The sequence below is a fragment of the Nelumbo nucifera genome, chromosome 2 (assembly GCF_055504915.1).
Source record: "Nelumbo nucifera cultivar China Antique chromosome 2, China Antique-T2T, whole genome shotgun sequence".
Taxonomy (NCBI): Eukaryota; Viridiplantae; Streptophyta; class Magnoliopsida; order Proteales; family Nelumbonaceae; genus Nelumbo; species Nelumbo nucifera.
Genome location: NC_142650.1, coordinates 88,560,001 through 88,626,141, shown reverse-complemented (window position 1 = coordinate 88,626,141; position 66,141 = coordinate 88,560,001). Strand labels below are relative to the sequence as shown.

Below are 66,141 nucleotides of genomic sequence, written 5' to 3'. Positions count from 1 at the left end.
CCTTGCAAAGTACTAAACAATATAATGTCTCTACAAAGGTGATATGAAAATACAATGAGGATGATACGTAGCCAATCAAATACAACAAGGATAATAATGAGATATGCAAATGAGACACAATATAATGCCCTTACAAGGGTGATATACAAATACAATTGAAACTACTCAAATAAAAGATAATGCATAATAATAAATGGGTTGTAACACTTGAAGAAATTTAAATTTCTTGTGAGATTCAATATAGCTCAAAGCCTCAAATAGCTATTTCACTATCACAAACATGAAACTCTTTTTATTAGCTTATACTCTCTTATCTTGCTTTTCTCTCTTGTTATTTTTGCTCTCTTTTCACTTTGAACACTTTAACTCAATTCACTTTCTTAAATTATTCAATTAAAACTCATTCATATATAGAATTAATCAATTTACTTTCTTAAATTATTTAAATCAAACTCATTCACATATAGCATTAATCAAGCCTAGAGAGCATATGACCATTATAGAGTTGTTGGGAAAGTATCAATCCATTATAGGAAACATTCAAAATGTGTTTCAAATAATGTTAATGGAATATCAAAAGAAGGAAGAGTTGTTAAGCCTTCAAATGATCAAAAATAGATTTTTCTTCATGAATTAATCGACTATCATGACCAAGTAATTAACTAATTCATCCTGTCAAAAGTAGGTATAGTTGACTATTGGTCTTGATAGTTGACTACTACTCACAAGAGAAAAATATTTCTTCTCTGGTAGTCAATTACTATCTCTTGGCGGTCAACTACTACTTACAACTCAGTTTTGATTGTCTTAATTAGTCGACTATTGTCTATTTCATAGTTGACTACTGATTAAAACCAGTGTGACACTAGACTCAATTTTCACAGGTAGTCAATTATTACCTTATAGGTAGTTAACTATTGAGTATGTCCCAACCCTTAGAACATTCAATAAGTGATTCCTATGATTTGGGAATCGACTCTCTACTTCTCAGGCTTGATCAAGTTATGAGTCTCATGCTTGAACTTGACTCAAGTCGATACTCATGAGCTATTCAAGCTCGATTCGACTTAAGCTAATTAAAATAAGTTGCTATTAAAAATATAAATAAATTAATATTTAAAATGTTATAAATAAAAGTATATTACGAAACTTTATTATAAATTTATTTGTTTATATTATAAATAAGTTAATATAAAAAATTAATATTTATTTATTATAATTAAAATATATTGAAAAATAACATTTTATTAGAAGCTTGATTAGGTTCTTGAGCTACTTGAGCCAAGTATTATGGATCGAGAACTCGGATCAACTCAATATTTTTTAAGCCAAGCTCGAGTAGCTTGTGAGTTGGCTTGACAAGTTGAAACCCCTATCAAATGATAACGAAAATAGTGGTGTATTAACTCAATGGTATAATCTTGCCTCAACACATTAGGTGCTCCTTGATAGCCTAATCTCTTTCACTTATTTTGCTTATGCTTATGGATTGTGTTGGGGTTATTTCTTGGATTTTGCGCCCTAAAAATAATTTCTTAGAATGTTAGGAGCAGTAACAACCCTAGCATGATGAGTTACATTAAATAAGTTAGCAAGATCCAAAACCCTGACATCTTGTTTTGACCGAAACAAGGTTGAACAGAGACAAGAGTCATAAACTAACAAAAAAAATTAAACTATCAGAAATTCAACATACAAGAAGCTAGGGGAAAATTAGGTGGGTAATTTATGTTGCTGAAAAAATGATTGTTAGCACATAGTTTTTTGTTTGATCTTTTTACCCTACCTCTCTATACCTTCTTTTGAGACCCCAAAACTTGAAAACATAAAGTTCAACCTAAGACTTGTTGAAACCCAAAATTCCCTCTTTTTAGCACATTCTATGCACTTAATAACCAACTATACTATACCAATAAACTTAACCTCTGATTAATAAGAACATTGAAATCAACGTTTGACAACCTATAGGATTTAATACCCCAAAACATAATCCTTAGACGTAGGAAACTAAAACTTAGTTGCACATTGAATTTCATAACCAAACCCCAAAGATCCATCATTCGTAATACCAACTTTGTTTTTGATAGTTCTGATTCATACAATGTTTGAACCTTGACTTCACAAAATTAAGTCCAACACATTCATTGCCTCAAGGATAATAAGATATGATCAACCCCCAAATTCAACCTCAAATCTACATGGTTAGCTATAAAAATGCTAAGATTTCATTTAGATAGTCATTATGAATAAAATTGGACAACCAAGATCAGTGAATTCTTTCTCAAATATGAATCTTCCACACAACTCTTCATCCTTATTCATGCCTACATGCCAAATTTTAACTAAAATTTTCTTCGTTTAACTATCCAACCAACAAAGATTATAATCTGATGTTTATGATTAAATCACACAAAAGATTATAACCCAAGCAAACAAACCCTTTTCATTAAGTCCAAAACTCTTAAAATAACTCACCTATTCAATTTCAACCTTAAATTCCTTCCTTTCCTTCCAAAACAAAAAAGATTCCATTTCAAGTCTTTTAATTAGTTGATAAGCCATAAGATGAAACCTTAATTTGAACCAAATATTTTAATCCACATATCTTATCAAAGATCCATCTCTTTCATAAGATTTATGACATTCAAAAATGCTTACCCACCAAACTTCATCCTATAATTTGTTTGATTTACTATCAAACCAAGATTTTGTTTTAGCAAATCTTATCAATTAGAGCTTACCCAAACGTATATTTCCATCATCTAAACCTCATTTGACTAATTAGAACTCTCCATTGTGTTCAAAGACCTAAAATACCCCTATGCATTAAATTTCACAACTTAATTCACTTGTTTGACCATTAAACTAAAAAGATTTCATTTCAATGTACTAGATTAAATAACCCCTTCATTTATCCCAACCAAGGACCTCAAGAGGGTGGGAACTGATTTCAGCCCTATACTTGATCTATTAAAACACATAGACCATAAAATTGAACTACTAGACTTAAAAATCCAAAAAAACCGAAGGATACCCCCACTTAAAGCTAGGTAAAATGATATTTATGATTGACTAAAATTTACATTTTATGCCATTAAGAGCCCTAAATACGAGCCTATTATGTTAGATATGCCTAAGACTTTCATTGGATATACAAAGCCCGTGGAAACCGGTCTTAAATTGAGGAAAAATGTTGCACTAATAAGGAAAGGTCGATTGCAAAGCCCTAAATACGAGCCTATTATGTTAGATATGCCTAAGACTTTCATTGGATATACAAAGCCCATGAAAACCAGTCTTAAATTGAGGAAAAATGTTGCACTAATAAGGAAAGGTCGATTGCAAACCTTTTCAATTTGAATATCCATGGCTATTTTTATGAAAACACCTTCTTGGAAACCTAGCTTTGTGATTCGATGAGTTTTAGACCTATATTTCCCTCTATCTCTATAAACCGGACCCAAATCAAGCCTAGAAGGAGGAGGAGATAAGATAAAAATTCTAAACCTTCATAGTGTCCTCATTTTTGTTTTTTTACAAGAAACCCTAAGTCTTGAGCTCTTAAGCTTCTGATCTGTCCAAAAAGTTTTCTCCTATATAGAAGAAATAGCCCAACTTCAATTGGCTATAAAATAACTTAGAGTCCACTCCCTTTTTCTGAGGAGTCAATTGGAAGCACCTTACCAACTCAAATATTCCATCAAATACCATGTTTAGTTTGTTTTAGTTATTGGATATCAACAGTCAAGGCCACATCCAAAAGGTAAGTTTCTTAACTTGTCTCTTTATTTTGTTTTAGCTCATGCCAAATTTCATTTAGGCTTGAAAAATGAGGTAGGGAGGTGAGTGATTTAGGGAAACTAGTACCCAACTATTGTTAAAATCACTGTAGACCAAGTTTAAAGGAAGTTTGGAATCTTCTCCTTAGGTTTTAGTATTTTACTCCTTTCTTGAAGATGTTTCTTAAAATTTAAGTATGAATAACTTTCATATTTGGCTACCACAATAGCTTAGAGAGAGGGGTGACTAACACCTTCCCTTTCCCAATCCATTCAAATCTAAGATCCTTTGGTCGAGTGCCTTTCCAGTAATAAAATGAAGTCAATATTAAGAAAATAAGGTCAAACCTGAAGATGAAATGAGGACCCATTTCATCTAAATAATGGGCGGTAACTCCTTCTTTAATTGGCCATGAGCTACCCAAAGTTCACAATAGTATTCCTCTAATAATTTTATAGAGTCTAGGAAGGTTCTTTCTTTTGTATATGGAGAATGAGAAAATGAAAAAACTTGGAATTTGTCTGCTATATATATGGTCATCCAAAGAGAGCAAATAGGAATTTTTTTTTTGAAGTAGATAACATAGATGCCAACTTTTGTAAACTCAATTTGGGTCTTAATTGGGGATTTAAATGATACAATCAATTTGCAGGATTATGAAGGCATTAGTCTCTCTTGATGTGATGATGAACCCTATCATTGCTTAATCTACAAATTTTATCAACAAAGCCTAGTACCCATTTTATCTTGAGTCCTTCATAGTTAGTACTAACCTTTTGGATCCATTTGACACTTAGATCCTTCTGATTTCTTCTATAATAAAAGTAACAAGCAAAATGACCCATTCTATAGTAGTAAGTATAGGTCCGCTTCATATTGATTAGTGGTAAGTGTGGCAAATAAAAATAATTTTTATAGACATTAAAAAAATTGTAGAAAGTTGTGAAAACATATTATATACTATCATCATCATCACAAAATTTATCACATGCAACACACGTATACACATACTAGTATATATAAATGCTTTTATATTTTAAAAAATTTCTGCTATGTTAAGTAAATCCATTTTTTTAAATATTTTTAATTTAAAAATTTTGGGGATTCAGGTTCCTTAACAAAGAACCCATCTCTGTTAGGGATCGGGGATGAAGGGTCGTTTTTATCCTCGACAGGGAGTATGGTCCCCTCTCCTAACCTACTCCATTGCCATTCATAGATATTAATACTCTCTTTCTCTCTCTCTGGAATACAATAGGCTAATAACGGAAAAGCCTATGGAAATATGCTAAAATTGGTTAATGATGGAAGGGGTGCGACTTATGTCTTAGAATTCTTTCTTTCACTCATTATTTTTAGGTGATTTAACTATTTATGGTATTTTTATTAACCAATTTCTAAATTGTTATTTATTTACGGGCTAGGTTGGGCCCATGTTAGCCTTGAAATTTGTGGGCCTGATGTGGACTTGGACCTAGGCTAGACTGATATAATCATTCCTAAGAACTCTTATGGTTTATTAGATTAATGAGGAGAGGATTGAGAATAAAATGAAAAAGAAAAAAAGAGAAATAAAAAGCCAAAAGAGTAAATAAATTTTAAGCAATTTATTGGAGTAATTAAGAGGAGAGATAATTAGTGGAGTGAATTATTAGGACATAGAGTTAAAGGAATGATTAAAGAGGAGAGATAATCAAAGGAGTTAATGATAAAGAGAAGAAAGAGTTAATGAAGAGAGATGAAAGTCTTAAAGACTTAAAATTGATTGGCTACTTAAATAAATTTATCCAATTTTAAAAATAAAAATAAAAATAACAGAAAATAGAATGGTAAGGGTAGGGAGGAAGGAGATCGAGGCATGCTGGTGTGGCATGTCTTGAATTAGAGATGTTATAATGTTCATGCTACCCTTGTACTAGAATTCATATTTGATGCTAAGATATTAATATTACTTTAAGCTTTTAATGATGTTGATATGGAAACTTGGCAGAAACTCACATTGCTAAGGGCCAAGCTAATGATGGAACTGTTTTTAGAAGGTTTCGCTTTATATCTTTGTGTGTGTGTGTGTCTGAAAGCATTACTTTAAGGCTTTTGCCACATTTAATATATTTTTTTTTTCAATTCAACCTTATGTCTTTCTAATATTTGAAAATGAAAATTAAGAGAGGAAAATTTGAGAGAATGCACCATAATAATTATCAATGTTAAACACACTTGCTAACACTGAGCTATGCTACTTCCTTCAGCAGATTCTAGAGGCACCCCTAAATGAATTTTATAAGATTGTTACTTCCGGGGTGAAGGCATTATTGATCTTTGAGTTGGTAATGCAGGGTACGGGTGTCAATTGGACTGTGTTTGGTCCAATCCGATTCAGTCCAATGTAAGTCCATTACAAATGGACCAGGTCCAATCCAATCCAATGAATATTTTGGGTCATTCTGGATCGGTTCAATTTAATGTCTGAACTGTCCAATATGTTCAAATTTAGACTGGTTTCACCCCAAACTTGGTCCATTGACACCAATATTCTCATCTTATATAAATAGGCTAGATATTGGCTCAATCCAACCTAATCCGATATAAATTTATTACAGACAGACCATGTCCAATCCAATCTAATAAATATTTTGAACTGGACTGGACCAATCCAATATGTCTTGTTGGTCTGTTCAATCTGTCCAAATTGATTTTGGACTGTACGGGGTCCAATCCAAAACCGGTCCATTGACACCCTTAATGCAGGGTATATGACATGCAATTGAGTATCATGGCTTAACTGTGTAGTTGGTCTAACCTAGGATGTTTCCAGGGTTTTCTCTTTTTTTGGATGATCTTAGGAGTCATAGTGATGCATGCAGGGTCGAATTTCTCGAATGCACATGGAAATTGTTTATTATAGGCTTTTGGTTAGTTGCCTCCACTAGAATTTATCAAAATTTCAAATGAGTTTTATTGCTAGTATACTTCTAGGATAATATGTTAGTAATGTGGTTTGTGTTATACTTTTATGATCCTTGTATGCAACATGTTCAGCCCACTACATATTTGTATTTGTAATCCTTCCAAACTGAGCCTATGGCTGCGTTTGGAAATGATGCAAATGGAGTGTAAATCCCGGTTCGGAGTAAATCTGCACTCTGGCTCACTTTTTCCAATGTTTGGCAACATTACATTTATGCATTGACAAATGACAGATAAAAGCATATTTACATTGATAATAATATGTAAAAGTACATCAATTAAAAAGAAGTAAATTCACATTCAAGTTGGCTTTTGATAAAAAAAAAAGCACATGCTTTATTGGAGTTCATGTTTGCATCCATTACAGCTAAAAGTCTATTTGGTAAGAAGGTAAATTTGTCAGTGCAAAACTAACCCAATTTTGCAATTTATAAGAACCGTTTTACACTTTACATATTTGCATTCACACTTATTTGCATCTTTTTCAAACCAGCCTATATTTCAAATGGGCAAAATCTCTTCTCTTGAAGGGTTGCCTCTTTCAATGATACAATGAATTCATTGGTTTATCTCTTCCTTTCATATATAAATAGACCAATCCAAGTATGTGAAGTCCTTAATTTAGTTTAGTAATGGACTCCACTAGGTATGATAGCTTATTATTGGGCAACTCCATTACAAATGATATGAAATTAATTTATGAATTTTTCTTACCTACATCTGTATTTATTTCTCTTAAGTTAGTTCACCCATTCTTGTGTACTTCAGGTGGTCTTTGGATCCACATAATGTATTAGATGTTGATGGGGGCTATCGTCCCAAATTTTCCAATAAGAATCACTAGTCGAAAGGTAAAATCACTCTTATGTTACTTTACCCCTTCTTTTGCTCTCTAATTGAAAATGAAAACAAGACAATGAATCCATACTATATTTCATTTTACTTTCATTTTTATAAAGGGACAATAGGATTAGCTCTTGTTGTTTTTTCATTTTGGTTTCATTAATTAATCTAGGGTGTCTTTACCCCTTTTTGTTTAATTTATGTTTTACTGAAGGAAAATGGATGTTGATTTGTTTTGCTCTAATAAATAAAGATTTAAAACACATATAAAGAATTGTGAGTTTGGTTTGGAACCTTGGAAGGATCATCTTTGATAGACTCCCGAGCCTCAAGTGTGGGTGGTGTGCTTATCAAGGACTTTAAACCGACATGGAGAATGAACTAATTAGGGTTCGGTTCCCAGGTCGACGGTTCAACAATTTTAACTAAACATTCAGCCTATTTTGACAAAAAAAAATTAAAAAATTAAAAAATGGTCAAAACCATTCAAATGGTTCGAACGGTTCAGTGGTTTGCTGACCAAAATCAACGTTTTTTGGAGAAAATCTGGTTTTTGGGGAAAATAAAACCAGTCACTTGACCGGTTCCTGGTTTTTTTGGTCCGGCCGTCCAATCTGGTCTGGTTTTGAAAACCATGGTACTTATACATGAAAAAGACAAAATTCTGCTAAGTTTTTAGTAGAACTTACAAGTTGAGATTATGGCTAAAATTCAAAGGACTAAAACTATCAAACCAGGAAAAATAAAGAAATACGATTGCAAAAGGTTCAAATTCATCATTTTTCCCCAAGTCTGTGTTTGGTTGCAGAGAAATCTTATTTGCACTAGTACAAATGTATGAGAGTGCAAATAAAAATGTAAATTCTGGTGTAATTTTGTTTTGGGTTTTACTTTATTCTATTTCAGGTCTTATTTTACTTTATTTGTAATGCAATCAAATAAGGTAAATTTTGAAACAAAAATAAATCAGAATTTATCCCCAAATCATTTGCACTACCTTAATTTTACATCAGTGCAAATAAATTTGCACTAAAACCAAACATAGCCGTATTGGGATTCCCTAGACTACAACAGTACCATATTATATATATTTTTTATATTTTTAAAAGTTGAAGGTCCTGGCTGGCTACTATTAACATTAACAATGTTGCTCGTTGTCGTAAAGGAAATGCCTAAAACGGTTTAACAAACTCTAGGGAAAATTGATGAAGCCTCTTGGGAAGCGCCAAAGTCTGTTCCCAGAGAGGTTTTCCTCTGTTTTGTGTTTTTCCCTTCTCCCTGTTGTTCCCTTTTTTTTTGTGCTTTTCCCCCCTTCTCTCTCGAGCTCTCTGTTTCCCCTCTCTCTCTCTCTCTCGATCTTTGTTTCTCTTGAGATCTTTCTAGATCTCTCAAGGATCACCCCTTTTTTTCTTTGTTTCTCTCATCTTTCTATGTTTTTCTTTGTTTGCTTTCTTTCTACGGGCATTCTGATGTCCTAGTTGACCGAGATAATGCTAGATGGCCGAGATAGTGCTTTGACGATAGTTCTCTCTTTGTTTATGTGTTTCTCTGGCATCTTAGATGGTTGTGATAGTGCTCCAACGTCCTAGATGGTAGTTTTAGTTCTCCGGCTTTTTGGATGGCAATTATAGTTATCTGGCATTTTCCTACATTGTGAATGGACGTTCCACTCTTCGGCGTTGTGAATGAATGTTCCGCTCTACGATTCTACTCTCTGGTTTTCTTTGGAAGACAGCTTGTAGTTAGCAGTTCTTTGGTGTGCTAGATGGCAGTTACAGATGATGCATCTTCTACAGTTTTTTGGCGTGGTTGGAAGTTACTATGGCTATGTAACCGCCTCTATCAATTTTTGATTTGGTTGGTAACTCTTCTTGTCAGTTTGCTCGCCAGTTATGGTGGTTTGGAGATGTTCTTATCCACTTCTATTGGTGATGTTAACTCACCTTGCTTTGGTTGCAGAAGTTCTTCTAATTCTCCTAATTCCATCTATTTGTTTTGTTCTTCTTGAGAATGTATCTCTGTTCTTTATTTGGCCTGGTGTCATCTCTTTGTACCAATCTCTTGAATGAATGAAAAATGATTGAAACCTGAAAAAAAAATAAACGTTTTAACCTAACTATGAATGAAAACCCATATCTCAAGTTTTGATCTACTGGCCACATGCATTTCTCAATGAATGATACAAGTGAGTCTTCTGGCCACGACATTTGACAAATTCACACCATAGGCCCGATTGTTATTTATTCAAAAATATATAAAAAGGGTTCACTATGATAACGTATGGAAAAACTTAGGGCCCATTTGGTTTGTTGGAATAGGGATCTAAAATTAGAATCTTAATGGGCCGACTGTTTGGTTGGGTGGAATTGGAAACCCCTTTTCCATTATTAGTGGAATGGCATTCTCCCATTTGAGGGAATGGTCATTCCTTCCTCTCTCGGAAATGAAATCTCAGTCCAACTGATTTTAATTCCTATTTTGATTCCTGTATGAACCCAAACAGACTATGGGAATAAATCAAATTCCGACAGATTTTGATTCTGATTCTGACTATAAATCAAACGGGCCCTTATATTCAATCAACCGGTATCATAAAAGAGGTGACCAATGAGGTTGTTTTCATCACAATTCACAAAGTGCTTCGATTGGCTAAATCTCTTCGGTGCATGTCTTTTTGGTATCATAACTTTGGACAGGAATTTAGGATTTGAATTTCAAATCCGAGATCTTCAAATCGAGTTCAGAACAAGTTTTCAATAGTCGAGTCAAATTCCGATTTTGATCAATCCATCCGATTACAGCCGTAGTTGTATGTAGTGTAGGCTTGAGATTTCGCATATGCCCCCCAAAAACGTCCCACAAAAGCGAAACGCGACGCGTGTCATGACACACGCGAATTAAGTAAGATGTGTGCGGAACCCATTTCACGCCATGAAATGCACCTATGTTAATTTCTCTCTTGCCCAAAAGCGTTTCTTCTCCCATACTCCTCCATTCTACTTCAAATTGAAACTCTTGGCGTCAGACACCTTTTGTGACCCACTCACCGAAGATTAATCCAGTCGAGTTCCGTCAGCTGACGCCGACGGCCATACCGGCAGGAGGTAAGTACTCTGTACGTTTTTCTCATTTCTTATATTTTAATTTTGTTTTTTTCACTTTCATTTTCTAACATTCAAAGATCTGAACCCACCAGAGTGAGAGCCCCCTTATGCCGTTTCAAACCCTTGACACCTCGGAATTCGGAAGCCCTCCAAAATTCGAAACTCTCCGGTCATAAGCAATTAAAATTCATAATGGTAAATAGTAGTTTGGAAAGAAACATAACTTCCATGCTAGGAACTGTTGGTTTGTTTCAACACTTTGACTATAAGAGGATATGGCTGACAATTTCTATTGATGCAGCATGGAGCAATCTATGTGAGATGAAGTTCGGGAGCAGGATTATAAAGAGAGAAGCTAGAGGTCTGAGTTCTTTCAGTAGTTGGTCCTATCAACCATTTTCTAAACCCCTCTGCAACTTGAGCGGATTATCAGAAAAAGTACCATAAAAATGTAGTGATATCTTCAAAACACCTTGTTTATTGCTCATGTATGCATTTAGGTAGCTGCTATGTCCGGAAAAAGGATTTTGGTAATAACCAAAGACCAACAACATTTCTACTGTTGTAGCAAGACAATGTATATTTATCTGTATATATATAGTAGCAGGAGTCATAGTGTTGTGTAGCAAGTACTCAGTAGATGTATACTCTCATCAGCACTGATGCTCCTTTAAATCTTTGCTTTCCATTGCTGTTGCATGATCTCTGCAGATATGGCTTCCAGGTCTAAGGCTGCATTTGGCATTCATTGTTTTAAGGATTCCTTTTTGTGGTTAAAACTTAAAATGCCCCCAATGCCAAAAAGAGGTGAGTCCTTGAAATAAGGAAAGGCAAATGAAGCCTAAGACTTAAAAATTTTTACCATTGCTGAAACCAACTACCTCTTCCGAGAGAGAGAGAGAGAGATCGTATTACAGTGTTTTTTTTTTCGCTTCATGGGGCTACACAACAAGGGGTAGACCATCCCCTTTCCCTTAATATCCCAAGTCTCGTATTATAGTGTAGATACTAATAAAGAGAGACAAAATATTGACAAAGAACCTTTAATATTTCATGAGAGAAGACATGACAATCATTACAAAGGGAATTATGATCAAATTAATTTGTCGCAACTGATCTCTCAGCTTTAGCAGCGTCCTCGTCTTCCGCTCCCTCTACTCCCTCTGCTCCACCACTGGATCAGAAGCCGATACTGGTGGTGCAGCAACATCAATATAATCTTGTCTTCTTTTCTTTCTCTTGTAAATGAACCCATTGTCATTGCACAACTCCCACTCCTCCTCCCAGGCTGTTCCAGCCATGGCCAAGCGCCTCAAGTCAAAACTCAAATTCCGGAGAGTTTTGAATTTTGGAGGGCTTTCGAATTCCGAGGGTGTCAAGGGTTTGAAATGATGTCAGGAGACTCCCACTACGGTGGGTTCATATCTGTGAATGTTAGAAAATGAAAGAGAAAAAACAAAAAATATATATATAAGAAATGAGAAAAACTTACAAAGTACTTACCTCTGCTGGTATGGCCGTCGGCGTTGACCGGTGGTACTCGACCGGATTAATCTCTGGTGAGTGGGTTACGAAGGGGGCCGACACCAAGAATTTCAGTTAAAAATAAAATAGAGGATTATGGGAGAAAAAATGCTTTTAGGCAAGAGAGGAATTAACGGAAGTGTATTTCACGGCGTAAAATAAGTTCCGCACATGTCTCGCTTAATGCACGTGTGTCATGACACGTGTTGCATTCTGATATTGTGAGACGTTTTTGGGGAGCAAGTATGTGGGATGCGATTCCATGAAATCCCGCCTTTATCATGGTGAGGGGATGAGTCCGGTGTCCGGATCTATTGAGCGAATACAACCAATGTTCCCGATGTGCGGCAAGATGCACGTGGCATATCCATATGATGAGAAAGTTGCTCCAAAAAAGTGGTTTTCCTTTAACAATAATTTGTGCTTTGGAAAAAAAAAGTACGTCCAACAAATACAACAATGCACGAAAAAAAGCAAGTCAACGAGAAAACAATAGGACGATCATTTATGACCCAGCCTGCAAATTTCCGGACAAGGCTAGCCTATTTTTCTCTGGCCTGGACCACATCAAGACCACTCATTATGTGGGCTAAGCCCACTCATCATTTACGATTGACTTTGGTGTGAGGAGCAAATCTGGACTTACAAAAGTATGCATGAGACTTTTGTACGGCAGAAGCCATTCACCCTCCACCTTCGGTTCCTGGTGTCTCTTCCTGATTTGAAAGATACCTTAAACGTTGGAGGAAAAATTAAGAGAGAGAGACCCAGCTTGTGGATCATGAACGGTCACGTTATTTTTTATAAATTATAGGGTAATTATTTCAAGGGAGAATTTCCAATTAGTGTCATATACTTAGTAGGGGTGGCAATGTTGACCGTGACCCTTTTGACCCACCCAATCTACTCGCTTCAAAATCCACCCATTTCAACAGTGGGTTATATGGTCAAGTGACCCATTAGGGTCAAGGTGGATTGGGAAGAGAGTACCCATTGGATAAAAAAGGGTTAGACTGTTAGGGTCACTTGGGTCAGGAGAGGGTAAGACCGTAAGAGGAGAGGGTTGGGAGAGAGTTGCTGCAAGAGTTGAACTGTCGGACAAAGATCTCTAGGTTTTTCTCAGTTCTTAGTTGAACGAACTTTCACCATTGAAGATTAATCCATTATTTAAGTTTTAGATCTTTGCTCTTTGTTCCACTAGTCATTAGATCAAGTGCAAGATCGAAAGGTGTTAGGGTTTCAGTCCATTCATAGTTCTTTGTTCCGCTATTGAAGCAAGTTCTCCACCATTGAAGCAAGATTGCCCTCTCTGCCATTGAAACAAGTTTGTCCTCTTAGCTTCAATGCCATTGTTTCTCAGAGTTCTCAAATCTCAAGTCGCGTGTACATTAGAGTTTTGGATAAGTAAATCTTTTGACATTGCTCAACCTTCATTGATCATCTGTCTCCCATAGTCATATTGTTCAATCAAAAAGTTGAACATGAAACATATCTGAAACTTGTCCCTGTTGCATATATTTTGCGCCAAAAGTGCCCAAAACATATATTTACTCTCCAATGGATACAGAAAAATCCCCATCGGTTAGGTGGGATGATTCATGGCAAGTTGAGTCATGGGCTTATGAGGATCTCTCTATGTTGGACGACTGTTGGAAGAAAAAGATAAAACAGAGAAAAGAACAAAACTGCTACAAGGCTGCCGCACTGGATCAATGAATGTCTCCCTTAACTTGGTGCTTGTAATGGAGCTTCATTTATTAAACAATGCAAATTTACAGTATCGTCTAATGCAAATCGACCCAGCAAGTATGTCTTTTGTTTGTTCTTTTATCAAATATCTCGTCTAGAAGTGATGGTTCTAATTAAGTTGAGTTGACATGAGTGTCTATTCCTGATAACTTCATTTCTTTTATTTTGTTTAAGCTTGACAATGACTTGTCTGAACTTAGATTCTAAGGCTGCCATGCGCCCATGCCCATTGAACATGGTCACTGTTTTATGACAATCTTATCTAATATCCAGCACTGAACCCCACATCAGTTTTGTAAATTTAAATTAAGGTCCACGGCATTGACTGATTGTTAATTAAATTTGAGCAATGGAGGTCACATCTTCTACTATGCTACACAAGTCCAAGCTCATAACAGTTGTATTATTATAATTTATAGCCTCAAATCCGTTGCTCTATTCAACCCACAGTGAGTTTTGTTTCTAAATATTAATTTCCCTGGTTGTTTATTCATTATAATATGGTTTGGTAAAGAATTTTTCAATCAACACCATGGGATGGTCTCCAATGAATAAAGAATATTGGATAGAACATCAAAGTTTTAGCAGAACGTTTGAGTTTAAACATGATTTAATTTATAAAGAATTATCTTTAGAACTTTAAAGAATATTGATAGAACTTCTCTGTGTCATCCAAATTAAATATTTGATACTAGAAACATTCATTTGGAATCATATTCTAGTTAGCTGATTTTTGAGCCTATCACTCTCCATTCTAGGAGGGTGGGACACCTGAGTAGCTTACCCTAGGTTGGAACACATGGCAAGTTATATGGCCCCAAACTATGTTAGAAGTCTTGTGTCTAAGTAGCTATGAAAAGTCCCTACTTGTCATCAATGACCCCTAATCATAATTCACAATGTGTCTAATCTTCCAATCTCACTCTTTTGATTAAAATAACATTAACATTATACACCAGAAAATGCCACACTTCAACAACTTCAGCATTTTAACTACTCTGATACTTATGGTTTATAACTTTAACCCAGCACAGACATGACAAGACTTGATCATGCCCAATCTAGCTTCTAAAATAAACATTCCAAATATTTCCACAAAATCTCTATGTTCTTTTTAATTATATAAGGTCTATTGCTTTCCTTCTTGTTTTTCTTCTGTTAGAAATAGCAAGGCATGAATTTTTGCTAGTATACGGTCACTAATTAAGAAAGTATTATTTAATAAAATGAACATTTTCACTAATCTGCTAAACCAACCCATAGTTTCCTGATTAAACTTCCTGCTTGTGTGGTACTAATTGGCCTTGATTCATAATGAAGGAAAATTACAAATTGGGGTAAACCATGCACAAGCCATAATCTTTTATTTATTTTGTTTATAATTAAGGAACATGTTAATTACTTGCTTTTGTAAAATAGAAAAATAAGTAAGTTGGTTGACAAAAAATGGATGATTTTTGTCTGAAACTTGTCTCTGTGTCCCTGTTCCACATTGCTTACTTGGTTTTAGTAGCAAATATATAAATGTTCAAGGTTACTGATCATAATAAGGCAAAGTTTTTCTGAACTTGGTGCTAAAGATATCGGGAATGTAGGATTTGATGACCATCTCAGTATTTACAGAACGAAAACTCAAATCAGTAATCTCTTGGTTGAAAGCAGAATTCACCCATCTGGAATTTTGTATGCCTAGAAATTCATGTGATATTTAGCTAAAATGATTAAGCATATGTTTCAGTTTCCTTGAAGCTACAAATTATTATTCCATCTAGAGGACCATCCTTGAATTAGCAACAAACTATTGTAGGCATGGCCAAAGTATTGTTCCGTGTCATACTCTAATGTATAGAATCTATAGGCATGGTCAAAGTATGTACTTAATTTTGCTCATGGCTAAATATAATGAATGTTATTTTTGTATTATTTCTCTTATTTCTCATACACTTAAAATATGAAATATGTATTTTTTTTCTCTTCGTCATACACCTAAATTGTATGTTTGCATGTTTTTTTTTCTAGATTTTGTTCAAAATGTCAGAAAGTTATACATTTTTTCTGATTTTTTTCTGCAAAAGTTATAGACTTTATTTTTATAATTTTCTACTTTTTTTTGCATTTTCTACAATTTTCTGCATTTTTCTGGAATTTTCGGCATTTTCTGCTATTTGTCTGCATAATGTTTTCAATATTCTGGTATTCTCTTCTATTTTCTGCTATTTGTCTGCAATTTTCTGGTGTTTTCTGCATTTTCTGTAATTTTCTGTTATTTTTTGCATTTTCTTTAAATTTTTGCTAGTTTTGGTAGTTTCTGCATTTTCTGGTATTTTCTGTAGTTTTCTGCAATTTCCTGGTATTTTCTGCAATTTGTTTGCAATTTTATGCTATTTTCTGGTATTTTCAGCATTTTTTTGCAATTTCCTGGTATTTTTTGCTAATTTTCTGCAATTTTCTGCATTTACTGCAATTTCCTGGAATTTTCTGTTATTTCTGAACTTTCGGGGATTTTTGTAATTTTCTGCTATTTTCTTCAACTTCCTAGTATTTTCTGGTATTTTTCTGCAAATTTCTTGTATTTTCTGCATTTCTGAAATTTAATGGTATTTATGCAATTTCTGCTCTTTTCTGCATTTTTCTACAATTTGTTGGTATTTTCTGCATTTTCTGCAATTTTCTGTTATTTCCTGATATTTTCTTCATTTTCTGTAAGTTTCTGTAATTTCTGCATTTTTTTGCTATTTTGTGGTATTTTTCTGCAATTTTTTGGTATTTTCTGCATTTTTTGTTATTTTCTGTAATTTCTGCTATTTTTCTATAACTTTCTGCTATTTTCTGCTATTTTCTTCAATTTTCTGCTATTTTCTGCAGTTTTCTGCTATTTTTCTGCAATTTTCTGCAATGTTTTGCTATTTTTCTGCAATTGTCTACTACTTTCTGCATTTTCTGCTATTTTCTTCAATTTTTACTATTTTTCTGCATTTTCTAGTATTTTTTGCAATTTTCTACATTTTTTGTGAATTTCTGCAATGTTTTCTGATTAATTTTTGCATTTTCTGGTATTTTCTGTTATTTTGGCTATACGGGTCAACCCGACCCGTTTATACAACGTGGCAATCTCAGGAGAGTTGTTTCTCTCAAAAAGTTGTTATTTTTCGGGTATTACATCCAAAGACGCCCCGTTTCTACCATGTAGCATCATTTAGAGGTGTTTCATAAAAAATGTTATTTTTGGGTACATGGGTCAATCTGACCCGTTTATACCACTTGACAATCTCGGGAGAGTTGATTCTTTAAAAAATGGTTGTTTAGGGTATACGGATCGATTCGACCTGTTTATGTATTTATATGCGATGGTAGGTGGGTTAGTATGGGTGAGGGTGGGCAAGGGTCATATGAATGGGTCAAGTGGGTTAATATGGGTGGGTCAGGGTTAGGGTGGGTTATGACCCTTTAACAAGCATTGATGATGAGTCATAGTGGGTTGGTGGGTCAAGATGGATATTCAACCCTTACCCAATCCAACCCAACCCACCCATTTTCCACCCCCGTACTTAGGGTCTAGTACCACTTTGGTCTCCAAACTTTAAAACGTGACAATCCAGTACCCAAATTTTCAAAACGCAACAATCTAGTACCTCTCATTAATGGACCATTCATCAACATGCAAAAAGACGCAATTACCTTCACGTTTTCAATAACCGAGTGATTTATTTTTTTGAAATAACGAAAATGAACTCCACTATAATATCTTTTCTCTGTGAGCGGTAAACCACTATTCACCACTCCGTGCCTTAACATTCTGAAGAGACTAGTTATTTAATTGTTGACGAAAATGGTCTCCACCTTATCTGGCAGACATGCGTTTGTCTGTATAGACAGAAAGTAAAGAGTTCAAATCAGCCCCCCACAAGACTGCCCCCAACAATGCCCCACAGCATATCCCTACCGTGTATTGGAAACATTTCCTGATGATGACATCACCATTCCTGGTATTATCATCGGGAAATGTTTCTAATACACCGCAGGAATGTGTTGTGGGATGTTTTGAGGGGCAGTCTTGTGGGGAGCTGATTCGGTCTCAAAAGTAAATGTACAATCCATGTAAAGTTATACCAATGAGACCCCACAAAATTATCCATTAATTTGTTAATTCATGGAGAGGACAAAAAGGATAGTGCCATCCATTCAATTTTTCTTATCATTTATTCCAACTTTTATTTATGTATGTGTGGTTCAAGTTTGTTTATGTATGTAATATTATTGGCACATCAAGCTGTTGTTAGGTAGCTTATAAGTTGAACCCGTATGCCACTGATCTATTAACATGCCACTGATATGGTACAAAAAACATTTATGTGTTGGATCATCAATGGGCTTGTGTTTATTTGTCTCCATTGATGTTGTTCACTTTGTATTTGTTTTTAGATGCCCACTTTGTTGACTTGTTTTTAGCTATATATTTTGTTCACTTGTTTTTAGTTACTCACTTTGTTGACTTGTTTTTACATGTTCACTTTGTCTCCATTAATGTTTCCTAGTGTTTCCTTCAAAAATCTAAATAAATAAATAAATAATAAAATAAGATAAATAAAGTTCTAATCAACTGAGCAAAATCGAACTTTAAAATGATTATAGGCTATTTAGATAGCCAAGACACAATATGCATCCAATGGTTGTGTCTAATATTAAAGTTTAGGCCTTTGAAAAGTGCAAACAAATGACCCCTTAGTTAAGTGGCATATTTTTTTCACAGGTAGGATAAAATCTTTAAAATGTCTAACTAAGATTTTGGGTTCTTTTTCTGGGTTTTGAAAAGGGGGGGAGTTGGTCAATGGGATTTTGATTCCCATTCACCAAAAATCCCATGTTCTTTTTTCAGATTTATGTGAGGACCAAGGAAAGTTTATTTTCCTGGGAGTGATACCTATCTCCTAGGTGGGTAAATAACTTTCCCACCTTGGGGGAAAATTGTCAACACTTGAAAAGGACAAAAATGCCCCTTGTAATAATGGGTTTTTGTGGATAAAATGGTCATTGCCTTGTTTACATGGGAAATAAAAGAACATGGGTAAATGCACTTACCCGGGTAAATCTTTCCTGGGAAACAATTACATGGGTAAGTGCATTTACCCAGGTAAATAGCTTACGAAAATGCAAACAGGACCTTTAAGTGAACATGGGTAAGTGCATTTACCTGGAAATGCCTGAAGTATTCTCTCAAGCATGCTACCTATTGACTCTTATAATAGAAACAAAACCTGAAACAGTTATAGGGATTTATACCTTTCCAACCTTTGAAAGAGTGGAAGGGAGTGAGGCCCATGAAACATTACCATCTGATCAATCCTCTATTACTAATATAAACCTTGACCAAATTTATTTATGAAATAAAAGTCTAAGACAATTCAGGGGCAAAGCATGATCTGGGTTGGTTTTTGGCTATCAACTTCAGTCAATTTGAGTTGGTTGCCCCCTCCCCCCTTATACTCAGACTGCTAATGTTTGCTCTATCATTAATTTCTTTTTTTTTTCTCAATTTTGCATTCCAGGGTCCTTTAGGCTATGTTTGGTTTGAAGGAAAAGGTAGAGAAAGGAAGGGAAAGGTATGAAAACCTATACAAAGTTTGTGAAGGTTTCCTTGCCTTTCCCTTACTTTCCCTACTTTTTCCTTCAAACCAAACATAGATTTAGATTATGTTTGGTTTGGAGGAAAATGTAGGGAAAGGAAGGGAATGGTAGGGAAGTCTTTACAAACCTTGTATTGATTTTCCTGTCTTTCCCTTCCTTTCTCCATCTTTCCCCTCTAACCAAACATAACCTTAGGCTCTGTTTGGTTTGTAGGATGGGGATGAGAAAAAGGGAATATTTTCAAAATATTCCTTTTTTTCTCTCATTTGTTTCAAGGGAAACAAGGGGATGGGATGAGAAAAAAAGTGGGATGTGAGATCCCAAAATTGTGTAATCGGGGTTGCACCAAAACCGTGCGACCTCGATGGAAAAACTTGAGAAAACTTGATTTTCATCTTCATCCTCATCACTGTTGTTAATCGCTGCTGTTAGTAATCTTGGTAATCGCCACCACCGCTGTTGGTAATAGTCGCTACCGGTAATCTCCATTGTTGTTCTACCTTTTGCCGCCACCACCGCTGTTGGTAATCGCCTTTGTTCTTCTCGATGCTGCCACCACCACTGTTGGTAATCGCCATTGTTGGTAATTGCCACTGTTGGTAATTGCCCTGCCCTTCTACCTTCTACCTTCTGCATAAGGAAACCGACAATAGATGGTTTCAGGAACTTTTTAACCCCTTTTGTTGGAAGCATGGGCTCTGTAAGCTATGCCAAATGCGTCATTCATATACAGGTCAGCCAGAGAAGATAACTTCTTCGCAAACTCAAGGTCGTTCTTCTCTTCCTCCTAGTAAAACCTAACATTCTCAAGGAGTATAACACCTCCTTCTGGGATTGCCACCACCAGCTTCTCGACTTCCTCATCGATAGTCATTGGCCATCACAACCTATTAAAAGCATAAGCATGAAGTAAGCAAGAGGAATCTGCTGATTCCAGTTTCGCACGAGGTAACACCATTGATGATGATCCTCACGAAGGCATTCACCAGTGATAAGGGTGGACTGAACCTCCGAGATCTCTGTTTTGTATTGGGTAATTTTCCTACTATTTTCCCATGTAAAACCAAACAATGGAAAGTTAAATTTTTACACTTTCCCATCCCACTCAAATCTTCCCACAAACCAAACAGAGCCTTAAGGATTGCAAATGCTGCTCAACGGATGGCTAATGTTACATGGGGTAGCAACGGACCTGTCACACCCTTTGATGAGATACTAAAGAAGTAAATATAGTCAAGCTGAGCTTAGTGGGACATCATTGTTCTTTGGATAAATATAGGAATGGCAACGTGTAGGGTACCCGTGCAAATTGTCCTACCCATTCCCAAACCCGCCTATGTATCCCTGATTCCAAACCCATCTAACATTTCCTCTCAATTTCCCCAACCCATCCCGACCTGTCCCACCCATTAAACCCCATAACCTAATGTTTTCTACTAAAAAAATTCTTAATCCTTATAGTGTGAATTCAACTTGGATCAATTAATGATAATGTCAATTCTCTTAACCCTACTTTAAGCCACGAAGCCATCTCGCCATTTGTGTTATTTAATGAAATAAAATAGATTTTATTACCTTCTGTATTCATGAAAACAATCAATACATGTATATGATAAACAATTCCAACTAAAAATTAAAAGAAAAAATATTTAAAATTAGCATTTTATAACTAAATGAAATAAACAATCTATCAAATCCAAATTTACATCAAACAATGTTTTTAATCCCAAGAAATTTATCCAAATAAAATATTAATAATAGAATATCTTAGTACTTAAAATTTATTAATTTGTGCATGATATATAATATAATAGGTTCATATTTATGCATCTCGAGTATCAAGTATCAGATATCCTAAAGTCAAAACCCAAACCCGTCCCAAACCTTATAGGGTTTTAATCTAAAATCCCAAACCCTATAAGGTTTTGATAAATGGGTCCTATTAGGGTCGGACGGGTCAGATACCCAAAAAATCCCACGAAATTGCCATCCCTAGATATATATTGGATAGTTCTGTACTATATCTGATGAAACTGTTGTTTTTGTAATTTTAGGTACCTCTACTTCTTTAAAAAGGGAATCCACATATTATTAGTGCAATAATGTAGGGCCTAATCGGGCTAATAACAAATGAGATGCAATCAACAACACAACAACATATACATTTGCAGAAAGGTGGGTGGTATGGGTGAAAACTATGAATCCATTAAGGTGTGATTTGCATAAGAATACATATAAAAGTGGCAGACAAATTACTTTGTTTTGGAACTTCATAATGATTTTATTTTTTGGCTTTCCATCTCCTCGAAGAAATAATGAGGTGGCTGCATTCTTACAAGGGGGAATTAGTTCAAGTGAATTAGTTTGACTTTTGAAGGTTTTTGAATTTTTGTCACCGCTCAGTTATTCAAGTATGCGTTTGGTAACGTATACGTTTTTTCATTCAACGTTTGTACTTTATTTACTTACAAAACTGAGAAATGTAATAATTACAATCGTTTATGACAATTAAGCACCACTAGATGCCACTAGGCTCCACATCAGCATAACAATGAAAAAACGCCTGACCGTTTGGGGAAGCTTTAAAAAATAACTTCCCCAAACGATAGACATGCACAAAAACCGAAGTCCACTTTTGCCATTCTCAACACATATGGAAGAGCAAGAGAAAGAAAATGCTGAATTGGTGCCTATATGGCAGCGTTTATTGAATAAACGCCCATGGGACCAAAAACCCTGCAAGTGCATTAGGTCATCAATAATAAATATGTACTTTTGGTCATTTTCTTGGAGCCTATTTGAGCAATTACATTCTTTTCTTTTAGTTTTTCTTCTTTTTAGCCGTGTCTAATTAAAGATGCAACAACTATGTTTTTATGTTCATCACTGAACATGCAAGTTTTATGTTCAACTTTGCACTAATTGTTATAGCTTGGCTTTTATGCATTAGTGTGATTGGTGTATATAATATTTTTCACTGGAATCCCCATGCAAGGTTCAAAGTATCATTACGTATTGGCCGATACGTATCATTCCAGGACCCTTCCAATACACCCCTACAGTGGGTGTATTGGGGGTCTGACCGGTTCAGGGGATGGAGGGGTCCTAGACCGGCTCCCTTGGACCAATTTTGAAAAAAAATAAAAAAGGTAAAAAAACGAGTTTTGAAATGCCCGATACACTCCTACCAGCATATCGGGCGTATCGATATTTTGAACCTTGCCCCCATGTGTATCAGGCACTCTCTCCTTACTACATGTACAAGTTTTTGAAGAAGACACAAAGAGGAAGTTGGATCCTATTGTGCATTACATGCATTACAAGTAATGTAATGGGAATTGGAAAGAAGCAATCTTTAACAACTCTTCACTCTCTTTTGAAATCATACCATTTCTTGATCAATCTCCACTATACCTGAACAGAGAGCATTGGGATGTTCATATAATGGATGCAGAAACACAAATTGAAACAACCACAAGCACCCATTAGAAAAATATGCTATCAAAATAGACATAAATGAGAGAGAGAAAGAAAGAGTGCACAAGAGGGCCAAGTTCTAGGCTACAAGTTCATCAACATACGGTTCATTAACAACCAAATCTAGGCATGGCCAGAAATAAGACAAACAAACACATAATCCTAACTCTAGTTCTTGTACATGTGCATGCCAAAATACACAACAAATAACACAATGAGTAAGACCCTCATGGTCTTCAACCTTCAATAACTTCTTGTTGAGAGGACTCCATAACATCCAGATAACAGGGCATGTCATCTACTAGTTCCTGAAGCTCCCGATAACATTGATGTTGGGATACCTTCATTAGAAAAGTTTGTGGCAACAATCCATTGAAAAAAAAATGCATGGCGGAGGTACGCTGCCCTAAATACAATCGAAGGAAATGGAGATCAACATCTCATCACTGTAATAAATATGATACACACATTATTTAATTGAATTGCTTACTTACAAGACTAATCAAGCAACTATAAAATATGATATTCGGATTATAATATATTTTTGAAACTCGAATGACAACCTTGTTTATGCATTTACAATCCTTTGGCTTGTATTTTAGGTACCTAACATGTTGACTATCACTTGTGGACTGAGAAGAAGATATTCCCTACACACCATGTCAATATTTATTGCAAACCATTTTCACTAAAGCAGTAAAACTACCAAAATAATCTATGAAACATGGAATTACAATCAAAACATTTTAAAAAATCCACATTGAAGCCCCTTGCCCTTTTCTTGTAATTCTCACTTCTAAAACATAATTTCACCCCATGGAACATAAATAGATAAACAAGAAAGGATATAGACTAAACTTGGAACTTCCCTGACTTTTAAGGACCTACATTTTATAGGAAGATGGGGTGCGAGGTCTTGCTTGGTTTTGTCAATAGTAGATAGGAATTGGTGTTTCCAATTCCCTTTTCTTTTAGCAACTTTTTCAATGATGAAGTCAAATGATTAACTTTTAGATCTTTTCATTTCAATGGGGAGACCAAGGTAGGTGCCAGGACTACTGGCTCACTTCACCCCTAAGATTCTGGCTATTAGTCTTTGAAACCTGTCTGGTGTTTTCTTGCTAAAAACCACCTCAAGTGTGTAGGTTCACTTTTTGTCCTGAGGCTTCCTCATAAGTGTTGATGACTTCTAGAATTTGCCTGGCTTCACCAATTTTTGCCTTAGAGAACACATAACTATCATCAATGAAGAAAAGGTGGGTTATTATGGGGGCTTTGAATTCAAATTAGAGAACACATAACTCCTGAAATGCTCCCATTGTGGAGATTTGCAGTCAAATTAGTTGCCAAAACCTCAAACACTAAAAGAAACAAATAAGGGGAAAGAGGGTTCCCTTTTCTAAGGCCTCATGAAGGATGGATTACCTTACTTGGAGAGCCATTCACTAGGACTCTATACGAGACTATAGAGACACACTGCATAATCCAATTTCACCAAAGCCAATCTTGTCCATAACACCATCCAAAAAGGCCCAATCAACCCGAAGGTAGGCCTTCATCATGTCTAATTTTAGAGCCATGAAATTATTCCTATTTCTAGACTTCTTCATGAAATGAAATTTTCATTAGTAAGAAGAATGCTATCTGAAATTTGTTGACCCGAGATAAATGCACTTTGGTTTTGACTAATTAGTTTATCCATTACTCTTTTAATTCTATTGGCTAGGACCTTTGCACTAATTTTGTAAGGAGTGTTGCAAAGACTTTTGGTCTTTAGTGAGAGATGGTTTCTACGTTAGTTGTTTTAGGGATGAAAGAGATTGCAGTATTGTTTAATTCCTTGAGCATTTTCCCTAAGTTGAAAAACTATATTCCAATATTTCTAAAAAAGAAGAAGTTGGGGAGTCCATCCGACCTAGGGGCTTTTGATAGAGCCATTTGGGATAGAGCTAGGAAAATTTCATCATTTGTAACAGGCCTCTCAATATATTGCTTGTCCTCCTCTAAAAGAGAGGTGGAAATACAACTCAAAGCTTCAACAAGATTAGAGGTGCTTTCACTACTATAAATTCTGTTGAAGGATCTGAAAATGTTCTCCTCAATTTCATTGGGGTTACTAATCCATCTACCACTGTTGTCTCTAAGCCTAGAAATCTGATTCCTTCTCCTTTGTAGGGTGGAACATGGAAGAACTTCGTGTTCTTATCTCCTCACTCACCCAGTTGATCCTAGACTTCTGCTTCCAGGGGATCTCTTCCCTTTTGAGTTCTAAATTCAACTTGTTTTCCAACTCTACTTGCTCAGACTAATCCTTTTGAGAGCTAGTATTAGAATACCAGCTTAATTTGGAGATTCTTTTTTGCAATGCTAATGTTGCCAAAGATGTTATGGTTCCACCTCTTCATTGTTGAGCCTATGCTTTCAATTTTCTTAGTTAGAGAGAACATTTTTGAACCTCTAACTGATCTCCTCCAAGCTTGGGACATAGTTGACTCACAATTTTCATGAATACAATAGGCCTCTTCAAAATAAAACGACTAGAACAGACACAATCATTTTGTCTATTAAGACTTATTGATTGATACATCTAGTGTGCTTGATCATGCTAACAGGTCCTTCCAAGATCAGTTTCATATCCAAGCTCTTCCCGAGCCCTTGGGAAATCAATTATAGATAGCCAACAGTGAATCTCCTGGTCCTAATGCTCCCCATGCAAGTTTTTCTCATGTCTGGATTGATAAGAGTTGGATAAAAAACTCATACTCTGGTATGGGTGTCTTAATATTAGGACTAGACGATTACTTTGTTTGCTGAAGCTTTTGCTATGCTGATCGATGTCTAGAGTACTCGTGAGCTCGAATTGTAGTATATTTTGATTGTCTTCCTTTAAAAAAGTTTTTTTTTCAATTTGGTCAAGGTCATCTATCTAGTGAAGTCTGGTTTGTTCTTGATGAAATTTCATTTCTATGACTCGTGAGCTCGAATTGGAGTATATTTTGATTGTCTTCCTTTAGAAAAGTTTTTTTTTTTCAATTTGGTCAAGGTCATCTATCTAGTGAAGTCTGGTTTGTTCTTGATGAAATTTCATTTCTATGTTTTGGTTTTGCTGATGCCTTGGATGGGTGAGGGAAACAAGGTAATTACACTTCCAAGATGAGGGTTGGCTAATAAGTCCTAGGTCTGTTGTGGTCGAGGGCCTGTAGGTCAGTCTTACAGAAGAAGAGAACACGTTAGAGGCCCTGGGTACTAACCCGAGGCAGAGACTCCAAAGGTCAAGTTAGCAAGAGTGTGATGGGAGGTGGACGAGGCCTGAGTTTGGATAGCTCAAACGAGGTCACAATGGAAGTAATTGAACTCCAAGTAGTAGAGTGTCTAGATCCCTCACCTTAGGGGGGTCACCCCCTATTTATACTTGAGACCGCTTGGAGGTAGGTGCATGGGGACGGCCAAGAAGCAGTTCGGCCTTGTGTGCACAACCACCTGAGGTCCTCGCGTGTGGCCATGCCATTGGGCCCGTGTCACACACTGGCTTCTGCTCCACGCGACGTCCCTATTGGGTCCACGTTGTACGTTGCCCTTTGCCGCATATGGGTGTTCTACTGGTCAGCCATGAGTGCCTACATCATTTTCCTCCACTCTCGAGGCCACGATGAGGGATCGTGAAGTGACCTTGGCCTCAACCAAAGAGAGTGTGCTATACTTTCTGGGAGGCGCTGGGTGGCTCATATTTGTGAAGGCCTTGTCTATGCTAGGGAGGTATTTTGTCTTTGAGCATGATGGCATTGACTTAGACTTCAAAGGGCTTCTCTTGGCTATGATGATAGCTGTTTTAGTGCCTGCGTCTTGGCTATGGATGGGCCAAGGGGCCTGCTCGGGGTCTCGGCCTTGGCTGTCTAGAGGTTGGTGCTGCAAGGGGCTCGAGTGTGAGGCCTATGTGCCCCCCTTGATGGTGTGTTGACAAATCCATGTGCGGGTTAGGCGTCGGCTTCAACTGGTGGCTTTCATGAGGGATAGGGGTGACAAATGGGTTTTTTGTGGTCGTGCGCAAGATAGGTGTTGTTGCTGATAGGTTGAGGGCCTTACGAGTCTTGGCGCCAGGTGCAGACCGTGTGTGGTATGGGTCCCCAAGTTAACGGGTCAGGATCTTGCCTGGGATGGGCTTTGGGTCATAACTGTATGTAGGACGGATCATCACACTATCTCTGTAAGCAAGACGTGTGTCAAGTTGGTAGGGATGCACTATTTCCAGTTCAGGATCGCTGGGCAAACCACTAGACTCAGTGAGTGGACCGGTTGACTCGCTTGGCGTCATTTCGTCTTCTTGAGACAAGTAACGCGTGTCGGTCGCGGGATTGGGTAGTTAAGGTGGTCACTCTGTGGCCGTTGGATGGGAGGCGATATGGGCCATCCATTTTCCTTTAAATAGGGGACTTAGTTGGGACCACCTTCACCATTTGCTTCCAAGAGCTTTAGACTTCAGAGACCTTGGCTTTCTTCTTCACCTTCCCTTAGCTTTTTCAGACTTCCTTTGTTAGATAAAGAACTTCAACTTGTGGTGATGTCTTACTCAGATTCTGACCCTGAGTGCTATGACCTCCCTAACCCCTCGGGAGTGAGCTCCTTCCACACCCCGACGTTGACTAGCAATAGTGAAGGCCATTTTGGTGAGCCCAAGGTTGAAGTGCTGAGGGAGAGGACTACTCATGTAGTCATCGAGTGCAACCGAAGGGGCTATGGTTCTCCCTATGAAAGCATTGGGTCCACGAGGCCAAGGGAAGCCGAGGGGTCCTTGGGATCACATGAGGTAGTCAAGGGTGAAGAGGTTCCTGAGCCCAGTCTAAGGACAGTGGCCGAGTATGCAGCTTGAGGGGTGATAGTGGGGCATCTTTCCCGTTCAGAGCAAGATAAAATCCTTGGTATTGAGCAAGTGAAGATCCTTGGCAAGAAGTATTATACCCCTAGGGACTATAGGCCTAGGGTCCCAGGCATCGGTGATCAACTATGGGTGCCGAAGGCCTCTTCCTCCCCTCATCCTCGAGCTGCTGAGGTGGTACGACATCACAATAAGCCAACTAGCCCCCAATGCCCTTAGGACCATAATAGCAGTGTTGGTGATGGCTCAGCTCCGAGATGTTGAGCTGGTCGAAAAGATCTTTTGAGGCATGTTCATGCCAAGGCCACACCCTCAAGAGTCGTGTGTATATTATTTCTAGGCTCACCATGGCCGAGTGGCCGACAACCCTACGTCCGTGCATAACTGGAAGAAGAAATTCTTCTTCGTTTCCTGTCCCGAGGGTTTGTCATTCAGGTCAGATTAGGGGGAGCTGAACCTAACTATTGAAAAGGCATCCCCTTATCTTCGAGACAATGAAGCTGAGGTTATCTCCCGCATCTGAGTGTCGGGGACGATCTAGGCCAAGCCTTGGTGGAGGAGGAGTTACCCTTATGCATGAATATTGATATGCATTGCTCTGTTTCTTTGCAGGGATGCTTCTCGATGCCAAACAGATGCTGGTGGAGAAGGCCAAGTCCTTGAGGAAGACGCCTGGCGAAGGCCCGCCAGAAAGACATGCACCAACGAAGGTGATGCCAGCCGAGAGAACTCCTCGGTCGCCAATGCTTGTTGGTGCTGGGGCAAACCGAGGGAAGCCGGCCAAGGGAGACCGGCGTAGAGAGTCTAGCCAAAAGAGGTTAGCTGATCCACCTCAACCCTCAGAGAGGAAGAGGTTGGTGCACAAGGATTGCCCAGCCGAGGACGACAACCGAGGAGGAAATATAAAGGCGGTAGCACGCCGAGGGGGCCCCCAACCAAGGGCACCACTGGGGGGTCTCAACCTATGGGCCCTTTCCCTTTACCCAAGCCGTGGGGTGAGGGTCAGTTGGTGACATGACAATGTTTCTCCCCCAGTGGATTGTCAAAGAGGGAGAGTCCCTCAATACCAAGAGCATCGGGAGGGCTCTGATCACTAGGATGATCCCTCAAGGGGATCGTCTCGCTATGACAAACCATAGCATGCAAGACCTCCGCGATTTTGCTTTGGATCACTTGGCTGAGTCAAAAGCATAATTACCCTATTGCCCTCGACCCGTCCAAGGCAGCAATAGGTTTCACGCCTGTGTCTTGGATATTTGTTAATTGAACCTATAATGCAGCTACACACTTTCTCGCCAGCCCCTCTAGTTTGGGAAGTGTTTGGCTGTCTAATGTGCATTCTGATGATGCACAATTTGGCCACTTCTAGCAGGAAGTGACTGAACTCCTTGCTGGCGACGGGCAAAGATACCTGCGTGAAGAGAGATGAAGGAACCCGGGGTTGCTCACCTGGCGGGAACACTCCGATTCTTAAGTTAGAATTCAATTGCTGGAAGAGAATGAGGTAGCAAGAAAATGAGAAAGCTAGAGAGTGGTGGATATGTGATACATTGGCCCCTGTGGGATCGGAGTCCTTATATATTGGCATCCTGACAGATTTGGTGGGATTGATCCCGAATCTCTGCCGTGGTGATCTATTGTCAGGTAATGTTTCGAAGTAACTGGCTGTCATCGTCAGGACTGGGGAGCAGGTGGGCTAATGCAACCGTTGTAGGGTACGGTCCCGCCTGGCAGGAGACAACCTCCAGGGTTGGCAGGCACGACGCCACCAGGCGAGAGACATGAGTGCAGTCCTCAGAGTTGGCAGATACTGTGCCGCCAGACAAGGGACGTGGGTGCAGTCTTCAAGGTTGGCAGGTACAGTCCTGTCAAGTAGGAAGCTTCTCGCGAGACACCGAGCTACCTGACAACGAGCAACCCTGTAGCGATCTACTTGGTGGTGAGCTACCCTTGACGAGCTACTGGTGGTGTGTTGAGGTGATTCTGCCCGAGGCAAGTCATCTTCGAGGTGGCCCACTTGCTTGGGTTCGGCATGCTGAGAACTTGGTGCTTTTGTTTTAGTTCACGAACTAGGATGGACTCAACCCGAAGTTCCTTCAGCTCGGGACATTAGTGTACTCGAGCTCGTTCTGTAGCGAGCTGATGGAAGTTAGCACTTAGTTGTCATGAGGTGCCAGGTGTCAAAATGTCATTGGAGGGCCAAATCCGCCCTCATCATTTGCCCCCCACTCCCAAGCTGAAAGTAACTTGGTGAAGGGAGTAGAATTCTCCTTTTGGCCCAAAATTCGATGAGCTTGTAAGGGCTGATTCAGTTCCTTAGGCTCTGGGAGCGACTTATAGTCCACTCTTGTTGATTTTGTCCATGCTGAAGAGGTGATTGTGTCTTAAGTACCCATGCCAAGGAGGCGACTGGGACTAGCTCGCCCATGCCGAAGTGGCATCTGGGTCTTAAGTGTCCATGCCAAGGAGGCAACTGGGACTTGCTCGCCCATGCCGAAGAGGCGATTGAGTCTTAAGTGTCCATGCCAAAGAGGCGACTGGGACTTAGCTTGTCCATGCCGAAGAGGCGACTAGGTCTTATGCAGTATTGTAGCCCTTAGGCTTTGGGAGCGACTCATAGTCCACTCCTAAAGTTTGCCCATGCCGAAGAGGCAACTAGGGCTTATGCGGTGCCGAGGTCTTTGCTAGTTTGGCACTTTAGCCCTTAGGCTCTAGGAGTGACTCGGAGTCCACTCCTAAAGTTTGCCCATGCTGAAGAGGCGACTGGGGCTTATGCGGTGCTGAGGTCTTTGCCAATTCGGCACTTTAGCCCTCAGACTCTAGGAAAGACTTTGAGTCAACTCCTAAAGTTTTCCCATGCCAAAGAGGAAAGTGGGGTTTATGCGGTGCCGAGGTCTTTACCAGTTCAGCACTTTAGCCCTTACGCTCTGGGAGCGACTTAGAGTCCACTCCTAAAGTTTGCCCATACCGAAGAGGCGACTGGGGCTTATGCAGTGCCGAGGTCTTTGCCAGTTCGGCACTTTAGCCCTTAGGCTCTGGGAGCGACTCGGAGTCCATTCCTAAAGTTTGCCCATGCCGAAGAGGTGACTGGGGCTTATATAGCGACGAATCCGTCAATTCTCAGGCCTTGGGAGCGACTCGTAGTCCACTCCTAGGCTTTCTAGGAATGACTCTCAGTCAGCTCCCTGGTTCAACGATCACAAGTAGTATTGTCTTAGATTGCTGATGTTCCAAGCTCGAGGTACTTGCTTTCCTTCTAACGTTTCGAGCTCGTATGTACCTTCCCCGAGTACTCGCTTTACTCGGTAGGGACCTTCCCAGTTTGGTCCAAGCTTACCCACACTGGGATCAGGCACCATTACTTTCCGAAGGACCAGGTCACCGACAAGGACGTTCCGCTTCTGTGGTGCATCCTGTCATCGTCTCTCCTCCTCTTCTCTACTGGAGCTCCGGATTTTTGATTAATTTCCTCTTCAGTCTCGATGAATTGGTCAGCGAGCTTGAGGAATGCAGTGATGTCCTTGGGCTTGCTCACCACTACGTGCCACTTGAACTCCCGGTGAGTGACTCCTCTCTTTGCTACGGTGAGTCTCACAGTGGGGTCTAGGTCCGGGATCAGGAGAGAGGTGTCGTTGAAGCGCTTGATGTAGCTCCAGATGGACTCTCCCTCTTTCTGGACTATGCTAAGAAGGCTTTCCTATGATCTCGGACACTTCTTGCGAGTAACGAATTGCGAGGTGAATGCTTGTACGAACTGTGCCCAGCTCTGGATTGCTCCGGATGGGAGGTTTCTATACCACGTGCGCACTACTCCTCTGAAGGTCGTGGAAAAGGCAACACACATGCAGGCTTCACTGGCCTAGAAGGAGTCCACATGATCATTTGGGTAAAATGGCCCGTCGTACTTGTCTAGAGGGGGTAACTTGAAGTCCTTTGGCATGGAAGCTGCTAGGAGATCGGGGGAGAGGGGAGATGGCACCGAGAGGAGAGGGGCGGTCTTCGCAACTCCCGAGCTCGCTCCCGTCTTACCTTTGGGTTGTTCGGGTCGGCTGGGATCCGCGAGCTGTTCAGGGATTGCCGCACGGCACACCTTGGGACGCCATCTTGGCTGCTCCTTAGCGGGATCCGTGTTGGTGCTGCTTGCTTTAGTACTGTCAGGCCGGGTCTTGGCCTGGTGAGAGTCAGGCTGATACTAGCTTCCACGAACTGAAGGGTCTCGTTCAGAGCTCGCGACCAAGATTTCGAATCGGTTGCCTGTCAGTGAGGTTTCCGGTTGCGCGCACTGGGGCGGACCGGCCTTGGCGGGGCGAGTGTTGCCGCGAGGTGGTGGGAGCTTCTGGCTCTCTCCTGCTACGGGATGAGGCTTGAGAGGTTTCTCCCCTGTGATGAGGGCGGCTACTTTGGCGGCGGTTGAGCGGCTGCTGGTTCTATGGCGTTATCGGGCATCGTGACGGAGTTGGCTATCGGCTCTGCTACAGCGTTGGGAACTGTTGCTGGTAGAAATGACACAAGACTTGTTTCTGGTAGTACTAAAGCTGCTGGACTTGCTGCATTTGGGCCTAAATGGCCCGTACGCACTGTACCAGGTCACCCAACTGGTTTTTCCCCACTACGGGTGGAACCACGGAGGGTTCAGTGAAGGTGGTGTTCACCGCAGAAGGGAGTGGGGTGTTCACCACCTCGGCGATCTGGGATAGGTTCAGTGTGGGGACCTCAAAAGTGCTAAGAGGTACAGTAAATTGATCGATACGCACGGTGGGAGCCTGAAGGTGCCCCCTAGAAATGTTTATTTCATTGTTCTGCCCGGCGTTGCTAGCAGACGCCATTAATGCTGGTGAAAGTTCGGTAAAGAAAGCTTTTTGAAACGTTTCCCACAGACGGCGTCAATTGATGATGCACAATTTGACCACTCCTAGCTGGAAGCGGCTGAACTCTTAGCTGGCGATGGGCAAAGATTCTTGCGTGAAGAGAGATGAAGGAACCCGGGGTTGTTCACTCGGCGGGAACACTCCGATGCTTAAGTTAGAATTCAGTTGCTGGAAGAGAATGAGGTTACAAGAAAATGAGAAAGCTAGAGAGTGGTGAATATGCGATACCTTGGCCCCTAGGGGATCAGAGTCCTTATATCCTGGCATCCTGACAGGTTAGGTGGGATTGATCCTGAAGCTCTGCCTCGGTGATCTGTTGTTAGGTAACGTTTCGGAGTGACTAGCTGTCATCGTTAGGACTGGGGAGCAGGTGGGCTAATGCAACCGTTGTAGGGTACAGTCCCGCTAAGCAGGAGACAACCTCCGGGGTTGGTGGGCCCGACGCCGCTAGGCGAGAGACATGAGTGCAGTCCTCAGAGTTGGCAGATACTGTGCTGCTAGATAAGGGATGTGGGTGCAGTCTTCAGGGTTGGCAGGTACAGTCCTGTCAGGCAGGAAGCTTCTCGCGAGACATCGGGCTACCTGGCAACGAGCAACCCTGTAGCGAGCTACCCGTGACGAGCTGCTGGTGGCATGCCGAGGTGATTCTTCCTGAGGTAAGTCGTCTTCGAGGTGGCCCACTTGCTTGGATTCGGACTGCTGAGAACTTGGTGCTGTTGTTTAAGTTCGCGAACTGGGATGGACTCAACCTGAAGTACCTTTAGCTTGGGACATTAATGTACTCGAGCTCGTTCTGTAGCAACCTGATGAAAATTAGTATTTAATTGTCATAAGGTACCAGGTATCATAATGTCATTGGAGGGCCAAATCCGCCCTCATCACATTCATAACTATCTCCATTTATAAGGACTTCACTTGTAGACACTCTCATCCTTTAATGAAATGATTTCCTTTATTATAAAAAAAAAAAATGAATTTGAATCTGCTCCTCCAAGCGTGACCCCGACTTGAAAATATCCATTCAAGATGTTTCCATTACACCGCTGAAACATTTTGTGAGGTCGGTGTGTGGTGCGCAATTTATTATTTTATTTGATAACTTGTATAGCTTTACCTAACTTCACCACTTATCAATAAATTTTATTAAATAAAAAGTAGAAAATTACAAATTAAATTGCTACTCTGTCCATCATAGAAAGACATGAATATATTATTTTATTGGAAAAATTCATGATAGAAATACATACTCCTATGACTTTAACCAATCAGAAACCTCATGACTTTTGATTTAAACTCATCTCGTTAGTTATTATTTTTATGATGCGAGTTGATTAGGAGTTTAGATCTGCTACCAACATAATACTTCCAATTAGTCCCAACAGTATATTACTGTGATACATTTAAAACATTTTCTCATGAATGATATTAGTGATATCTCAATATACGGCTGTAGTGATTCGTTGGGACCGAATTAAAAGTATTGTTGGTAAAAGATCATTGCCTATAAGCTTTTCAATATCATTTCTTTTCATTATTATAGTTGAACCCTTTTCTATATAATCTCGATTTCATCCTCTTAAATTTAGTCTTCACACGACCATCACAACCTTTACAGCTGGCATTTGAAACATATAGCCAATATTGGATCTGCCAAATGTATCGCTGTGAAGACGACACAAGGGCCAATTTGTGAGGACAATATTATATAGCGAAAGAAGCTAGACATATATATATATATTTTTCCAACTCCTGCATTTGCATTGAGTCCCAACATTTTTCTAACCACATCCCAACCATGCATTTGAAACTATTAAATAAGACTCTATATCTCCTGCACATAATAACTCTGTCCACATCCACTCACAACATATTATATCTCCGTGCATAATATTATAATTGCAATGACATGTGGGTAGATATACGTAAAATTATCATTACACGGACTATCAAATTTTAACTTTATCGGTCTATTTTTAAAGAATTAGACTTCGGATCTGCTATCCACCAAACATAACAATTTTTCATATTAAGAATATTTCTCATGTAATATTATTTATGGGGAGATATTCCCAATTCATGGTCGTGGTGGTCAGTGGTTTTAGATGTGGGTACAACTTATGAATAGTAGATCCCAAGGCGAATCAGATGCCATGTGACGAAAATTCACTAAAATGACAAATTATGAAGTACAGAGGTTTTCCACCAAATAAAGCACCAACCACATTTCCTATGACACTGTGTATTGGGAGATCATTGTGTATTGAAAACATTTTCAGATGATAGTACTAATTTGGAACATCTCCATATGATAATACCGGAAACCCATGATGTCTATCCTGTGAAAATGTTTTCTATACACGGCAGGATGTGCTGTAGAGTGTTGTGGGACGGCTTGTTGTGAGTGATGTGAACTCATGTATTGGTGGGGCCAACGAAATCAATTTTTTGATGTCGGCCTGACATGAAGTAACGTATCTGTGGGGCCACTGTTTTATCCCAGCGCCACAGACTGTTGTCGTGGCAAAAGTGAACTCTTACAGGAATCCAAGTTTATTACATTTCCAGAATGTGGGACCAGCAATAATGCTCTCCTCTAAAATTAGCCATACGTTTCTTAGTTCTTACACCACCACACCGGCCATTAACGCGGGGTCGTGAAAGAATTGTTATTGCCATCATGGCATGTCGATGATCGAAGTCGGACTGCTCGGAGACGGTAGTCAACAAAGCGTTGCCGCCCGCTTGAAAGAATCTCGGCTGCAGCCTGCACGGCGGTGTTTTCCATGCACGGGCCGGTGATCCATTGATGCTTGTTTTCTATGTGAAGGAGCCAAGAGTAAAGACAAAGTTCGGTGGAATCTCTGCAGCGTGTCAGTGTGAGACAGATTTCTTTCTTTTTTATCGCAGCTCAACGACGTTAGTAAAATTCGAGGTATTGGGCTGAGGTTGATTGAGGTGTTTTGTTTTTGGGAGAAGAGAAAGAGAAGTGGAGGAGATGGACAGCGAGTTGAACAGAAAGCTTCTAGAGCCGACAGAAGAGGAGGGGGAGAAGTTGAAGAGCAAGATATGGGGAGAGTCTAAAAAGTTATGGATCGTAGCTGGTCCCTCCATATTCACCAGGTTTTCGACGTTTGGAATTTCTGTCATCAGCCAGGCTTTCATTGGACATATTGGCGCCACGGAAATGGCCGCCTATGCCCTCGTTGGCACCGTCCTCCTGAGGTTCGCTAATGGGATCCTGGTAAGTGTTCAATTTTCTCTCTTGTTTGTTTGTTTGCATTTAAAACAGTTAAACAGCTTAAACCAAAATAATTTCGATTCTATGAAAAACCCATCTGCTCTTCTCTTTTAAAACATGCAGCTTAGTTAAATCATCATATACCATCTGTATTTCTCACACTTTCTCCTGTTTTTTTGCATTTAAGACAGCGTATAAAACAAATAATTTGTGTTAAAAAAAGGAAAATAGGGAGAGAAAAGGGGAAAAGATCCAAAGGGAATTTTTTATAGTGAAAATTTCATTAGGTGTTGTTTGGTAACACTGAGATTGGAAAGCAAAAGTGTTTATAAAAGAAGAATGTAAAGGCTTACTTTTTTGTGCTTTTTCTAAGGCCTAAATGTAGCAAAATGCTATAAAGGTTTTTAGAACCCCTAAAGATTAAAGTACGGATTCATAAATCCCATGACTAAATCATGGGATATCACTAATATCCCTTAGATGACTTGCCCAAGTGTGAAAAGCATGAATTTTGGATCAATTCATCCCCTTGGCTCCATGCTCAGCCTAAGTAGTGAAGATGATCGAATTTTCTAGTTAAAAAAATCAATAATCCGTACGATCGAACTGTTGATTCATGACTTATTCTTTTATTTTTTTTTAATTTATTTGTCAGAACTGGCCATCCGTTTAAATTCGTTGATCCATATGCCATTGTTCCGGACGATCAAACCATCAACTCAGAAATTAGTGATCATAACGGTTCTGTTTCCGAGTCATTTTTTAAAACGTTGATTCCTACTAGGTCTTAGAATTGGCCCTTCTTGCCCCTTCCATTCTTTGGAAGATGAATCATGTATATGTTTGGCATCGATGCATGATGTTGCAGATATAGAAATGGTGTTGCTGAAGCAGTGTTTTTTTTTCTATTTGGAAATGTTGTCAACAGATAGGATGCTTTCTGAAGCAACAACACTTTCTGTTTGGTACTAATGCTCTATGTCTGTTTTCAGTATTAGTACCCATTATAAGAAGTCCATATCACTATCACATTATATTTTCATTGGTAGCAACAAGTTATAATCTGAAAAAATGCCAAATTTTGCATTGCTCAAAACTACGTTTTTTCAATTTTCAATATATAGTTTGAAACACTATTTTTTATAAAAAATTGATTACAAACAAACAGGCATTTATTGGAGCATCGTATTTTCCGCAGTGATGCTGATGTGTAACCGATTGATGCCAAACAGACGCCATGTTAATCAACCATTCAACATTGTTAGGGAGAAGAGAAAGTAAATTCGAATTAATTGAACGTGATAGCTGTTGACCGATGTGGAACCACCGGTAATGCATTAATGCCCATGCCGGTGCAAAAGTACGTAGGACCCATAATGAACATGTATTTTTATTGAGCTAATCCTTATCCAGAGAAAGTGGCTTATGCCTTATGGAGTTTGTGAACAAAGAAAAAATAAGCATAGCTTAGGTGACCAGGGATAATTTTGAAAATATATTATTTTATCTTTCACTTGTCATCTTATAAGCTGCAGCACAATCACATTGGTAAAGATTGGGGTGACGTGGAAGGCTCTTGATGGGAACTCACATTGTATAAACCCTTTAGTCCACAAAATGCATGTACCCTTCAATCATAATGTTTTGCAAAGGGTGAAAAGTAATGGGAGCTCGCCTCTTGATGGCAACAAATCCCCTCACCCCCAAGATTCAAAATATCAGTGGCTTCACGATACACTCCTGTGGCAATTAAAACCTTGTTCACCCTTTCAATGATGGAAAGCAAATAAGAATTCGTTTAGTTTGTGGGAAGATTTAGGTGGGATAGGAAAAGATGGGACGGGATGGGATAGAAAAGTGTAAAAGCCTATACTTCTATTATTTGGTTTTATATATGGAAAAATAATGGGAAAAGCACTGTGACGAACTACTTCTTTGTTGTGGGGTATTCTGTTTCACCAAGAGGAAGATGAATAGTATTTCATCGGCAGAAATTGAAGACAATGAACAGTGCCATTGGTCACCATTGGAAAGCGAACAGTGCTGCTGGAGATAGTAGTTTGGACTAATAGGTAGCAGCAAATTGTTCAGACTAAAGAGAAACCTAATTTTCCTATTCGGAAGAAGAAGAAAAAGGAGGAAGGGGAGTGACTATTCATCATCTCCTACCTTCGGACTAATAGGTAGTAGCAGACCAAACCCCCATTTCTCTCCATTTCTAAATCTTACTCACGTATTCCTCTCCTTCTCCCTCCATCCTCTTCTTCGTTCATTAGTCCTCTGTCGAACGTCTCTATTGATGGTGAGGGAAGAAGTACACTAGAGTATATCATGTTTCTCGTATCGTTTTCAACATAAACCCAACACTCACAAATCATTGTTCTTGTCAAAAGAGAGGCACTCTGAAATCGAATCGAGCTCGGATCTCCTCTATACACCAATTGAGTTCAGGCTAGACATAGAAGGTATTGCTTTGCCGGATTCGCCTTAAACTTAGGAAGAGCTACCAGAGCCGTCGATGAAATCTCAGCGAACCAACTCCTACTTTTGGGTTCGAATGGGGAAGGGGAGGTAGCAGATCGCCGATGGTAACGGGGAAGGCACTGGTTCTCTCCCTCCTTTGTTCGTCGACGCTGGTTGCCTCCTCTGTTTGTCGTCGATGGTAACAGTGCTTTCTCAACCCCAAATCCACGACTTTGGGATCTAACATCCCACATTTTTCTCATCCCATCCATCTATTTCCCTCAAAACAAATGAGAGAAAAATGAATATTTTTGGAATATTTGCTTTTTCTCATCCCCATCCCACAAACCAAATGGAGCCTAAAGAGAAAATATCAAATCAAACCCATAAATCTTTCTTCATTACTAACCAAAAGGTCCAAAATCTTTCTTTGAGCCAATAAAAATCCCACAAAAAATCGCTAAAGATTTGAGCAAAACTCAGCCTAAGATGGGTTTGTTATTGAGACAACCTTTGTGTCTTATTTCTCTTACCCTCGTTATCTCAAAAGTATGGCTGTTCATCAAAGTTTACGGTCAGCTTTAGTTTAGTAATTTTTCAACCCAATCAAGTTCGATCAATTTCGGTTTGGTCATTTATAAATGGGCCAAAACTGAACTGACCTGACTATAGACATATATTAATATGGGAAAGTGAGAAATTTTCATATTTCATAGTTTAAAATATTTTATATTATAAATTTATTTTTTAAATAATACTATTGTAATTTTTAAAGTTAAATTTAATTTTTTTTAAATTTAAATCTTTTTAAACCACTGACCAAACCAAAAACCGATTCAAACTGATACAACTTGAGTTGACCGATTTTTACCAATAGTTAGTTAGTTTTGGGTGACCAACTCCCCAACCTGACCAAGTCAATCCAATTGGCCGAATACCTTGCCACCAAATTGAACCAACCCGTGAATACCCCTAATTAGAAGGCTCAAGTTAACTGTGGAAGCTCAATCTCTGGCCAAATGTATATTGAAAAATGCTATATTAGTTCCATATACTACTCAAATGGGGTCTAAGTAGATCATCTTCAAGCATTAGATTAGGAACTTGCATCCCATGGTGGGGATGGGAGAGATGTTATTGTTTGAATAGGGTTTGGGCATTTTTTTAGTTTTAGCGCCCGGTGAAAAGTTTTAACTTTTACATACCTCCCTTGTAGATAAAACTTGGAGTTACCTCCCTTTCCTTATTGTCTTGGATGGAAAATGTTCTCCTTAATGCATTAGTTTTTGAAAGTACCATTTTGCCCTTATATCTATCAATTTAGATGAAAATTTACTAAAATACCCCCACAAGAAAATTTCACTTTTAATTAAAAAAAAATCTTCGTATTAGATTGATAAGAATAAAGTAATTTAACTCTTTAAAAATATTAGGTTTAGTGAAGTTTAGAAGGGCAAATCTATCATTTTGAATCATATTGAAAGATGCCCTAATAAGTTGTAAGGGTAATTTCGTAACTTTGAAGTCTTCATTATTTGAATAAAGATGGTGGGAAGGTAATTGCAGATTTTTAGTAAATTACGAGGGAGGTTTTAGATTTTACCCTAAATATAAGCAATAATTAGTAATTAATAAAATAGTTAAATAATAAAAAATATATAATTAATTAAAGGATGAACAATTAATAAACAGATTAAATAATAAATTGGATAATTTTAAAATTTAATAAATAATGAATAAAATGATTAAATAATTAATAAAAGGATCAAAAATTGATAAAGGGTTATATAATTAATGAAAGGATTAAAAATTAATAGTGACTAAATTATAAAAAATTATTAATTATTTTGTTACTTTATTAATTAAATATTAATTTAATAAGTAATAATTATTATTAGTTAATTTCTAATACCCACAAATTAATTGTAAGTTAGTAAATAATTCTTAATCACGACCATTTAATAAGTATTATTTAACAAATAATTATATGTATTTTTTAACATTTGTTTAATAATGAACTTCTCGTTAAATATTAAACGTTATTATAGCATTATTCATCAAAATCATTAACAATTGTCATTAACTCTTATGCAATTATTTAATAATTAATTACTTTACTATATTAATTTTGAATTATGCGATTTATTATTGAATTATTTTTACTATTACGGTTGAATGATCTAAGCCTATTTTATTTAAATATTAAACTACTAAATTATTTAATTAGCAATGTAAACGTAATTAACATATCATAAGCAGAGACAGAACAACCACAGAGAAGGGGACACCAGTTGGGAAGTCATTTGTAGAGATTGCTATTCGTACTTGTCCTTGCCGTCCACTTCCTATAAACCTGAAATGAACACTGCAACGTAAGGGAATTCACCGTTTTTCTTGTTTAAACTCGCCGGGGAGAATGACGTCGGGAGTCTGCCATTGACCGCAAGAACCCGCTATACAGCGCTGCTACAGTAATGGGACGGGGCGGTGAAACGAATCCCTGTGCATTTGAATTTTTATAATGGAGCTAACCTAAGGATGTGTTTGTATTTGGTTTGAAGGAAAAGGTAGGGAAAGGAAGAAAAAGGTAGGAAAATCTTTACAAACTTTACCTTTCCCTACCTTTTCCGTCAAACCAAACACAGCCTAAAAGAAATGGGATAAAAAGGTGAGGGCAAATTGATCATACAAGGTATCATATAAAGCGAAGCGAGATGTGTATGTATTTGGTTTGAAGGAAAAGGTAGGGAAAGGAAGAGAAAGATAGAAAAATCTTTACAAACTTTACCTTTCCCTACTTTTTCCGTCAAACCAAACACAGCCTAAAAGAAATGGGATAAAAAGGTGAGGGCAAATTGATCATACAAGGTATCATATAAAGCGAAGCGAATATTTGCCTTAGTTTTGGTGCTCGCCAAAAAAATTAAATGTGATTATATAAAACAATCTTATATCTTTATCCTTTCCTTGTACAAGTGCCCTTAAGCTAAGAAAACTATGGGGGCACTAATTACTTTCATCAAGCAGGATCAATTCTAAACCGAATGGTGCCTTAGGCGCTCTATTTTGTTGCAGTGCAATTCTGAACTGGATACAATTTTGGCACATATTTGTTTGTAATCATAACTTGCACATATTTGTCATGATGTATGCCCCTAACAATACAAATTTCGCATCACTTTTCTCTTACCTCAATTCTCTCTCATATAAAGCAGGGACCAATCATCATGATTTCCATCTCATATAAAGGTGAGGACCATATCATCTTACTTAGGCTGTGTTTGGTTGTAATGCAAATAAATTTGCACTGATATAAAACCATGGCAGTGCAAATGATTGAGTGTAAATTCTGACCTATTTTTGTTTCAAATTTTAGCTTATTTTATTTGATTGCAGTACAAATGAAGTAAATTAAGACACGAAGCATATAAGTATAATCCAAAACAAAATTAAACAAGAATTTACATTTTTTTTTACATTTGTACTCTCATATATTTGTACTAGTGCAAATAAATTTGCACTACAACCAAAGACAACATTAGTTTCATTTGGGAAGAATACAAATGCAAAAATAACCTGGTCAAATACAAACTTCTGGTTCGGAAAAGTGCAAAGTTAGTTTATCTTTGTAATGATAATTTTGTATTCTTGCCAAATGATTTTTAGTTGTGATAGGTACAAGCACAAATCCCAAGATTGGAATTCACTTTTTTTACATTGAACAACTTGAATGCAAAAGTTTGCATTCATTTTTTTTAATGCAAACTTTTGCTCTCATTTGAATGCAATTGTGTCTTGAAATCTATATTTGCTGTCATTATCAATATACAAATACATTCTTACCAAACACTTGCAAATTTGAACCAGAGTGCATATATGCACCGAACTGGTATTTGCGCCCTTCCCAAACACAGCCTTAGTATTTTACCTGTGCTGTGTTTGGTAAGAATGCAAAAAGTGTATGTATCTATGTTACTGGAAATTCGGTTAAATAAAAGTACAAATGCAAACTTGGTTCAAGTTTTGATTGATAAATTTTGGGCTATGTTTGTTTATGATAGTACAAACAAGGTTTTCAAAACTTTTAGTGCAAAAAAGAAATAAATTGACTTTCACTTTCAATATAAAAATGTAATTTTAGCAAACAACTGCAAAACCACACAACCAAAAAACCAAACATGAGTACAAATTCAGCTTTGTTCTACATTTTCATTCTTTGGTTTCGTTGCTTGTCCTCCTGCAATCACAGAAAAAAGCAAGAAGAGTTCCAAGTCCAGTCAAAGATTCATAACCACATGCATGGCTTGCAATCGATTTTAGTAGGACCATAAACGGGTAAAATCAAGTAAGATATTAGGTTGAATGGTTCTTTGAGAATGACAACTTATTAATTTGCCTTTTTTTATAATTTTTATTTTGAAAATCTAAATCTGTTGATTCTGAGATATGCATTACAAGTCATATATACCATAATTTTACTTGATGAAAAATATTCAATCATTATGACTGATTGTTATGTTTGTGCCTTGAATTCTTTGTAGTGACCCACTTTATGAATCCGTCCGAAAATAATCTGAGAAAAATTCAATCATTATTACAGAGTGTGTGATTAGGATTTATTCTGTAAGTGAGATTGTGAGTTTTCTTCTCGATTGCTGACTATATAGTGGATTTTTGCTCCTCATTCACCCCGTGGACGTAGGCTATAAGCCAAACCACGTAAATCTGTGTTCTTTGTGCTTACTTCTATCTCTGTTTTCCTTTCATTTTGAGTGCCATTCGAATCGGTATTTCTTGGGTTTTTCGTAACACTGATTATTCATTTGGTGTATGCAGTTAGGCATGGCTAGTGCACTAGAAACTCTATGTGGGCAGGCATACGGTGCTAGGCAATACCATATGCTAGGTGTTTATCTTCAAAGGTCATGGATTGTTCTATTCATTTCTTCATTATTTCTACTTCCAGTCTTCCTTTTCACAACCCCAATTTTGAGGTTCTTAGGCCAGGATGAAGCTATAGCTGAGGTGGCGGGGACAATTGCACTGTGGTTGATCCCTGTGGCATTTTCATTCATTGTATCCTTCACCTGCCAAATGTTTCTCTCAGCACAAAGCAAAAACATGATCATCAGTTACTTGGCAGCATTTTCACTTTCAATCCACATCTTTCTGTCATGGCTTTTGACAGTCAAGTATAAATTTAGAGTTCCTGGTGCAATGATATCAACAATCTTAGCATACTGGATACCAAATATAGGACAGCTTCTATTTGTTATTTGTGGAGGATGCCCCGAAACATGGAAGGGTTTTTCATTCCTTGCATTCAAGGATCTTTGGCCAATTATCAAGCTCTCTCTTTCATCTGGTGCCATGCTATGGTATGCTTCTTTCTGTCTTTTGTAGGCTAAAATATTCAGTAGTTTGTAAATTTGAACACTGAACTAATTTGATCTCTTGTCTGCATTGATTAAGTAGCCAAGACCCACATTGGTTATTTCTTCTTCCATGAGAACCTTGAATATTGTATCTCAAGGACTATATTGTTATTATTATTATTTTTTCCTTTGGTGATTCTTCATGTTTGGGTTATAATAGGGAAACTTAAAAAAATAAAATAAAAAACCTAAATATTTTTGCAGAAAAAAGCTTTTTTTTTCCCTGAAAGAACCTCTATAGGATGTAATTGAACACCTTAACAAAAGGATAACAGAATAGAGGAAATTTTGAACTCAAGGCTTATTAACCATTACTATAGACCATAATTTTCCTTCAAATTTATTAAACCATATGAAAAAGGAATTTTTTTTCTAGCCTCATGGACATAATTTAAAATTAGACCATAAAAATTACCATGAGGGGATTGGAACACTATGTTTGATCTAACATATTTCCTGCCATCTGATGAATAAGCATGGGAAAACATCTCCCCACTCATATTTTTCAGCTTTGGTTTGAAAAGCTAAAATTGTCAATTTCGTAAGGAAAGCTAAGGCCGGGAACTTTGACCAAGGTGTTAGGAATTGGTAAAGGAAGAAACTACGGATTTTCTTTCTTTCAATTTATTTATTTTTTAAATGGGCCATATATATAGAAATATTCAACTTTTGGGGTGGTACTTTCTCATATTTTTCCTAGAAACATTGGAAATGTATTTTCTCTCATGATAATAAAAATGATTGGAAGTGAGCCCAATGAAGTGCTTCAGATAGTGGACAACAGCAAGAGGACTGTATGTGAATATAGGTTAGGTTGGTCTCTGGTTTCAAATGTGAGTACATGCAGATTTTAGATCTAAAATTTTGAACAACTCAGTTAGGAGGACAGGTCCAGGCCTTTCTTTCAAAAAGGAAAAGGGCTAAATATAGCTAGAGATTGATGACATTTCTTTGTGAAGTCTGCACCAGTTCATGTAGGCATCTATTTCCATGGTCCTACAAATAGACTTGGTATAACCATTATTATTTTAAAAGGCATATGAGAGCTTGGGTCATCTGCATTTGAACTTGAAGGAATTTTCCTTTGAGTCCACATCAAATTATGTCATGTCAAAACTACCTACTTGATTACAGGTTATAAAATTTAATTTCCTTAATTTTGGATGTGGTTTAATGTGTACAAGCTTAGTTTCTGTCACCATTATTCTCATCTGCATCATCTTAGTCTACATCTTTTCATTGAAATTTTGTTCGCCCAAGAGTAGACATGCAATGGTGGGGACACCATGATTGAAAGTTTTCTTAGCCCTCTATTATTAGCTCTCCTTTGATCTTTGAATCCTTCTGGCAGACACTCCTCTGTTATGAATACAGAGTTCATAGATCATGCCAAACCCAGTTGGTGGTTTGGCATCCCAAATGAAATTCTTTTCACTGACCTCCAAAGTGATGGCTTATTTCATCATTTCTGAAATAAAGATTGTTCTCCAAGTGCCAAAACATATTCAAAGGATTGAATCTGGTGGATGGAGGGAGGGAGGGAGCAACAAGTTACCATCCACCCTGACCCTAGATCACATAGTCTCTTTAAACAAAACCAATAACCTGCAAGTTACCATCATTTCTGAAGTAAAGATTGTGCTTCAAGTGTCAATACACATTCAAATGATTGAATCTGGTGGAGGGTAGAGAGAGAGAAAGAGAGAGAAACAAGTTACATCCACCCTGACCCTAGACCACATAGTCATTTTAAACAAAACCAATAACCTCAAGTTACCATCAAGGAAGACTTAGGCACACCCCCTGATCTGGCCAGTGAATTGAGTGTCTTTCACAATATCATAAGACTGTTAGGTCGAATGACATATGGATTAGTGTCCTTGAAGAGCCCACCCAAATATGTTTTTTCTGCCCCTTGAATTCACAGTGTTCCTGCTTCATTTTGCACTTCTGTACTGGTTTCAATCCATTATTATTGTGGTTTCTTGGATATTTTGTGTCAGATTTATTTTGGATTTATTTTCTAAACTGAATTTTATCCATTATATCTCTAACACTGTAATGGTGGAGCTCTACAACCAAAGATCAGTCTTGAAATAATGAGTACTCTCATGAAACAATAACTAGAATGAACTAGAATGAAGTTTGCATATTAGAAGCCCGGTACTCCTCTGATACTTCATGATATCTTAGAGCCACCATTCTTTGCCTAGACTAGTGTGGTTTCTTATACACCATGTGGTAAAGAGAGAGAAAAAGAAAGAAAAAGAGAAAGAGAAAGAGAAAGAGAATGGAGAGAGATCTAACTGGTAGTTCATTCATCACTTTCTATGTATCACAATTTAGTGAGGACTTGAAAGAAAACTTTGCTTCCAAACACATACAATCTGAGATGGCATATGAGGCTTGTACATAAACTCTAGCATTCCAGGTTGAGTTTTGTGAGATGCCATTCACAAGGTGGCTTTTGGGTAGTCAGAAATCTATGTATTATCTCTACTCTTCATCTTGTTTCTTCCTTTATTCTTTTTTTGTTACTTGATTTTCTTGTCATTTCTCTGATAAACAAGTTTTTTGCTCTTGAAAAGCTTTTCCATATACATAAGCCTGCATTTTGTTTCCATGTTTTAATCTTGCCCTAGGTCCCACTTCAATACCAGCTTCAGTTTTTCTCCTGTGGATAAGGGAGTTTTTCTTTATTGTTCTCTTTGGGTTCTAGGTTTAAAATTTCAGACAGCATAATCTGGATTCCAAATATTTATATCCTCCTTGATTATTAAGCATCTTACTAGACCACATAAATTTTGTTTTCTTGTTTTCTTTATTTTTCTATTGTTGTGGTGCCATCTGTCCACACAATTACACTTTCACACAACACACATAAAATACAGTTGCTCATTGGCTTCATTCAATACATCCAGCTACTGGATTGAGTAATTGTTTGCTCACCTAATTCAAAACATTTTCCAACATTGGATAATTTGTGAATAAAAATATATTCCTGCAATCTAGAAAAAAAAGTTCTGCTTCGCTTTGCATAGAATTTGCTTCTAATTAACTTGTTTTGTTCTCACAGTCTTGAGCTCTGGTACAACACAGTGTTAGTTCTTTTAACTGGCAACATGAAAAATGCTGAAGTTGCCATCGATGCTCTTTCTATCTGGTACTTTTAATGCATGATTAACTATATCATTTCCCTATGTATTCTCTTGTTTCCCTTGCTATTTTATATTTTTCTTGTCTACTTCATTATTCAAATGATTGACAGAAGTACATTTTACAATATATGATTTATGAACCAGCCTCAACATCAATGGATGGGAGATGATGATATCTCTTGGTTTCTTGGCTGCAACAAGGTATCATTACTCATAACTTTTTAATGTCATATTTATGATCTCCCTGAAGTGTTTTTCTTAGATAAACAGCAAGTAACATGCATAAAATGTTATATATCTTTGGTATATACATCTCATTACCTTCCCCATACCAATTTTGAGTCAAATACCACTCAATATGTTATTTAATTACGTTACGGCTGCATTTGGATGCGATGTAAATCAAGAACCGATGTAAAATTTATATTGGTTCGGTTTTGTATGCGTTTGGAAAGAGGGTGTAATTATTATCGACGTATAACCACACTCCGGTTAAGTTTTGCATGCATTTGGATGGAGTGTAGTTTTACATCGATAATCGATGTAAAACCTCATCAGATCTAAAGTTTTACATCAATAATCAATGTAAAAACTACATCGATTTTATCAATGTAATACTTTACCCTCTTCCACCCATCACTATTTTCAAAAAAGAAATGGTCACTTTCTGGTTCAGTGTAAAACGCCATCAGTATATTTTTACACTGATTCCAAATGCAGCCTATATAGATTATGCCTGAACTAGGATATTTTCCCCTTCCTTTTATAATTAGTACTGAATTACTGAAAACAGTGAAACTGATTAGATAAATTTTCAAAGAGTGTTTCTCTTCGAAGCTAGAAATTCTTGTCATTGTTATCAATTTGTACCTTCTCTATGCTATTCCAGTAAATCTTTTGTCTTGGTTTGTTTGAGTTGTTTTTCAGTGTGCGGGTGTCAAATGAGCTTGGGAGAGGGAGCTCTAGAGCTGCAAAGTTTGCAGTTGTTGTGGCTGTTCTTACATCATTAGCCATTGGACTTGTGCTATTTGTTTTTTTTCTATTTTTTCGTGAGAGGCTTGCTTATATATTTACAGAGAGTCGTCAAGTGGCCAGAGCTGTTGCTGATCTATCACCTCTTTTAGCTTGCTCCATACTTCTAAATAGTGTTCAACCAGTGCTTTCAGGTGAGTTTCTTCCTATCTTGACTCCTCAAATGCCTGAAGGCATGTGACAAGAATGTTAACATCACTATGTGAGATGCAAATATGAAAAGAACTGATGGCATATTGTATTAAGACTAGTTCTCATTGTGTAATGTGTTTGTCAACTTTAGGAGTTGAATGACAAAGAGACAACAACAGTCCCATATAACTATTACACAATAAATTCAAACAAAAAGGTTTTTATCAACAAAAGCTTTTCCTTTCCACCCTAACACCATTATAATTAAGGGTCTGTCATTTCGATTCCAACTGTTTGGTTGGGCGGAATCAGAATCCCATTTACATTCCCCCATTTGAGGGAATGATCATTCCCTCCCCCTCCCTTGGGAATGGAATATCCCATTCTAACTCATCCCAATTCCTGTCTCAACCAATTAGACTATGGGAATAAACCATTCCGATTCTGATTATATTCCACTGAATCAAATGGGCCCTAAAATGTTATTTATTGAAGATGCTATTAGGGAATGCCAAATAGCCTTTTTTAAAAAAAAAATTATTAAATCAAATGAATATGAATTGACATTTTATATTTCTCTTTATTCTTAGGGGTTGCGGTTGGTTCAGGCTGGCAAAGTATTGTAGCTTACGTGAATTTAGCCTGCTACTACCTAGTAGGAATTCCTATAGGAGCTGTGCTTGGTTATATCTTCCATTTTGACATTAAAGTGAGCTCTTTTATCTTGTTCTTCCAACCTAATTTTCCACTCATTTTGTCATATTTTATTACACTGTAAGTTATTTTAGAAATTACAATGGAGAAACAAGAACATGCTATCATTTTCTTATTCATAAAATGTTCAGAAATTGGAACAAAGCTCCAGTAGATGAGATATGTGATTAAGATATATTTCAACTAAAACCATATAGTATTTAATAAACTGAATTTGAGACACTGACATTTAACTTTTATAAAGGGCCTAAATTGATTAAAATATCAATTCTTTTAGATGTATCTGCTGCCTAGTCCCATGCATTTATTGTTTGGTACTATCAAAATTAATATGTTTCTTAAATCTTCAAACATTGTAATACAAGGACCTTGCAAATCATTTTTTGTTTTGTGTTGTAATCCATCGTTCGTACTGGCTAAAGAACAATAATTGTTTCTTGATGAAGTTAATTGTTCTAAATTATGATTTATTTGGCAGGGAATTTGGATGGGAATGTTATTTGGCACTTTTGTTCAAACTCTTGTACTTGTTTACATAACCTTGAGGACTGACTGGGAGGAGCAGGTATTTGTTTTTGGATCAATTCCCTTTATTTGGAGCGTTTTATCAAACTAGGACATTTGTATAGGTGGTACCATTTTAACTTGCAAAAGATGTATGGTATATATCCAAAGGTCTCACAGAAAACTTCCGTAAGTTGTAACATACCATAAAATATATGCCATTGACTCTATAGAAAAAAAATTCAGTGATTAAAATATGGATACAATACACACCTTGCATTGATCATATCATATGATCATGGTTTTCAAGGCACCAAGGCAAGGCTAGGCGATAGGGGGGGCGCTTTGTCCCTAGGTTTCATAACCATCTTTCCTTAATAATGATTCATAATTTTCATAAGTATAAATTTCATGTTTAAGTCTAGAATATCAACATTTTATGAGAAGAAAAAGAACAAAGGAAACAAAATTCAAAAAATATAGGGGTTGAACCCCTACTTTTGTTATAGGAAAGAAGAAAATAAAAGGTGGAATAAGAAGAATAAGATGTGGAAGAAGAAAATCTGTTGATTAGAAAAAAATTCAAGTTCTTCCCTTGCTTATTGGTTCAGGTTTTGAAATTTTTGAGGGTTCAATCAAGGATCAAAATTTCGATACGATACACCCCGTATCAGGTGTATTGTACTTTATCTTTGGGGTCCTGATACCTGTTTACCGGTGTTTTCAGGTACCTATCTTTTTAAATAATATATATATATTTATTAATTTATTTAAATATGAAATTGAAAACCAAAGAAAAAAAATATGGGGAGTATCGTTATAAGTACCAATACACCTCTGCCAATACACAGAGGTGTATCGATACTTTGAACCATGGATTCAATTTAGTAGTTAGCAATGTTTGTGTTGACCAAACCCTAACAAAATAAGAAAATAATAAAAAGAAGTTAGTGTATAAACACATAAAATGAATATTCTAGTTTAATAATGTCTATTTTATTTATAATGTTAAAAAATTAAAGATATAAAACTATTTTATAACCTGGTGCACAAAACTGTTTGGTGACTGGGCGAGGCGAGCCTCCAAGGGCGCCTTGTTGCCTAGGTGTCACCTTGACAACTATGCATATGATTCATATCTATATTGGTTGACTTGGAGACGGCGGATATGACGATACAAAGATTTTTAAAAACTTTATAACTTTGGGATCATAAGTCTAATCTCTCTAATGTTTGTAAAATAAAAATGTTATTGGCTATATCGATATGCACCAATACCTAACTTTGGGTATCAGGCAATATCAATATTTTAATCCTTGGAGAAAATAACAATGAGTATGGCACTAAACAAAATTTAGATGATGATGATGATGATTCTATAAAAAAAATGCGGGCTGGCATTTAGATGGTCTAAGTTGATGAGCACGATATATTATGGATGTTTTTCAAAAAAGGGAGAAAATCTATACCTATGGAAAGTTGGAGTTAAGATTTAAAATATTGATGTATGATATGTCTGAAACAAGGTATATTGTATCAATTTCCAAGAGGACGGGTATGTGGCATGGGTAGAATGGATTGATATTGAAACAATTTCTCTTGTGTTGGTCTATATTTATCCATATCAGGTTTGTAGTGTTCTGCGATATAGCCCATATTCTTTTGGAATTCAAATTTCATGTTCAATTAATTGTCATTTAACCCATTAGATCCGACTGTTTACTTCTTCTTAATTGTGGCTTTATCTAACCTTTTATGCCCCCAATTAATTGTCATGTACTTTTCCTTAAATCTCTCTCTCTCTCTCTCTATGTGTGTGTATGTGTGCAAACCCCAAAATTAATTCATGCTGAAGAGATGGTCATTGTAAATTTTGTTAATGAAATATATAAAAAATTCCTTTTGAGGGTGGTTAATTTCCTATATTTTAGATAAATTTGTATTATTTTTTCTAGCTTAATGCTATATTTTTAATTAATTTTAAAATTTTATTGGTCTATAATTTTTTATTTTATTTTCACATAAAATTATAAAAACCCTCTTCATAACAATTCTATAAACCATCCTTGTGTTCTGACCCCTATAGTTTTGAAAAAACACAAATGTCTTCTTTTCCTTAGCTTTTCACTAACAAAGACATTGAAATTACAAAAATATCCTTATTATTGTTAACTTATTACCATATACAATCTAAAGTTTCAACTTTACCCTCCACTAATTTATTTTGCTTGATGACTTTCAAAGAATAAAATTCTCTACTCTTCTTGGACAAAGGTAAAAAAGCCGAAGTGAAGTAAAAGGAAGATTTTTTTTTTCAGAGGTATTTTAGTAAATTTATATCTGAATGAAGTTGGTTAATGGTAAATTTGGTATTTAAAAATTAATGCATTACATTAACAATTTCTATTTCAAATCCTAATGGAAGGAAAGTATTTGCACATTATTTTTTCAAAACAATATGGAAGGTTTTTGTTAATGTCTAAACGTAGGCGAGGTTCATAGGATTGTTAATTAAACTATATTTAAGATTAATAAAATTGATATTATTTTTTATTTTTATTAATGCTTATTAAGTTTAATTATAAACTAGTAATTTTGTATTAGCTTTATATTAATTTTAAAGGAATTTTAAATGGATATTAGTTTTTAATTTATCTTATTACTTTTTTATTAATTCATTTATTTTATAAATAACAATTTTTTATTTTTATTTTCTTTAAGTAGTTTAATAAATTATTTTTACTATGATTAATTAATTTTTATTATTTTCAAGTGAAATAACAATGGATTTTAATTTTAATGATGTTTCATTCAATGTTTTCAACTCGTCGTTAACTTAAATGGTTAAACCATTCAAACCATCACTCGACCCTATTTTTGAGTTTTCTAAAACCTATTATTTTTTCAAAAACTGTTGATTTGGTCAAACCCTTTTGACCCAGGCAATTGAACTTTTGACCTAGTCAATGGGTCATAGGTTACAATATATAATGTATTGAAAACTTTTAGAGGACTTAACTTTGTCGTCAACTATTTTATTGCATGGATCTTTTTTTTTTTTATTTTGGGTCTTTTTCGTCATCTTTACAACCCCACTATACAAAAACACTTATTTTTTGGCTTCAAATTTCAATTTTGGTTCCTTTTCTTTATAAAAAATTAAAAACTAAAATAAAAAGTACAAATTGGACCTAAAAATATGTATACACAAAAAAATTGTAATTATATTATATTATACGTATACAAGTGGATGGTATGTCATGGTTTGACACATCTAACCCAGACAGTTGATCCATAACCTAGAGCCAAAAACTATTCAACCTCCAAGTTAGTTTTTTAAAACATTGTTTTTTTTATTGAGTGAAATAAATAATATTTATTGTGATATGCAAATTATTTGATTAATCAACTTAAAAATTAATTATATTTTAAATGAAGTAGATTATTTAGCCCAATAATATATAATAGAATATCTCCATTTTAATATAATTATTGTTTAATATAAACATATCTAATGTATCTAAAATTGAAGTTAAAATGAGATAGATATCAATATCGACAAAGGTAATGAATTTTAGGTAATTTAGTGGAGTAATGGAGAGGAGAGAATTAGTGGCATGAGTTATTGAAGAAGAGAGTTAATGGCATAATTAATGAGAAGAGATAATTATGGGAGTTAATGAGAAAAGGAGAGAAACTATTTTATATAATATGCTTCTCTCTTGTATGATGCATTATTAGTAAAACTATTGTATGATATCTACATGTTCCTATGTGTTTATTGTAATGTATTTCATCCTTAACTATTATGTGTTTACACATTATTCATACTTATTTCAACCTTAGATTTATGTATATTTGTGAGATTTGTGTGACTTTCCTTAATATATTTGGCCTATCTAGATTTTTCGTCTATATCCTTGTGCATCCCAAGTGTATAATAATATTTATCCATTTCTTACATTTTTTATATGCTTTGTGATACTAATATTTTGAAATTTGGTTGGGGGGAAAATAATGAGTAGACCTGCTCATGGGTCGAGCTTTGTTTATGTATCAACAGAATATATTTAGGCCCGAGCCCGAGCCCGCTTCCGATCATTAAGCCCATGTCTTGAGCTTGAGCCCGACCCTCATATAAAGTCCGAACTCTCGCTTGAGCCCGAGCCCAACGAAAAATTTGAAAATAGTTTTTTCTGTTTTTATTCAATAAAAAAGTATTTTATTTATATTAAAAACCCTCAAAACACAAGAATAATAAAATATCTCATTATTACTTGAGAAAAGAGAAGAGGAACAAAGAAAAATATTATATATATTTTTATTATTTAATATATTATCAAGTCGGACTTGGGCTCGAGAAAGCCTAAGCCCAGCTCGAAAAAGGTTAAGTCTAGTGTTTTAAGACTGAGCCTAAGCCCACAGGCCTAAAATTATATCTAAGTTTGACTTAGAATGAGCCAAACCAGGCCAACTCATCGGGCTACCTGGCCCATGAACATGTCTGATAATGAGGTTTAAATATGATAAATATTTGGTAAATGTAAAGTGTATATTGTTTCTCCTATATATGCACAAATGAATCATGTTTCTAATGAATGTTGACAGGTAGCACTAACTCGTCAACGTGTGAACAAGTGGTTTGTACCAAGATCAAAAGAATCAAATGGTAACACACAGAATGCGTGACATCATCACATTTTGTTGGAAGAAAAAGGACTACTTTCTATGCAATTAGCAACTTGGTAGGTTGCATTTTGGACATGAGAAGCTGCTTTACTAGAAACAAGAAGCTACAAGGCCACGATTGGATATTGTTCTTCTTGTTATTTTTCAAACTTTAAATTGTTTATATATTTATTTTTTAAAATAAACACTAGGTTGATACATGTAAGGATGTGGGAATGTTTCAACTTGTTAAACGTTGACTCTTACAAAGAAATTTCATGTAGGATGTGTTAATATTGGTAGGATTAGGATGAGATCAATTTATGGGCAATTGATCATATAAAATGATCTTGAGTATACCTGTTCATGGGCTGGGTGGGGTCGGGTTTGGGTCGGATTTTGTATATGTATCAATAAAATACACTCAGGTCTGAGCCTGAGCCCGGCCCGACCATCGGGCCTAGGTCTTGAGCCCGAGTCCGGCCCTCATATAAAGCTCAAAGCCCGGCCAAAAATTTGAAAACAGAATTTTTTTTTTCTTTTTCCATTCAATAAAAAGTGTTTTATTTATATTAAAAACTTTCAAAACTTAAAACTAATAAGCATCTCACTATTACTTGGAAAAAAGAGAAGAACAAAGAAAAAATATTGTATATATATCTTTTATTAAATAAAATATATTTTTATCACTTAATATATAGTATCAAGTCTGGTTCGGGCTTGGGCTGAGCTTTTTTGAGAAAGCCTGAGCCCAGATCGAAAAAAAGTTGGGTCTGGTGCTTTAGGCCCAAGCCCGCAGGCCTAAAATTATGACTCAGCCCAACTTATAACAAGTCACCTGGCCCATGAACAGGTCTAATCTTGAGGTGTTATAATCCTTTTTTTGTAAGAAAGATTAACAATAGAACAACCATCAACAAACAACTAGAAACAAAGAAAAGAAAACCAACAAAGCAACAAAAAGAAAACCTAAGGGACTTTAAGGAGGTTCTTGAATCTCACACCAAATTGCTTCCTTCAACCACCATCAAAGGAGCAAGCCAATTTGGGAGTGTTCCAACCCAATGTTTTCAAACCATCGTTGACCCAGACGATCGGGCTATTCGGACTGGAAACCATTTAGGCGATCGGTTCTGTTTTACCCCAAACTTGGTATTTGGTAAAAAACTGTTGAATTAGTCAATGAAGACCTAGACGGTTTGATCATTGAAGCATTCGATTTGGAGAACGGTTTGCGACAAGGTTTTAAAAACTAACAAAATTTCATATCTGAGACTGAGAAATCTCAGATCTGCACAGATTTGTCTCTCTTGCGCAAGACGGTGAGAGAGATCTGAGATGTGTGAGACAGATCTGTGTGAGACAGTGAGAGAGATCTGAGATGTGTGAGACAATAAGAGAGTGTGAGATCTGAGATTGAGAAATCTCAGATCTACTTTCATCACCAGTTTGCCACCAACGATGCCATTGTTGCTGCTGTAGTTCGCCATTGCCGTCGTCGTCGCCGTTGCAATTTGTAAGTCCTTCTCTTCTTCTTCTTTCAACCGATAGTTTTCTCAAATCTCTCTCATTCAAACCTTACTAACCCTAATATTCCAATCTAAGATGTTCAAACCATTCAAACCGTTTGACCCAGATGGTCGAACTACTGACCCAGAAACCGATGGCTAGAACGGTTCCGTTTCCGGGTCAGTTTTTAAAACCTTGTTCCAACCAGCATTCAAACTTGAACTACCTTTTGCAGCCAAAGCATGGGCTGCACTGTTACGCACCCAACCTGTGAACACCAAACTAAAACTTAATCCCTCCAAACCGAACAAATCATTCAGTAGAGACCACACTTCGAGAAGATGAGAAGGACTTCTAATTTAAGGAACTCACAAGGTGTACAGAGTTTACTCTTTTTGGTTAAGAAATTGGCTAGGGTCAATTAGCTAAACCATAAGGGTAGGTTAAGAAATTTACCCTTTTTAGCTAGGGTCATTCAGTTTGTAGTCTTCCTTTTTAGAACACCCGAATAATCTTCGAGTAAGGGAGAAAGGGGGAAGCAAGAATAAAAAAAATGGGAAAATTCCCAATTAGTGGATACTAAGCTCTTTGAATACCCGAGTTGTGATCGATGTTTGGTAGAAAGAATCTGAAGTGGGGCACCAAATGTGGTTGATTTACTTGGCTCTATTACATGGCCAAATGAAATTCATTTGGCCCGCGTCAATTTAGATTGGCTATTACTCAAAGCAGCTTTCAAGTGTTGGGAAGATAAGAAGATGGTATTTTGCTTTGGCGCTAATCAATTATGTCTGACCCTCGAAGAATTGGCTTACTTGCGTGCATGTGGTTGGAAGATGATTGTAGGTGATGAGGGGTAATTTTGTCCTCCAAATGACACGTGGTATCTTAGAACAACTGGGTACACCTTGGCACCATGTAAGTAGATCACCTTGGCACCACATAAGCAGATCATCTCGGCACCATGTAATAAGATTACCTTCGACACTTTGGCTGCATTAGTGACCTTGGGGCCACCTCAGTAGATCGAACTACGAACAGTGAGATGGGATCTTAGGTTGGTGTATGATACGACTTGCTTCTACTTGATTACCCCGGTCCCGTCAAAACGCTAGGCTGGCATGAGAGGCAACCTACTTCTATCGACTTGATCTGAGTTCAGCTAGCAACCTGTTGGATCTCCTCCTCGAGTGAGTTACTGTCTCCGACTTCTCTGGGATCACAACGCTCGACCATTAAGCTCGTCTATCCGCATTGTCCGCATCGGAGTTGATAGAACAGAGCTTATTCCACTGTGTGGATCACGTATCCGTCTGAGAGATCTCCTCTGAACATGGCGGGAGTGGTTCCTTGGGAATCTTGGACGTGTTATAGGAAGCCCTTGGTTTCTTACGCCTATATAAAGACATCTCCTCCCTAAGAAAAGGTACATGCGACTTAGCTCTCGAATACTCTAGCTATGTAGCATTCTAGCTCTCTCCAAAATCTCCAATTCGCTGACTTAAGCATCGGAGTTCCCACCCCGGGTAAAGCAGCACAGGCACTCTAGTACTATCTCTTTGCAAGTCGACTTGGCGAACTAGCTAGCTCGGCATCCAAGTCACCTTCCAGTAGGGAGTTGCCATATCATGCATCATGAATAGGTGTCGTTTGTGGGAAATTGTACAAAAGTCATGCTCTCATATCCATTTTTTTCTGAATGGCATCCTCTAGCAACCCTCCCGTCAACAACAATTCAGTCACAGGGGGGGCAAGACCAGCCTGTAGTATATCCTAAGGACCCTCTATAACTATTAGGTAGTTCACAGTGCCCCTGACCCTGCTAGACATTCCTGTTATGCCGAACCCAACCTTTCCCCTGCACCAAGTAAACGTGCCTCTCCCTCTAATCGAGCCCTCAATGGTACCTATTAGGATTGATGTGCCCCAGTTCAATGAATTGGTGTAGTACGTCCGTGGAATGAACCTACAAATGAACACATGGGAGGAGTGGTTTGCCATCCTAGTAGGGATGCAACACCAGTAGCCACAACAGTAGAACAAAAATGCCAGCCAGAATTTGAATGCCAAGTCGAATCAGAATCAACAGCCCACCGACCAGAACCAGAACCAGGTTCCTAACCCACCTCGTCGCTCCGATGGCCAAAACCAAGTCCCAATGGAAGAACTAAGCCGAGCCACAACAACAATTGGAACCGAGGCCACTAGCTCGACTGAAGGGTCCTGGAGGAGGTGCTACAGACGCACATGCCACACCATAGGAAGGAGTCAACTCGCTCCAAATGCAAATGAGGAGGAGAAGAAACACGAAGAGAAGAAGGAGGCCAGCCTGATCGGCACCTCGCCAGCGCAGCCGATGTCCTGCACCTCACCACTGGCTACCAAGATCCTCACAACCCTACATCCTAAAGACTTCAAGGCACCTAGTTTGGAATCCTACGACAAGAAAACTAACCACGTCGACCATCTTGATAGTTTCTAGGCCCTGATGTAACTACACGGGGCAAATGATGCAAGCCTATGCATAACTTTTCCTACCACTTTCTAGGGCATAGCTAGAATGTGGTATTCTGGGTTGGTCGCGAGCTCGATAAGAAGCTGGAACCAGTTCGCTGACCTATTAACCATGCAGTTCGTGACAAGTAAGAGGAATCCGAAGTCGGCGACCTATTTACTAAATGTCATCTCGCAACTAGATGAAAAGCTTCAGGACTACATCAAAAGATTCAACTTGGAGTGGGTACAGATTCCTAATCTCAACCCAGCCATCCAGTTCACAGCAATGGTCAACGACATCCGACATTTGGACTTGCGATAGGAGGTTGAGGTGAACCCTCCGGCCTTGATGGAGGAGTTCCTTAACCAAGCAGCCAAGTTTATGAAGGTCGAAGAGGCACTCAGATCCCGGTTAGAGCTAAGTGACAAGCGACAAGCAAGTCACCAAGGCCCAGTAGGTCTCCCTAGAATCGACGTAGTAGGTCACCAAGGAGAAGTAGGTCTCCACGCAAAAGCAGCTGGTCTTCCAGATGGCATTCATACACTCCCCCCGTCCAGAACAGGAATTACACCACGCTGAATGCAAAAAAGGGGGGAGATATTGATGCAGATAAAAATGACCAAGTATGTCAGATGGCCACCCCAGATGAGAGGAGACCCTACTAATAGGAATCCCATTAAGTACTACCACTTTCATTGGGACAATGACCATGATACATAGAACTGCCACAACCTCAAGGACAAGATCATGGAGTTGATCCGCCGAGGATATCTAAAGTCGTTCATTAAGAGGGAGGACAGACGCCGACCTGCTGAACAACCCAGAGATGTGTCGTAGTCAAGCAGGGATCGGGATAGGGACCAGCCTCCCTGAGACCCACCACCTGTAGAGCGGCCCTTTCATGGTACCATCAACATGATCACGGGTGGGTCCAGAGTAGTAGAGTGCACCACTTTAGCAAGCAGAAATTCAGTTCGGGAGCACGAACATGAGGACGAGAACTCGCGAAAGCGCCCCCATGTGGAGGAGGTAGTTTATTTCACCAAGGATGACGCTCATGATATCCAATATCTGCACAATGATGCCCTCGTGGTCAAATCGATGATAAACGACTTTGAGGTAAAGCAGAGTCAGGTTGACTCCAGAAGCTCAGCTGACATCATCTTTCTTGAGGCATTTGAACGGATGGAGCCTGGAAGGAAGGACCTATAGTCGGCTGACGTCCCCTTGGTTAGCTTTAGTGGAGAGTTGGTCCGACTCCTAGGCTGGGTGAGGGTGCTAGTAATGGTGGGCTCAACGCCAAACACAGTACAGTTCGATCATGATTTCCTAGTGGTTGCAACCCCCTTACCCTATAATGCAATTTTGGGCCGATCTATCTTGTGTGTCAACCTACCATTTGGCAATGAAGTTTTTGACCTCTTGTGGAGTAGGAGTGGTGCGAGGCGACCAGCTCAAGCCTCATAAGTGTTATGCGGCTGCACTGACAGGCAAGGGAAAGCAAACTGTCAACATCGACCTGGAGCTGCCCCTGAGAACAAAGAAGAAAGAGTTCACCCCATGGAAGACACCATCTTGGTATCGGTCTTAGATACCGATCCCAAGAAAATTGTGCAGATCAGAGCCTGCCTGATTGAATCATTGCGCTTAGACCTGGTAGGTTTCTTAATTAAAAATTTAGATGTTTTTGCATGGTTGGCATTAGAAATGTCTGACATAGGCCCCTCTGTCATAACTCACAAATTAAATGTTGATCCTTTAGTCACACCAATCCAATAGAGGAAAAGGAACCTCGCCCAAGAACGATGGAAGATAGTAGATGAGGAGGTAAGGAAGCTCCTTGCAGCAAACTTCATTAGAGAGGTCCAATACCCGAGCTGGATTTCCAACCTAATGCTCATTAAGAAGACCAATGGCAAGTGGTACATGTGGGTCGACTACACTAACCTCAACAGAGCCTATCAAAAGGATAGCTTTTAACTCCCTAGAATTAACCACTTGGTAGATGCAACGTTGGGGTTCGAGCTATTAAGTTTCATGGATTTATACTCCAGCTACAACCAAATCTTGATGGATCCGGCCGATGAAGAGAAAACCACCTTTGTAACCGAGATGGGCTTGTACTGTTACAAAGTTATGCCCTTTGATTTAAAAAACACAGGGGTAACCATTTAACGTCTTGTAAATAAAATTTTTGTTGATTTCATCGGAAATAAAATTGAAGCATATGTTGATGATATGGTAGCAAAAACTCAAATTTTAAACTCTTTAATTTCTGACCTGAACTGTGTTTTTAACGTTCTAAGGAATTATAGCATGAAACTCAACCCAAACATGTGTGTCTTTGAGGTCATGTCAAGCAACTTCCTCGGGCACATTAACTGACGTGGCATCAAAGCCAACCAAGACAAAATTCAAGCCGCCTTAGATATGCGACCACCCAAAATATTAAACGAAATGCAAAGACTAACTGGTCGAATAGCCACCCTGAACCGGTTTATGTCTAAGTCGGCTAGGTGGTGCCTTCTATTCTTTCAAAGCATTAAAGAAGAACCAAAATTTTGAGTGGAATGAAGAGTAACAGCTCACATTCGCCAAGCTCAAGAGGTACCTCAGTTCGCCACCCATGTTAACTAGGTCGGAACCTAGAGATGAGCTCAAACTCTAGTGACGAGGTAGTCAACTAAATCCTTATTCGAGAAATAGATAAGGTACAACGAGTTGTTTATTATGTAAGAAAAGTTCTGCACGCCATAGAGACTAAGTATGCAAACATCGAAAAGTTGGTATAAGTTCTAAGAAGCTCATGGCCTATTCAAAGGAGTTGGAGTCGCCACCCATTTTTTAAGAGGAAATGGGCCCTCATTTTCAGGTTTGAAAACTTGATTTAAGTCTTCGATACTGATTCCATTTTCCATGGGAAAGGCACACAACCAAGAGATTTCAAGTCCCAAGGATTGGGAGAGCGAAGGTATTAGGCATCCCTCTCTCCAAGCTACTTTAGCAGCTCGATACGGGGTTTATTTAGGCTCAGTTTCTTTTAGAGAAAAACAGAAATGGTTGTAAGAATTTTTTAAATCTAGATGAACATGCTTTGAACTCCTCATAAGACCGATTTTGAGGTGATGTTATCAGGTCTAAGGTACTGGTTTTCCTAAGACCCTCGTCTCTCTGCCTCTGCTCTCAGTCAAGAAGAAATTGCAAGCAATGGTTTTCCAACATTTCAGAACCTCAAGCAACCTAGATAAACTAAAAAAAGACTTGCCTTCCGTATGTGCCTTGATGGGAGTTTTCCAACAGCTTAAAACGAGGTAGAACGAAGTTTGAATGGGTTCTTGAGCTAGGGAGTGCTTTCGGTTACAGCAACTTCCGCTTGAAAATGGATGAGGTGAATTTGGAATCTAGTGTTTAGGTTACTTCTGAGTTTCAGGTGAACAAGTGGTAGTATGGGTTGGGAGAAAGCTCCATTCTCTCTCTTTTTCTCTCTCTAGGGGACTCCCTCAGGTTTTCTTTCTTCTGTCCCTTCCTCAGGTTGCATCTCTGGTCCTCTTAGGTCCTCTCCCCAAACTCGAGCAGGGCCTCTATTTATAGAGAGATGGGTCTGAAATTCGCTCAGAAACAGTGTCTGTGACTGAGTAGAGTTCTTTCACTAAAATAAGCAAAGATTCTTCAAAGAAAAAGGTGTTCAGTCAAGCTCTCTTGTTTGGTGAAACATTTTCTTCGATTTCGGTGTGGATTTCACGGGTTTTGTGTGTCCAATGGGAGCTTGGGGTGTGTCAGACGATAAAGTCTCGTATTTGGGGCTATTAGTGGCAGAAAATGTAAATTTGATGAACTTTTAACAGATATTTTGTCTTTTCTTGGTCTTAAGTAGGGGTTGTTTGGTATTTTGAGATTTTTGGGTCTATTAGGCTTTGTTTGATTGGTCCAGGTGTTCTAATGGATCAAGAATGGGTTTGACATCACCTACCACCCTTTTAAGGCTTCAGGTTGGGTCAGATGACATGACAATTTAATCTGGTGCATCGAAATGGTATCTTTCTAGTTTAATGGTCAAATGAATGAGTCTGGTCATGAAAGTTGGTGTCCTGGGGTTTTTTGGGTCTCCGAACACAGTGGTATGGTATGATTTGTCATGTGAAGTTGGGATAATGGATGATAGGCTCTAATTAATGAGATTTGTTGGAATAGGATATAGGCTTGATGGGGGGTTAAACAAGGGGATATTAAGCTACAACTTGGTAGGTAGGCATGGATTAAGGTAACGAGTCAAGTGGATGGTTCTGATATGAGAAATATACTTTCAATCTTGGTAATCATTCAGGCCCATCCGAATGAGATCTTGATGTTTTTGTGGTTGGTTGTTGAAGATTTGTGGTGGGATCCACTTGTTGATTATTTCCTAATGATCTTTGGGTGATGGATATGTTGGACTTGATTTTGGAGGAATTGGAATTTGGATATCACATAGATCGGAACCATTAAAAAGGAAGTTGGCGTGATGAACAGTGGATCTTTAGAGTTTAGCCATGAAAATTGATGTGTAACTAAGTTATAGTTTTTAAAGTCAGGGGATGATGTTTGATCAAGGTTCTTGTTTGTCCTGTGGATTGGGTCAAATGAGGGTTTTTTTCGGGTTTGGAAAGTCTCAAGTTAATTTGGTTGTGTTTAAAGTTTTTAGAATACAAAGAGGTAGGGTGAAGGGACCGAGCAAAAATTAGGTGCTAACAGTCATCATTGACCCTTAACCATTAATAAAACCACCTCATTATTCAAACTATGGCAACATTGAAACTATCAAAGCATAGCAAACTCCCTATGAATGTAATGCCTAAGCCGACATAGAACAAAGGCATCATTCTAACCTAATCCTCTATTGATTAATGAAAGAAAGGACTATGCATCATCCTCCGTCATTTCTATTTCCTCAATGACCCTATGAATTTGCAAAAATTGCTAGTTAACCAATTGATTTGATGCATTAGACCTTTTCTTCGGTGAACTAGCCAAATCCATGGGATGTACCTCAAGGGTCATTACAGGGATAAAATTGAATGAAATAAAAAGAAAAGAAAAAGGAGAGATAAAAGAAGAAAAAAATGTGAAAAAAAGAAAATTTACTCCTACCAAAGGAACCATAACCATATCCAGAGTGGGGAGGCCATCCTTGGTTGCTTGTTTAACTTTGTACACTCAATCCTGATTATGTGAAGTAAAGCCCCTAGTTGATCCTTTGATCCTTCCTATCCAATTTTTGTTCTCACAATAAACACCTCCTCGCAAGTGGGTGTCAAAACCAAGTAAAATGCAATTATAGTAACCAAGCAAGTGCTTAAACAAGAGAGAGAGAGAGAGAGAGAAGAGAGATAGTGAAAAAGAAGAAAAAAAACAAAAAAAAAGAGAGGAAAAAAGGAAAGAACTTTTAATAGTTTTGTCAATAAGGGAATAACTAAGGAAAATTGGACAATTATCAAGAAAGGCCAATAAAATAGTAAGCCAAGATTTAGTTAGAAGAAACTGGAGCAGTTAAGATGATTTTATTTCTATGAGATCTTTTCCGATGACGCCCACTCACTAGTTTTGATCTTCATTATCTATTTACATTTCATCTCAAAATAAAGTCCTATCTAATCAATAAGAAGGAATGGTTCATGTTGATGAAGGATTTTACTGCATCTCCCTAATCTTAGTTAATCGAAAAACAAGCGATCCTCTTAACCCTTACTACTGAACAATCCCTAAACAAGCGTTAAAGATTTAATCCAACAGTAGCCTTAAGCATTAGAGATCGATGAAGCTAAACAACACAAGCACAAGCGATTGCATTTAATTCGGTCGAATGTTCTTCCTAAGATCTAACAATTTCTAACGCAACAAATCATTAAACGCTAGTTGCTTCGGAGATTAGAGGGATCAAACAATTACGGATCTGATATCTAACCTAACAGTAGATTGCAACAAATAATAAACTTGTAGGCCTCCTAGCAATCTGACGAAACAATCATAAACATGAACATAGAAGAACCTCCAATATTCAAAACATAAATCAAACAATAAAAATCAAATTAGATCTCACAGTTTTGTTGATTTTGAGGCTTCTGTTTCCTTCGACCAAGTATTAGAATTTATCCACGCATGGTCATGGTGAAAACTCAAGAAAAATCAAAGAAGAGAGAAGAGAGGTGCAGCAGCCTTAGGTCTGATTTTCTTCTTTCTTGTTTTTCCTCTTCTTTTCTTTCTCTCTACTCCCCCAAGAGAAGCCTACAAAATCTCCTAAAACTTCTCTCTAGAAAACAATCTCCAAGTCTGACTTATCAAGAAAAATATCAAAGATAAGATAAAACAATGTTCTAATGTAAGTGGGAGAATGGTGATTTTGCATATGAAAACTTGCAGGCTAAGGAATGTTTCCAGCACGTCAGCAGTGCGGTTGCATCTATTTCGGACTCAATTTTGACCTTGATGCAGTTAGTATCTATCAAAATTCAAAACATGAAAATTGTAGAACTTTTCCTTTTCGTTCCAACTTGAATCATCTCAATCGGAGTTTGGATGAAAGAGTTATGCCCAAATTACAACGCGGTGCTGAAACTATCCAGAATTACCCGATTAGTCATGTTTTTCACTTAACGCCTCCAAATATTAAGGGAGAAAAATGTGATATTTTTCATTCTCATCAAATACCCTCACACTTAACTTTTGCTCGTCCTCGGGCAAAACTCAAATTCACTTTCCCAAAAACACCGAGGTTACAATGCCATCAATGGAGAACAACCAAGCTCTTCAATAATCTTAACACATCATGAACAAAAATTCTTAACAACTTTCAATTACTTAGTAAGCATTTTCACTCAAAGATGGAATAAACTAAATAGTAGACCCTCACGGAAATAAACATTGAACTCTCATGTTTGAAGGGTATGTGTTTCGCTCAAATTCATTCCAATGGAAATGATCTACCATAGGTTTGCATATATTCTCATTCTCCACCACTAAGATCAAATGCATAACACGAATCAAAAGGACTTTTCAAGGGTGTAATGGGGCTTAGGATCAAGGTCGGAAATATTTGGGAATGTAGCTCAAAAGTCATCGAAACTAGTAGAGCAAAACTGAATCATTTGAAGCTCGAATGCATAAGACATGTGAAACCAATCACTTCATTCAACAACTTCTTCAATTTTGCTTTAATGCATTTAAAGCATGTAAAACTCCTGCATTGGAAAAAATATCATTCAAAGGAACACTTTTTGTTTGCAGTAGGGAACAATCCTTCACAACAGCTTCCACTTTTGTATGTATAAGCAGCCCCCCGTTTCTTGGAATTTTAGGAGGGACATAGATAGTTTGTAACATCAAAAGCAATTTCCTCCATCATTCCTTTCATCTCTACTTGTTTTTCTTCTTTTTTTTTTCTTTTTGATGTTTTTTTTTTCTTTCAAAGTATATCAATCATTGGAACTCATGAATTGAGAATGAAAACATGTTCCATTTCACCATTCATAACCATACCATGAATCCAAACACCCCTACACTTGAAACTTGCACATCCATGCATATCATAATGATGAGTAATGCTCCACTAGTTCTATGGCTTGGGTAAGAGTATTATTTTTTTCTCGGGTTTAAAGCTTGTAACATGGGTTTGCAATGAACGACAAGGGTCAATAAAGCTCAAAGGGGTTCAACAAATGGGATAATTTATCAAAGGGTAGGCTATTTGGCTTATGTAGCTTATAACAAAAATGGCCTTAATCATGTTCATGTATGCTTGTGTCAATGTGATCTTGAAGAGAATCAAGGCAAGTTCTAGAGAAACAAATCCATGGAAGAATATCTCACATGAAAGAAAATAGTGAGACTGATATGGATGTGTCAGTCTAAAGGCTCAAAATCTCACTAGCTTTTGTCTACTAGATTTAGTCACTCCCATTCTCAAGGAAAATAACTAGACTAATTAATTCTAAGTTGGAAAATTACT

The 66,141-nt window shown here is 37.7% G+C and overlaps 1 protein-coding gene across 5 annotated transcripts; it reads left to right on the top strand.

Moving 5' to 3' along the window:
* Nucleotides 1–35,426: 35,426 nt before the first annotated feature.
* On the top strand, nt 35,427–54,428 carry LOC104606049 (protein DETOXIFICATION 21-like). Of its 5 annotated transcripts, none has more exons than XM_088897678.1 (9): nt 35,427–35,680; nt 35,787–36,051; nt 43,348–43,889; nt 47,023–47,109; nt 47,249–47,305; nt 48,032–48,270; nt 48,859–48,977; nt 49,461–49,547; nt 54,095–54,428. In XM_088897678.1, exons 2-9 carry the CDS (start codon nt 35,806–35,808, stop codon nt 54,173–54,175), a joined length of 1,458 nt encoding a protein of 485 aa, XP_088753804.1. In that variant the 5' UTR covers nt 35,427–35,680; nt 35,787–35,805; the 3' UTR covers nt 54,176–54,428. The 5 variants fall into 5 exon arrangements, with proteins under 5 accessions (XP_088753804.1, XP_019054783.1, XP_088753805.1 ...); XM_019199238.2 differs by having other exon boundaries at nt 35,427–35,686; XM_088897681.1 differs by lacking the exons at nt 35,427–35,680; nt 35,787–36,051 and adding an exon at nt 41,737–41,760.
* The last annotated feature ends 11,713 nt before the right edge of the window (nt 54,429–66,141 follow it).

Coding starts and splice junctions, on each gene's coding strand:
- LOC104606049 (XM_088897678.1), top strand. CDS start 35,806: ATGGACAGCGAGTTGAACAGAAAGCTTCTAGAGCCGACAGAAGAGGAG. Junction 47,306..48,031: donor GGTTTCTTGGCTGCAACAAG/GTATCATTACTC, acceptor GTTGTTTTTCAG/TGTGCGGGTGTCAAATGAGC. Junction 48,978..49,460: donor TCTTCCATTTTGACATTAAA/GTGAGCTCTTTT, acceptor TTTATTTGGCAG/GGAATTTGGATGGGAATGTT.